The 70,548-nt window shown below is 35.3% G+C and overlaps 7 protein-coding genes and 1 pseudogene across 10 annotated transcripts; 2 read left to right on the plus strand and 6 right to left on the minus strand.

Moving 5' to 3' along the window:
- Positions 1-16: 16 nt before the first annotated feature.
- LOC114743561 (protein DEFECTIVE IN EXINE FORMATION 1-like) lies at positions 17-3,355 on the minus strand (annotated as a pseudogene).
- A 1,181-nt stretch (positions 3,356-4,536) lies between these two features.
- LOC114743566 (mRNA-capping enzyme-like) lies at positions 4,537-16,956 on the minus strand. The gene is made up of 18 exons (XM_028931775.1): positions 16,570-16,956; positions 15,969-16,169; positions 15,159-15,297; positions 13,045-13,196; positions 11,780-11,863; positions 11,626-11,688; positions 10,081-10,212; positions 9,780-9,986; positions 9,186-9,305; positions 8,453-8,502; positions 7,429-7,591; positions 7,181-7,318; positions 6,722-6,844; positions 6,543-6,641; positions 6,140-6,229; positions 5,624-5,705; positions 5,165-5,295; positions 4,537-5,075 (listed from the first exon to the last, which is right to left on the minus strand). The coding sequence occupies exons 2-18, from the start codon at positions 16,095-16,097 to the stop codon at positions 4,932-4,934; spliced, it is 2,046 nt and encodes a 681-aa protein (XP_028787608.1). The 5' UTR covers positions 16,098-16,169; positions 16,570-16,956; the 3' UTR covers positions 4,537-4,931.
- Positions 16,957-19,808: 2,852 nt separating this feature from the next.
- LOC114743568 (acetyl-coenzyme A carboxylase carboxyl transferase subunit alpha, chloroplastic) lies at positions 19,809-25,684 on the minus strand. Of its 3 annotated transcripts, none has more exons than XM_028931779.1 (12): positions 25,363-25,684; positions 24,780-25,193; positions 24,611-24,685; positions 24,204-24,311; positions 23,940-24,100; positions 23,655-23,769; positions 23,415-23,569; positions 22,818-22,869; positions 22,671-22,739; positions 22,048-22,125; positions 20,781-21,947; positions 19,809-20,231 (listed from the first exon to the last, which is right to left on the minus strand). In XM_028931779.1, exons 2-12 carry the CDS (start codon positions 25,104-25,106, stop codon positions 20,229-20,231), a joined length of 2,310 nt encoding a protein of 769 aa, XP_028787612.1. In that variant the 5' UTR covers positions 25,107-25,193; positions 25,363-25,684; the 3' UTR covers positions 19,809-20,228. The 3 variants fall into 3 exon arrangements, with proteins under 3 accessions (XP_028787612.1, XP_028787610.1, XP_028787611.1); XM_028931777.1 differs by having other exon boundaries at positions 20,753-21,947; XM_028931778.1 differs by having other exon boundaries at positions 20,753-21,947; positions 24,780-25,247.
- Positions 25,685-30,451: 4,767 nt separating this feature from the next.
- Positions 30,452-35,092, plus strand: LOC114743562 (OTU domain-containing protein At3g57810). The gene is made up of 8 exons (XM_028931772.1): positions 30,452-30,537; positions 30,730-30,880; positions 31,109-31,196; positions 32,270-32,333; positions 32,554-32,659; positions 32,810-32,864; positions 33,246-33,299; positions 34,820-35,092. The coding sequence occupies exons 1-8, from the start codon at positions 30,516-30,518 to the stop codon at positions 34,961-34,963; spliced, it is 684 nt and encodes a 227-aa protein (XP_028787605.1). The 5' UTR covers positions 30,452-30,515; the 3' UTR covers positions 34,964-35,092.
- Positions 35,093-38,662: 3,570 nt separating this feature from the next.
- On the plus strand, positions 38,663-42,277 carry LOC114743560 (ataxin-3 homolog). The gene is made up of 2 exons (XM_028931771.1): positions 38,663-39,041; positions 41,286-42,277. Exons 1-2 carry the CDS (start codon positions 38,799-38,801, stop codon positions 42,051-42,053), a joined length of 1,011 nt encoding a protein of 336 aa, XP_028787604.1. The 5' UTR covers positions 38,663-38,798; the 3' UTR covers positions 42,054-42,277.
- An 892-nt stretch (positions 42,278-43,169) lies between these two features.
- LOC114743569 (E3 ubiquitin-protein ligase HAKAI homolog) lies at positions 43,170-46,571 on the minus strand. Of its 2 annotated transcripts, none has more exons than XM_028931780.1 (4): positions 46,498-46,571; positions 45,555-45,876; positions 44,655-44,713; positions 43,170-44,234 (listed from the first exon to the last, which is right to left on the minus strand). In XM_028931780.1, the coding sequence occupies exons 2-4, from the start codon at positions 45,804-45,806 to the stop codon at positions 43,379-43,381; spliced, it is 1,167 nt and encodes a 388-aa protein (XP_028787613.1). In that variant the 5' UTR covers positions 45,807-45,876; positions 46,498-46,571; the 3' UTR covers positions 43,170-43,378. The 2 variants fall into 2 exon arrangements, with proteins under 2 accessions (XP_028787613.1, XP_028787614.1); XM_028931781.1 differs by having other exon boundaries at positions 45,555-45,888; positions 46,498-46,557.
- A 3,082-nt stretch (positions 46,572-49,653) lies between these two features.
- LOC114743567 (mitochondrial uncoupling protein 1-like) lies at positions 49,654-53,239 on the minus strand. Its single transcript, XM_028931776.1, has 9 exons — positions 53,045-53,239; positions 52,034-52,252; positions 51,851-51,929; positions 51,546-51,679; positions 51,354-51,452; positions 51,147-51,251; positions 50,454-50,528; positions 49,967-50,053; positions 49,654-49,749 (listed from the first exon to the last, which is right to left on the minus strand). The coding sequence occupies exons 1-9, from the start codon at positions 53,126-53,128 to the stop codon at positions 49,714-49,716; spliced, it is 918 nt and encodes a 305-aa protein (XP_028787609.1). The 5' UTR covers positions 53,129-53,239; the 3' UTR covers positions 49,654-49,713.
- A 5,570-nt stretch (positions 53,240-58,809) lies between these two features.
- LOC114743564 (uncharacterized) lies at positions 58,810-65,175 on the minus strand. The gene is made up of 4 exons (XM_028931773.1): positions 64,674-65,175; positions 64,407-64,567; positions 63,593-64,324; positions 58,810-59,093 (listed from the first exon to the last, which is right to left on the minus strand). The coding sequence occupies exons 1-4, from the start codon at positions 65,173-65,175 to the stop codon at positions 59,013-59,015; spliced, it is 1,476 nt and encodes a 491-aa protein (XP_028787606.1). The 3' UTR covers positions 58,810-59,012.
- Positions 65,176-70,548: the final 5,373 nt, after the last annotated feature.

The raw sequence follows: 70,548 nt of genomic DNA on the forward strand, positions 1-70,548 counted from the left end.
GAAGAGTTGGACTCACAGGAGTGGATAATATGTGAGAGTCAATATTCACATAATCCTCCAATCTCTCATGTTTCTCTTCAGTAAATTCTTCACCACCCCACATTGATTCATCAATATAATCATCATAATCATAACTATACTCGTCAGCCAGCTCATCATTATTGCGGAATAACTCAAAGGATGAATCAGCATCTGCTTCCAAACCTTCACCATTTTCCACAGTAGCAGCATGAAGATCCTCATTGGATTCAGAACCACCTTCCTTTGCTCCGTTTGAGTTGTTATCTTCCAGAAGACGTCTAGCAGTACCGGTTTTATTACCCACATGACCAGTTTTCACAGAACCAGCATTCGAAGATGAATTGTCGGCATTGGTAGACATCTTAATATTTTGTTCTATTTGACTTTCATTTTTTTCCTTGTCAGGATCTGGGTTGGACACGTTCCCATCACCAAGGTGACTTTCTGTTGTGATATTTGAAGAGTTGTATTCATGTCTACTTTGAATTGTTTTATTGTCAAACTCTGGATTAGGTACATTACCCACACCAAGGTGACCTTCTGTTGATGTGGTCGCTGAGGTGTTGAGTTCATGTCTACTTTCATTAGCATCTACAAAATAACACATTACTCACAGATAGAATTAAGTTTCCACAACAAGTGCAGATTTGACAAAATATGAACCTTGATATCCCATACATTAATCAAATCCACAGCCCAATTATGTAGGTGACGGAATAATGCCAAGCTCCAATCACACACACTAATGATCAAAAAGTAGCAAAACTTACGAGACATGGATTTCTTTATAGTTGATTCTTGGACAAGCTGATCATCATGGACATCGGGATGAGAACGGTCTACAGGATCTGAATCTAGGCCTGCATACCAATCTTTACGCACTTTCCTACGAGGTACTACAAGTTTATCTGACATCATATAGCCGGAGACCCTAAAAGTGATGTTATGATAACCTAAAAACAGTACTCAAGTAATGGATAATTTGTTGATAGGAACAAATTTGGCAAAATAGTCACCTGAAAAACAACACTTCACCATTGAAGGTTGCCAAAGCTATTTCTCTCACCCCATCCTTGTCTATGTCATATAAAAGTGGACTAGAATGCACTGTGACTGTGTTGGTGGAAAGCAGGCCAACCTTACAAAGCAGTCAAAAAGCTGTCAGTTATTCAAAACATCTTAAATATTAGTGAATACTAAATACCAATTTGCACTGATTCTCTTCAGTATTTTATTCTGCTTCATATACACCACACACCAACATTTTCATACTGCAACATTTCTTATCATTCAGTGCTTAAGAAACCCAAGAGATTGATAGGCCATACTGAGAAATAAAGAGTGTTGCGGATACCCTTGATCAAAACAATTTGGTTATTTCATATCCAATTACCCAGTACCACGGTTGCTTTGGAAATCTTGTTAGACACTGGCAAAATGCTGCAATTAGACTGAAATTTTCATGTTAAGGTCTTGCCAAGGAATAAATTGCAGGCTTCTTTTTTTTTTTTTTAATAATGTGATTGACATTGCATTCTTTGATTCCAGTACCACGGGTCTTTCACAAACTCTCTGAAACTAAACAAAGACAGCAACTAGGTTTAGCTTCATGCTATTCTGGGTCTCATTATGCAGTCAACTGCTGGCCTTTATGAAGTCTTTCGTTTTCTTAACATCATATCAGGTAACAACAGTACTTTAGTAATCATGTTAAACACTGAGCAAAGACTAAAATTAGGCTTAAGTTTCTTCCTTTTTTATTTTGGGCATACTCTTTACCATGTATTTGGTATAATTATCATGTGAAAAGGACTAATAAAAATCCAGTTAGCATAGGTGATAAAAATCATATTCATACCAGCACCACACTTAATAATAATGTGGACAAAATATTCTCAATCAATTTTGCAATCCACAATTTGTAAAGCATTTACCAAGACACTTCTGGAAAGCATCAGAATTTCCAAACATACCTTCAGCATAATCTACATCTTTTTTGTGATAAAACATTTGTTAGTATGATGTTTTACTACCTTGATCTTAAGTCCTTGTTTTATGCTTGGTGAAATTAAACTCTGCAGACTCAATTATAGTCTTAGGCTAAAGTCCTTTAATCTTGAGACTGATCACAAACATATCATATAGAACTACTATTTTGCTTACATCTACTCCTATAATATAAGGGAATACATTAATCAACGCATTATCCTTGATATATCTAGTAAGATTAACAAGATTAAATACACAGAAGATGATGCAATGCATGCCATTATCATGATAAGAATTTAACCCGTCATTTCTATACCTGGCATTTTATCCCCATCAGAACCTTCAAGAACTTCAAGGTAGTGAACAAAAGAGGGAACAACGATCTCAAGCTTACCATCACTGTTAAACAAAAATAACATATTTTATTCAAGTGCAGTGCCACACTAAGTTGCTTATGTAGGTCCAACACGCAGTCCAGACTTACATGAAATGAAATTCTACCCATATCGGAATTTGATTAACACAGAATATCAATACAACTATAATTCCAAATTGAATAAAAAATGAAAGCAGTGGTATGTTATTCGGATAACACAGTTGATAAGTTGGGATCCTAACAATTTTACCTGTTAATATCAGCAACCAAGGGGGTAGCATATATACTGGAGCTAACTTCTGTTTGCCATCTTAGCTCCAGATTCTTCGGGCATTGTGTATTTAACAAAGCCTCCTCATCTCTGACAACAGATATAAGATATCAATTACCAAGGCAAGGATACAATCGTAACAAAAACCAAGTATATGCTTCGCGGAATTGAATAAAAAGGAACATGTCATGTAGACACGTTATACTGCACATAATACGTAATTAATAAACAAGGATAATCAGAAGAAAGGCTTGGCTTACATTTCCGGATATCCGAGGGAATCATCAGTAGCTTCTCGCTCCCGAAATGCATTCTTCTTGGACTCCTCGCCGAGAACGAAACTCAAGCAAGCACCAAGAATCAAAGCAAGCAAAAGAACCTTAGTCGCCGACGATTTCATATGATCTACCTAGGTTCGTTTAAAAATTTCCTAATACCCGTCGCAATTAGAGAACAATCAAGATCAAATGTAATTGCTTGGGCAATGAAATCAGAATTCCCTTCCCATAAGGAAAATATAGTCCATAAACCCTAGAATTGTATCTGTGGGATCTTTATCAGATATGGGAAACGATAGATACTGATTCCAGAGCTGAAAATAAAGAAGAGTTCTGAAAAACGGCGTGGCTTCTATTGCTTAAGACTTTAGTTCATTGCAGCTCTGACTTCGGAGCTCATTTCTACACACAGTGGCCGCAAGAACTGTGTAGCTCCAGGCACTGAAAAAGCGAAAATTATTAGGCTAGTCTTATTTGAAATTTTTATTTTTCTGAAAACGATTTCTTATTAATAATAACAAAACACCATAATTGATAAAAGATGAACAAATATCATAATTATTTTTGTTTTGTAGACAAAAGTTTCATGCTCATTGAATGTATTTTTAAATATTAGTCGATCATATAAATGTCAAAATGAATGATGCATGTAATATGTAAAAAAGTTGTGGCAAAAAAATATTAAAAAGAAGAAAGATGAAATAATATTATAGATATGCAACACAATTTTATAAACAAATTAATGCACTTTGAATTCAACGTTTTAACAAATAAAATAATTTGAGAAATTTTATTTTGACTCTAAATATAAATTTATTTTATTTCTAATATTTCATATTTTTTAAATTAATTTATCTACCTTATAAAATGATATATAAACTAATGCTACATAAAAATATTTTAGGAAAATTATATCAACTTTTAAAATCAAGTAACTTAATTAGTTTCTTTAATTTACCTAAATCAAATAGCTCTTATAATAAGAACCAAGAACTAAAATACTCCTTTGGTCCATTAGCATAAGAAACAATTAGCAAGTTCGCGCGATTTAAAATGTTAGTTAACTTTATTTAAAAACAATGAATATGTAAAATACATATATTTTTTTAATTATATTCCTGTTTATAAGAGGGTATACGAGAGACGATGAATGAAAATTTATTATAAAGAAATAATAAATAACATCCATTCAATTAAGTTAAAGGTTAAAAAACTAGTTTAAATTTTCATTAAATTTTTTTTTATATTTTTAGAAACACCACCTTAAGAAAAAAAAATTTCTTCTAAAATGCAGGGGAAGAGTAGTATATAACATTAGAGGGACTTCAAAATAACAAGATGGTTGATAAGCGGTACTATATCCACTCCTATTCTGCACTCTCAGCTTTAATGCCTCGTGAAGGTAAATTATCCCTCAGTTATTATTGGCCACCAGTAAGGCAAATTATCCAACTTCGTTGAGGAAAGCGATAAGCAAATAAAAGCACTTTTTTCATTAGGGGCTGAACTCTGGACCGGAGCCTTTCCATTTTTTTGGAAGCTATAAACATCAAACAATAGCGGCGACGGCAAAATGAGGTAGTGCTCAGCGCCCTGGTGTGGCTACAATGGTAATAGAAGCAGGTGATTACTTCTCCAATTAATATTCACATCCAGGATAACCCCTGATCAATGTAATGGAATTTGACTCTAATACACAGCTACCCTTTGAACAACTTATAATCACTAAAAATGAGAAAATTGATCAAATAATATACACTGGATGGATCCTAAGCCTAACTCTATTGATCTAGAGTCCTAGCTAATTACATAACGAGGAAACCTCTCAGAAGATGGTTATATTATAGCTATATCCAGGTAAAGAAATCCCAGTGAAAGGGCATCAGTGGATGGACTTGGTTCTTTGCTTAAGCACAGATGTGGCAATATCCCGAAACCTGATTCTCCGACCAGAAAGATGAAGCTGCTGCAAGAGTTCCAGATTTGACAATGGTAATTACCTTCTCCGCGCTGCGTTAGTATGATGGTGTGCTTTACTGTCAATTCTTATCCTGTCAGCATACATGGGAAGGCGAATAATCTCGGATATCTCATTCAACAAAACATCTTCCGTAATATTGTCTCTTATGCTTCGCATTACCTGAAAGAAGGACAAGTAAAGATCAGGCCCAAAAAACGTACAGATAAAGAGAAAGAATGAAGAGGAAACAAAAGAAGAGGCCATTAGACCTTCTTGAAAGTATTCAACTCATTTGGAGTTGATTTATCAGTTCTCATTCGCATGAATTCCCATTCCTGTTTATCCTTGTCCCAAGAACACTCTATGATCTTTCCAGAATAAAATGAGGGATCTGAACCACCTGCAGATGGGGAAGTTTCCAATAAGTAGTTGCGGTAAAAGTAATTGGAAAGTACAATTCATATGCAGCACAATCATTCGATGGATTGAGTTATTATTGTTCCAGGAAATTTATAGCCCCTCTCCAACCCACTTCACGGTGCCGGTAAGGACTGAAATCATAATAGAAAACTTGGACATAGTATGCCATGGTTTGAGCATGCACCACGCCGAAAAATAAATCAAGCCATGACTAGACCATCTCTTGTTTCATCTCTAAAAGGTTTTTTACTTGCAATAGACAGATCTATACAACAGCATATTTATTTAGAAATTTAGATCTTCCTGACCTTTGAATGCTACCCTCTCTCCTTCCATGAGCCTCTTCTTTCCTCGTTCGTAAAGAAAAAGTTTCTCACCGTCATCATCAATCTGTCCACAGAAGTAGTTAGAAATTGGAAAGCTGCAAACTGGATGTGACCAGTGATAAGCAAAGCATAAAGCACAAATTCTTTACTTTCTTTGAAAAAAGACCAAATCACACAGGCCTCCTCTGAATTACGTTAGAATTATCAAACCATCTCCTCGATTTTCAAAATACATACAGATCTTTCTTTAAACCCCCAAAAAGAAAAATATCCAGAATTTTAGATCAAATTTTAGATTTTTTCCCCCTACTATAATGCCGTCCCTTAACCAAAACACATCTTTGTTTAGCCACAAATTTTTCAAAGGGTAATATAATTTTTTCTTTGGAGGGACGGAGATTTGTTATTTGACAATAGAAAGAAGGTCTACGAGAACAAAGTGTGCAGTTTATCCAAGGAAATATCCGAACATTGCATGTTAAAAACTGACGATACAACCTCAAAGAGGAAATCAACTGAATTCATCTCCGGATACTTCCACTTCAAGAGGCCTTCATGAGTGCGTGGTACATAAGGATCATCCCAGCCCTGGAAATTAATTTTGCAAGTAACAACTTCCATTCAATCCAATAACAAGGGTAAGAAGAAAAACGATCCAAGTTTGAGCAATGAGCAATGAACAACGAAGACATTCAACTCTCATTTGGAATACATCTCTGTAGCATGTAGACTCCAGTGTGAGAGACAGTCAAGGGATAAAAGTAAAGATTGCAAGACATTATAAGGCCAAGTACCTCATAATGATTAAAATGAGTTTAATCTGTCTAATGACATTATTCCATAAGTTGGAGAGTAGCAAGGGAATAATAAATATAATCATCTGAGATTGATTCAAATCTACCTGAAAGATTAGGCCGTCAGCAGCATGAGAGAGTTTGGGAATGAATTCCCTTAAGAGCTTTGTGACTGTAGAGAGCAACCAAAAATCTTTTCTCCTCACCTGAGAACCAATCCATCAGGAAGAAAAAGAACAAGAAATAAAGCTTAAACCATGCTCAATCTACAGTTAGAAACAAATACCCTGAATGGTTCCATGTCATATCTATAGTATGGGTTTCTGCTCTGGTATATATTATGTCGCTCCCAATTCCTAGGTTCAATCACTTCTTTCTCAAGCATCTTCCACCTTTCATAAAAAGGTCGCTGTGCCAAATTGAAGATGTCAGTTAAAGATATAAATAAAGAATTCACACAGTAGTCAAGCATATCATAGAAGAAAAGCTATTCACATATAATTGCTGGATTTTACAAGAAATCAGGTGATGCCATTGTGGAAATTAATCTCATAATCAATGTCAAATCAATTTTGATTGCAAACTACCAGCATATGTTACAAGGTGACCCAAATATCAATCACACCAATTTTTGATTTGACAATGAAACAAACAATATCAACAACTGAAATATCAGCTCTTACTTCTAACGCAACAAATAACTACATCATGGAATTCAAGACCACTTATAGGTGACAAACCAAACCTCTATTACTGGTACGTGATTGATGGCTATCAGATCATATATAAGGTATCTCCTCTCCTGCTTCTTTGAATCAGGCAAAGTATCAATAATCATCTCCCCATCAAGTAGTGTGTAGTGGTGGGTCTTCTCGGCCAGCACCTGAAGAGCCAAACATTAAGCGATAAAAACTATCAGCTGATGCATCATGAAGTTGAAAAGGTCCTAAAAAATAATCACAAGTCACTTTGAATATAAAGTCGCACACATACCTCATTTGTGCCTCTGCAAGGAAACCTCATTTGGACCCTTCGAAAATTGAAGCTTCTATCAATTAAGTAACATCCATCCATTGTTATCAGCATCATATATCGTGTTCCATCAGCTTTCCATGTTGCATAATAATAACGCTGCCGTAACAACTGCAAATTTTCCCTGTATTATAAGAAGACCTGAATCATTAGGCAACAATGTGTTGCATGTTCCTCAAACAACTGATACAAATACTAAATATATACAAGTTCATCAATAAGTCACCAAAAGATATTGGAAAGATTCATAACAGAAACTTCAGAATTTAAAACAGCAAGCAGAAGAAATCAACTTTAATTAATTGGAGTCAACATAATATGGAGAGAAGTTCATATACTCATTTAGACTTCGATTTTCAGTCTCAGAGCAAATATGTTTGACTCGACCCCACATATATGCCGCCAAAAAAAAAAAAAAGGTGTACCATAAATATTTTAATGCTTAAAAGGTTCTGAAATTAGAATGTGATATAGATTGATGCAATTTGACTTGGAGAAAATGATTGCAATTGCAAGCTATTAGTCAATGACTGCATCAAGAAAAGACAATAGAAACCAATCAAGACGAAGAATGAGGACAACAATCTTCTGGTAAAATACTAAGGCATTTAAAAATTATCCTGTTAGCTCCATCTTACACACAGTTGTTAACAAGTAGCACCATTGAAATTTTGAATAGAAGATAAATGTTAGGCCATAGATAAGGGGCTCCATAAAACCCCTTTGGATGAAATCATTAGGAGAGAACAAAAAGTACGCTTTATGCTAAGCATTGATCATTTGCATGGATGTTTAAGAGAACAGAGGGACCAAAAAAGTAAATGACTGTATGGCATAATAAGCATCCAATGCTAACAACCATGATCAACCATGTGATAAGCCATAGCATAACAAACCAACACGTAAAATTCTGTTCTTGTATTAGTTAGGAACAAGTAGTAGTAACCCCATCCTGAGCACACAAACTCAGAGCAAAAAGTTGAACCTGTTCAGAGATACTGGGTGTGACCCCGGAAATTGTGTGTGTCCTCTAGCCTGCATGTGAGGAAATTAGTAAAATAGCTACAAAAAACACAAAAGGTACACAAAGGCAAGAAAATTACATAAACAAAACAAAGAAAAACAAATATAAAGAATAAAATAAAGAACGCTGGCAGCAACCTTCAAAAACTGTCACTTAGACTTACAAAATGTTGTCAAATAGAGCATGTAGGAATCGATACAAACACAAGGCACCTGAGCAATTTCATGAGCATAAAAAATTCATAACGGCACATCTCAAAAATTGTCACCCCAGCATGAATAATGAAAATTTACACAACAAAGTAGGCATCTTAAAAATTATAATGACCTTTACTGATGCTAAAATTTAACCAGCCATTCATGTGATAAATGGCCTACTGACTCTTCAATCAGCATACACAAGTCCTCAATAAAATATGGCAGAATAAGTAATTATAATTGAAATGAATGTTTAAAACAAATATGATTATATATTAAAGGTCCAACAAATATGATTATATATTAAAGGTCCCCTAAAGTGGTAAAAAATAAAAGCATCTCAAATAACATTTTCTAACATAAATAAAACCAAAGCCTCCAAAAAATAAGATGCCTATAGAGCAGAATAAACAATTTGGAAACACATGATAAACCACCAACACAAAAAGGGGGGGGGGGACCTGCAATATGACAGAGAAATCATTTACAAGGCTTACCCCAGCACCCAATTTAAGTGATTGATAACAGAATTGCCGGAATGAATCTTGCTGATCATTAGGTATCTCATCTCCCAGGACATCATCATTTGTCATCAATACATCTGTCTCGTGGTTCTCCTGAGTGTGGTGGAAAGATTTTAAAAAATAATAATAACAATATCGGAAATGCTCTAGGGTTAGGGTATAGTAAGATAGACAGAACCAAATGTAGAACAAAGGACCACACAGTCAAGCTCTCATTGACAGTTATAAGAAGAGCACACATAATTTGTCTTTGGGCCCAAGGCTTCACCACATTTTCAGTTCAACTCTAAACAAATAACAAAGGGTGTGCGTGGTAGAAGTTAAGAGAAGGAAAGTTGGAAGAAAAAAATTTACACCTATACGGTGTCCATATAATTTTCATTATCCCTTAGCCTATTTTCAACCATCCCATTTATAATCCAATAAAGCACAGGAAAGGAACAACTTCTCAAGAAATACCATGATTACCATCTAGACCTACAGATACTCCCACGTCTTAATTACAACAAATCATTCGTATAATAGAAATTTAGAAATATCAGAAGTCACTATGTATGTCATCCATACATCCAAAGTGGGGTCGGGCATTCCATCATCATCATCATCTGGCACTGCTTCACCATTAAGATCAAATTCAGAGGATCTCTTCCATTCTGGAGTAGGAGGACAAACCACCATGTCAGGCCTTTTTTCATGATAAAATGTATACAACGCATCAATGTAATCAGGTTTGTAGATTCCAGGAGGGCGTGCATCAGAAAATATTTTTATTGCCTGCAGAATGAATGAATCAGCAAATCAGCTACCTAACATATTCAAGCAACGTCCTAGACAAAGAACAAGGTGATGAAGTATCTTGTCAACTGACCTGTGTGACAGACATTGACATGGCACGCATAAGATAATGGATGATCATGTATCCTGTACGATTATGACCATGTGTACAGTGGACAAGTATATATTTCTTTGAGTGTTTTTGACGTGACAGAAATTGCGTAACCTGAAATGTAAACAGTCACTTGGTTAAAGACTTTACCTCCATAGCTCTAAGAATTGTGAAGAAAGTCAGCATTTCTTTCTTCTGAAGGACTTTTTGACTCAGCACTAATGACTTATGGCTTTATAATTTTCTTCCATAACTTCACTCATAAACAGACAAAGTGGTAGGGAGCACGTGATTACATGTATAACCAAAATATAAATGAAGTTAACAGAGAGTTAACTATTTGGTGCAAAGAAATTGATCAAAACAGAGCCTTTTCACTCTATTTTTCATTGGATAATCATGCGAATGCATATAAGATTAGGGAGCTACACAAGACCAATCCTAATCCCTAAGAAATATAGGGTAGACCAATCCTATCTAAACTAAACAATAAATAATTAACAAATAAAAGAAACAAATATAAAATAAGATAAGAATAAGAAGTATAAGTGAAACTCAAGAGTATGGGGCCTGGACTCTTGTGTTTTCCAACAATAAGCCAAATATTAGAACAGTGGTTTAAAACATAAAGCAATCCAGATAGCATACTGAAGATTTGCATTCTGAAACTTCTAACCTTATTTCATAATAGAAGCTGCAATATATATATATATATATATATAGATAGATGGATAGAGAGAGAGAGAGAGAGAGTGAGAGTAGGCTACAAAAGATCAGTCGACATAAAAAGGAAATGAACACAGAACATAAAGCCTTATGAACCAGGCATATTTATTACCAAAAAAAAAAAAAAGGAAACAGGACATTTGACTTCAATTAACAATATACAGCCATGAATCTGCCTTCGAATCACAACCCAATAGCATATATCCAAATATGATTCTTCCCGAGAATCATTCGATTCCAACATTCCCCCTCAAACTGGAACAGCTTGGACCTAGCATTGCAAATCTTCTCAATTCATTTCTTAACCCTTTATCATCTTCCCCTCACTAACTTGAGTTCGGGCATCCTCTTGGGCCCATGAAAATCATGATCATGAAATTTCCCACTTTATTTCCAAACAAAAGCTGCAAAATACAAGTCGGCCATGGAATAGTGGCAAATCAATTCTCAACATGAAAGAAAATAAACATCCAACAGAATTAGTTTCCTCAAATCCATTATAGACTAGAAAATCAACTTTAGTTTCCAATTAGCTTATTGTTTGAATTAACCGAGGAGGAAAAATTACATATAGAACCTTTGCATTAGAAAACACAAACTAAAACACCAAACAGGAAAATTTTTAAGGATAAGAAATGCCCACTCCTAGAGTATATAAGGAAAGGACATAGCAATGGTTGATTAATGGAAAGAAACAAACACTCGAGCCTCATACACAGAGAGAGAGAGAAAGAGCAAACACCACATGCTTCAGAATAACTCAAAAAGATTAGAAGAATATTGGTCGAGACAGGAACAAACCTCATGGACGAATTGATTCACGGATAAATTATCAGGTACAGAACCACGCCCCTTGCATTGTATCTAAACCACATATAAGGAAAAGAAATTGGACCCATTGAATGACAAATTTAGAAAACCTTGAGATGGTGACAAGAATTTGCTGGCTACAAACCTTTACATGCTTGATGCCCTCTTTCTTTAGATCTGCCACTGGATAATACCGAGAAGTATTTGTCAAATCAATCACCAAACCAAGCTGTAAACCAAAAGAATAAAATATGAAAAGGATGATAAAACAAGAAAACCATTTACTAACAGGTAGAGTTTTTCGCAGATTGTGTAAACAACCCCATCAAGGAGTGGTTATCTTTATTCCTCTCTGGGCTTATGAAGTAATTGGCTTCATTTGAACAAAATTACTCCTAAGAGCCCATTTGGTTCCAGAATGGGTAATGACAAGGGAGGAATGAAATGGAATAGAATAGAATGTTGATCATTGTGAATTTATTGATATGATGTTAAGACTATTGGAATCAAACTTATGTTCTTTATACTTTTTCCCCTTACCCTTCTCCTTTGTTCTTCCCTTCTTCCCATCACTGCCCCTCCTTCCTCACCACCCCATTCAACCCTTCCACACCACCACCATCTCCTCCTGCCTCATTCTGTCTCCTCTCAACGGCAAACACATCAAGTATGATAAAATGGTCCTTGGTCATTCAGCCAAGATATCAGAATCAGGACATCAACCAACAAGAAATAAGACCCCCCACCGGCATTCTTTAGCAAATACAAGGTGGCAGTGTTCAGAAATCAACAATGATTGTTTGTAGGCATCATCAAATAGATTTCTGGTGGTTTCGATTCTCAAATAGATCGGCCAGCTCAACAGTGATGCTGGCAGAAGCTGGTGATGTCAGTGGAAGATGGGGAAGAGGAAGAATATAGGTCAATGGTGTGATCATAAATATTTTGGTAAATCTGGCATTGGTTCCAGCATGGGAATGGGCATCTCATTTTCCAGAAGAATGATGATTCCGAAATTCCAGGCAACGTGCTTCTCGACAGAAACCTCTCTGCAGCATTGAATGCCAGCCAACCAAACACTATATCCTAGGGAATGGCATCAGGATGCCTATAATTTGGGCATTATAGAATTGAACGAAATGGGCCCTAAGTTTTGGAAAACGAAAAATTCAATGATATCCTACAAAGGAAGATACTTGGCAGATCAAAAGGAAGAAAAACGTAAAAATGATGCCACTCAAATAAGGCAACTGCCAAAAAGAAACTTCCTGGTGAACGATTGGATGGTTGACTGTACCTCAAAAACAAGGCCAGCACAAGCAGTAGTGTAGTTTGTGCAGATGCATGCTACGCAAGTAACATTACTTAAACTAGATGGGAACAAACATTTTTTAAATAAATCCTACTTACTTTTCTCCCTAAAACTCTTTGTTGATGTATCACTTGTTTGAATGAGTATCTTCTACCAGGAGCAACACAATCATTGAACGATTCACCAAGTGGAACCTTAGAAGGAATCATGCAAAAGATTTCCTGACCATATGATGGGCAATCCAACCACCCTGCGTGTAAAAAAATGATATACAACATCTCACATGAAAGTTTAAAATTTATAATGTCACATAAACCACATTCTAACAATTCCCTATACTGATGAAGCACAGCAGGGAAAGCAATTATCCATCTGCATAACATAAAGCAGGAAATCATTCCATATGATGCATCTTCTTTTTCATCTTTCAATGAGATACTAATACTTTATCTTTCTTCAAACTCATAAAACAAATTGTATTTGTTGTGGGATACTAATACTTCACAGAAAGCATATAAATTGCCAAAAAAAAAAATTATTTGAGTTTTGAATTGCTCGAAACTATAGCATCACATGATATAATAGGTCACAATTGCATCAAACTAGGGCTTTTGAACCCTCATCTCCCCAAAACAAAAAAGGGGAAAAAAAACTAAAATACATATAACTCCCCTGAACTTTAGGTCAATTGCATGACCACCTTGAACTTTAAAAATTTCAAATTAGCACCCTCATCTTCAAGATTTTGACCATAAACTCCCCACTATTAAAAACACCATTCAATTTAACAGAAAATGCCATGTCAGACTAAATAAAAACACATGGCAATGACAACTGGTAAATGACCTGGAATTGAGTAGTGTAGGAAATTATAATAAATAAAAATCAAAATTAACATCATCACCGAAATGCCATTTTATCATCCTCTTTAACCCTGCCATTTCTTCATTCAATCCTATATTTCGCCTCTACTTTTTGTCTGGAAAGCTTTATGAGATCATATTCTTCCTTCGAAATCCAAATAGTTATGCATCCCATCTCCATTAACCTCCTCAATTCATTCAAATATGGTAGTGGTATTACATTCCTGTGTTTTGATTAATTAAACCGCTATTGACACCTTATATAGCCACTCCTGCAGCACCATTTCTCAGCATTTTTCAGAGCAATTTTCTCCATTTTTCTGTTCTGGGAATCCATCGATAATGAAGGTGCTAAAAGTGAGAAGGAAGTGCCACCTTTTCTCCCAAAAGATTATTTATTTATGTTATTCTTTTAATCTTCTCTAGAAGGAATGGATATTGGTGATAAAGAAGCCAAATAAAATGTTGAAGGAAATACTCCATCTGCACTACCAAAAACTAACTTTTGTAGAAAAGGGGTCCTGACACTCCCATGTGAAGCAAATGAGGCATCCATTAAGAGATTAACTAAGATTGCAGGGGGGAAAAAACCAAAGAATGTGGCCCATTTCATCTTTCCTATTTGCAAAACTCATAATCAAAGAAATTGAACAAGAAAGAAAAGGTAACAAGCAACAAGGACGGCCATTTTAAGATTTGCAAGCTTCAAAACCAAAAGTTTTCACACACGGCTAATTATGGTGGCAAATAATCCTAATGCGTACTTGCTACTAATCCATAAAGCATAGTATACAAAGGGGAACTTTCTTTTTAGATCTTAGAAGCTTGTTATATAGGTGAAGTTAAATAACAAAGCCCCACTCAAAGATCATTCTCCTTCAAACAACCCTGAATTGTTCTTCTGTTGGATATGCTTACTCCGCTGAGAAAGCTTAATCTTGACCAAATAAGATGAAGAAAGCTTTGCAGAAATCCATGGACAAATATGGAAAAGCCAAGCTTCTGATATGTGCAAAAGGCTTTGAACTGCCATGAATTGTTCTCTCTGTGAAGGAAGAAATCGGGAGAAGAGGATGAATTGTCATATGCCAAGTGTTATTGCCGTGTGTTTTTACTCAAAATATTTTATGGCAAAGCGTGACATTTAGCAGTAATTTCACAGAGGAGTTAATAATCAAAATATGGAAGATTAAGTTGTTAATTTTAAATTTTTAAAGTTTCAGGGAATTATATGCAATATACCTAAAGTTTAGGGGAGTTACATATATTTCAGCCCCCAAAAAAAAAATGAATTGCATTAAATTAGTAGTTACTGTAGCTTGGTATTTGACTGGGGCATAAAATCTTACCTGGAGGAAGCCTATTTCTATCATATGATTTAAGGGACTTCGCTTGAAATAGCTGATCATAACCAGGTGAAGGTGATACATAAACAGATCTTTCATCTGGACGTTCTCTTTTCAATCGTCTTTTTCTTTCTTCACGCTCCTAACAAAATTAAAAAATTAGCCAATTATGCACCAATTAGAACACATGTAAAGGGTAAAACAAGAAGAAAAATCTACAGATAAACAAAACATTTCGCATACTAATGTAGACCAAGAATAAGTAGATAGTGTGATCTTCAAAACAATTGGATAGCCGAGAGAAATCTCATCAGGAACTATAGTTTGCTTAACAGACAATACAGCTAAGATCCAAATAATTCAAATTACGGTGATAAATTAAGATTCTACTGTTTATTAAAGGAGCTTTCGAATTTGCCAATAAACTGAGGGTGCCAATGGAGAGAGAGTGGCACAAGGATAAAGGCTGATAACTATTTCGATATTTTTCCAGGTGAGGGGGTGATAGCCACCAGATTCATAATGTTATGAACTGCTTTAAAAGAAGGGGGCAGAAAAGAAAGAATAGCAACTTTACCGGGACAGTTGTTTCGTTCCAACATTTATCATTAAAGAATTGAAATAATCTATCAAAATGCAGTTCTAAAACTAAACCAATGAAAATCCCTTACAAAAATATATTTAATCCACTGTATAAGAGAAACACACACACACACACACACACACAAAGAGAGAGAGAGATACACTGCCACCACACGAAGCACCTTCTTGAACTTAGATAGCCATGACAAATCAAGGGTAAAAGAAGGGTACCCGGCGCGCTATATCAACTGCAGTTTCTACGCGTTCTTCTTGCACAGCGAAGTCTTCTACATGCCCTTCAAATGCGTCCTCATCTTCCTCTGGAACGGGTGAGGCATTCAAGTCCATAGCAGCTGTCATTAAGCATTAAGCGAAATTCACAGAATCTTGCCCGCAATTAGCTTAGCTTGTCCCTAAATACAATCTTCCAGACTGCATCATTTAAATACCAATCCAATTAAGCCCACATGGATAGCAAGAGAAAAAGGGTAGCCATGGATTCTACAATTTTATAGTGCACACATCATGGTATCTTCTTCGACTACAATAAGCCAAAGCAAATGAACAAAACCAAGTAAGGAAATAAATTATATGTGAGAACAAGCCAAGAAGAAGAAATTGCTTTTCCCACCCCAGTCAAGCAAGCACCAAATTCAAAAAAGTTCCATATCGCGTCCCAACTGTAGAAGTAAACACTAGCACAATCAATGCAAAATAGTAAGCATTCTAGATGGGATAGATATCTAAGAATCCGGTGAAAGATTGAAATTAGAAAATTGAACAGTGGACAAAAAACCAGGAGGAAGGGAAAAAGCTCTAAAGAGGAACTAACCTCAGCAGGCAAACGAAATCGATGGCGAATTCTGGTGTGATGCTACAACTCTGCTTGCAACAGAGACTCATTAAATCCTTCGCATAAGACCAGAAAATGGAAATTTCTCGATCACAATTAGTGACAAGAACGCGCCCTAATACAACAAAGAAAAGAAAAGGCGAAAAAGAACCCTACAATTGAGGAATGAAGAGCTTGTTCTAGCTCACGTCAGTGTGGAAACCCTAGAGTGGGGGGTTGTTTGTTGGATTAGTGAAAGAGAAGTAAAGGTTGTATGTACGTATGTTTTGTCATATTTAAAGAGAATCCATCGAAGTCCAAAGATATGGTACGAGGATGAGAGAGGGAGAGAGCGCAAAGCAGGAAGAATTGCGATTCCGAGTCCTCGTCAGTGAATCGCAAAATCTAAGTCCAGTCACTAATTAATTAGATTTTTCAAAAGAAAAAAAATTCTTTTTTTATTTAAAATCCCAGTGAAGTTGGATCACCACTTACCAGCTCAAAGTACTGTTTATACTCTGGTACTTAATATAATACTCATTCGATCTTTAGTATAAGATCTATTTAACTACTTTGATTAAATTAAAAAAATTAGTTAATTATAAAAAATATGATACATTTTTTCTAAAATAACATAATCATCTTTCTTAATATCTCATCTCCCTCTTTTACTTGATTATGGTTAATGGATCATTTATAGGGGTAATTTAGAGAACATTGATAAATATGAAAAATGAGTCTTATATTTAGGATCAAAACCAACTCAACAATATAGGACCCAATTGTTGAGTTGGTTTTAGTCATAAATATAAGAATTATTTCTCATATTTATCAGTTTTTTCTAAATCATCCCTATAAATATTCCTTCAACCATAATCAAGTAGAAGAAAGAATGATGATATTAAAGAAGATGATTATGGTGTTTTAGAAAAAAAAATTCATATTTCTTATAATTAACTAACTTACCTAACTTTTTTAATGTAATCAAATAAGTTAAATAGGTTTTATATTAAAGACCGGGAAAATATTACTTACAGATTTTTCTGACAACAATAATATTTATCCTACTTGTAAAAATCCATAGAATCAAATTATTGCCATTATGTTTTATTTTTCAAATATAATGCATAAGACTTGAATCTAATTTGATTAAAAGCTTGTTTTACACAAATTTAATGGCTGTAAACTAGCAAATTTCTATTCGAATGTATTCGGGTTTTTATGTATCCTAATTCCTAAATATTGTCTATATGATTAAAAAACAAAATTTGAAGCAACATCTAGCAAAATTACATTTGGACAGATATCAATTAATTGACAATAAAACATTTTTGTCACTAAAAATGTTATGTTTTTAGCATTTGTAAAATTAAATTAGCTGCATACACAAATTTGTAATTCATATCATAATAGTATTTGTAGCACAATCTGACACACTTTATAGCAATGATTAATGATTAATTAATTTTTACAAATATTTTAAATAGAATTGAACCAAAGCGGCTTTTTTCTCAGAGTTTCATTGAGAGTTGTTCAATAAGATCCAATTTTTGGTACAAATTACATTACAAAATATGTTTTATATTAAAAATGACAAGAGTATTTTGGATTATAACGTGAATTTGCAAGATTGGTTTAAAACAACTTTGGAGCTATAATTTTTAATGAAAGAGGGAAAAAAATTTCATTAACTAATGGGTTTTTTCATCATTAAGGAATCAGCATTTATGAATTTTATGTGACATATAAAAATAAAAAACCTGATAATACAAGGCCTGTTTATTTTTGTTCTTTATTTTTTTCTCAAAACAATGTTATAAAGTTTTGAAAACAAAAAACAAAAGAAATTGTTTGGATAATAATCTTTAAAAAATCACGTTTGAAAAAAAAACTATAAAAAATCACACTTGGTAAGTAATAATTGTTGCTGATAGTGATAGATAATGAATAATAAGTGAGAAGAAAAGAATATTTCTAAAAAAATTTCAAAACAAAAAATACAAAAATAAAAGAACAGAAAAAAAAACATGTAAAAGTTATTTTTGTTTTTTAGTTTTTAAAAATATGTTACTGTTTTTTTTAAAAAAAATCAACTAAAAACAAATTATCAAACAAGCTTTTTTCTGTTTTTAAAGATAAAAAGCTATTTTCAAAATAAGAAACCAAACAAATCTATAGTTTCTCTTAAGATTTGGCAAGAGCTACTTTCAAAAATAATTCCAAAACCAATTAGGAAGTGCGACTATGCCAGTATGCCGCTTGAGCCAATTAGTTGGAATATGAATCTAAAGGGGTGTTTGGGTGATAAACCAAACCATGGTTTAAGAAAAAATCACTCAAACACCCTTAAAAAAACCAAAACCATGGTTTTGAGAAAAGCCAAAAAATTTTGCTTTTGAAAAAAAGAGAGAGTGTGAAAGCCTATAGGATATGTATCTTGTTGTTTTTTTATAAACATATTTTTTTATAAATATATTTAATCTTATATCTTATAAATATATATACATATTAATTATATTATCTTATGTATTATTAATTATGTTAATAAAAAATATATTATTAACAATTTTATTCCTTCAAATTAAAATATATCTAAAAAATATTTTTTCTGTGATTATCATATTAACTTATGTCTTTTTTAATAATTTGTACATGTAAAAAGTGTTTCTGGTAACAACTATCCAAACACTCTTACTTTTCAGAATCACTTTTTCACAAAATCTATTCTTCAAAAAATCTATTCTCCTCAGAATCTATTCTCCAGAAGCTATTCTCTAAACTATGGTTTGGTTATCTAAATACCCCTTAAGTCTAGAATCCAAGTCCTCTCTGACCCGGGGGGGAATACAGTGGACGGGTGGCCCGTCCTATCAAACTCTCACGGACTTACGACTTCCACTCTTCTAGCGTGTTCGGGTTTCATACTAAATTTGAAAAGAGAGAATTACAATAAGATCTCAAAGAAAGAAAAAGATTACAAAAACAAGTAGAATTTGAATTCAAAAGATTCACCAATCACGAACAATCTCCCTCTGATCCCAGTAGTATGGTGCTTATGCCAGTGCCAATTTTTATTTTTTGAAAGACATAACCACGCACACACAACACAACTCATTATAAGCCTCTCCCATAAGGAAGGAAAAAGAAAGATTGCACTTGGATCAAAGCGAGTCACTAATAAGAAAACGACAACTAGTTATTCCAGATGGGAGCAGATATCGAGTAGAATAATAGCATTATAGCACTAGCGAAACGAGCATTTATAGAATACCATAAAGTCATCTTATTAAGTTCCTTGAAACTCAAATCAATCTATACAGTGTTCATATCCAAGTCTATTGTGGGGGGGGGGGTCACCACTTTAACGTGAATTACGAAAGTACAGGCCAAAACTAAAAAGAGGAAAGAAGAAGAAGAATTAAATCATCCAAGAGTGAACTAGAACATATAAGCCGAAGGTACAAAATGATTCTCGCTTCATTTCTCCATCTGGTCTTCTACTGGAACTTGGAAGATGGACAGGGATATCAGCACAATTTAAATGGCATCTCCCTGGTGTCCCTTTGAATCCCAGAAGTTGTACTGAATAAAGATAGCTATGATGCCGGATGGCATATCCAATATGAGCAGCTCAGAAAATGAACCCAGCGCGCAGTTTTTCACTGTCCCATTCATATAACTCAAGTCAGCGCCGTTTCCACCAGTATTGTATTAGAAGCAGGCGGACAGAAAGATATATGTGCATATAACGCATTATGTTATGAAGAGCCAAAAGTTCTATAGTGAATAATATGGTAAAAAAAGAGAAAATATCATATTTTCCATTCAATTCAATCATTCTGAATCCTAAATCACAGAAATTCATCTTGAATATGCGTTTTGGGGTGTTAAATGATTTGAACTTAATGAGGCGGCCAACCAAACCGATCATGCAATTTGATATGTAAAGAAAAAGTAACGTCTCCCTCAGAATGGGTACCAGAAACAAACCAGACTTTCAACGGAATGTTTAAGGAGAAAAGATTATAGGATTGAGATGAAACAAAAACAATCTTGCAAGTAGTAAAATGATCTGAATTTTTTCAGAACCAATTGATATTGAGGTCATATTTGGAGGACCAAAATAGTATTTCACTGTTGACAAATAATATATGCAGTAATAAAATTGGCAGTAGATTCTCACATCAAGAAAAGGTGCGATTTGCCCCAACCTGCATTCTTAACTTATCATTCGTCAGAATGCCTCCAGCTGGATCTTCATTTTTTAAACTTCCATCAGATTCTCCAGAAAATTCACCCTCCCTGGAAATCTTAGACGTCAGATTCTCGTACTTCTCCTTTAAGCCCGAAGAATCAATGGCCTCTGCAAGGCTCTTCTTAATTTGCTGCTCCAATGCAGCAATTTTATTTTTTGATGTCAAATCTGGTGAGTTTCCCGCCTTGGCAACCTCTATTTTCAATAACTCTATCTTGCTCTTAAGGTCTGATGAGCTAAGGGCAATTTCAATTCCCTTGTTGATATCATTGTTCAGCTCTTCTATCTCTGACTCAAACTCTGAGACTGAGGAGTTCTCAATGCCGCCTCGTGTCTTTGCTTTTACAACATCAACTTCTAATCCCTTCGACTTCAGGGCATCAGCTAGCTTCAGCACTACCTCTTTCTTAAACTCTATGATTTCCTTCTTTAACTGGACATCCAAATCACTAGGTGAGGATACACCAGAACCTTCAACTTCAGCCTTCATTGACTTGTACTTTTCCTTCAGTGACTCATATTTTTCCTTTATACTAGGGTTATTAATTACATCTTCAAATTTTGCCTTGAATTCTTCCTTCAACATGGCAGCCTTCTTATTCCTATCTGACAAAACCTTTGCTTTAGAAAATGCTTTCAACGTGTCAAGCATTTCCTTTAGCTTTCCATAACTGGGAGCTTCTGACAGACGCTGGTCGAACTCTTCCTTTAGCTTTTCAATCTGATCCTTCACTGCTGGATGAATAAGTTGGTCCTCTGAATTCGCTTTTGAAACTTCCTCTCGTAGCTTTGCCAGCTTGTCTGTCAAACCCATGGCTTTCACCGCCTCAGAGTACTCTCGATCAACCTGCTTTCTCAGTTTCTGGATTGTCTCATCCAGATCTAATTCTGGAAGCTTGGCGGAGGATTCCTGGGCCTTCAAAATTTGCTGCTTCAGTTTCTCCACATCACCCTCTAATTCAGCATCTGGAATCTCCTTAGCAACAGGTATCTCCTTCCTCTTCATGTTGATTTTCCTCTGAGGATCAACAGGAATTCCTTCCTGGAACCCACCGACACCAATTTTCCGGAACTTAAGCATGCGATGCTTTAGTAGATCCTCAGTTTTCATCTGAGTAAGCTCCTATACAATGACACACAATGAGACAAGCAAGAGATTTATAATTAGCGTATGGCTGTGCATATTTGATTTAAGTAGAGAATTTGCTGGCCTAAAAACTTACATCCATGGCTTCATTGATTGCAACTTTTATCTGCTGTGACACCCAAGATGGATCTGCATGTGCACCGCCAAGTGGTTCCTATTACCCAGAAGAAAAAAATGGAATCCCAATTAAAGGGCAAAGAATGGTCTTTCGCCCACATACAAATACATAAAATGAGAAATTATTGCAGGAGGTACTGGTTTGACAAAGCTAACAACTGATTATGAGAATAAATTATACTGTGAAGTTCAAATCCATGCGAATGGAAAATAGCATCATGTTTCAAAAGCTGCCTCTCAAATGAAACAGAATTAACACCCATGTCATACCAGTCGTGCCATGCTTGGCGGAAAGGAATATACTATAATGGAAAGGAAAAGAATGTAAGGTGAAATATGACATGACGCTTGTGTTCCTATTTTAAAATAAGTCACAGGAAAAGAATGCTATTAAGTAATGATTATAAGCATACAACAGACATTGAATAACATTTTTTCTTCCCAGTAACCCATCCTCTCTCTGTTTGGTAACAAATGCTGTAATGAAGTTATATTGATAGAATGATGCACATTAATAACAGGGGTCTTAAGACAAAACAAGAGAAATTTAAGATTGAGAGATATAATCGTTAGGATTGTTACCGGAATAATCCCATCTGCAACTTGCAATTTGCACAACTCAGATGCTGTAATCCTGAGCCTTTCGGCAGCCTAAAAATGGGGTAAAAAAAATTAACGGCATATATTTTGGTATACAAAGATAGGGTTATATTTAGGGATTGTATAAACCTTTGGAGAAGCTTTAGCACTCTTCCACAAAATCGCTGCACATGCCTCTGGACTGAAACATAAAATAACAGAAACCAAACCAGCAGAACAGCTTACAAGTCAGCACACAAAATTACTACAATTGTTAAAGGATAAACGTGAACTGAAGACTCAACCATATAACCACAAGGATGTCAAAGAAATCAAAAGCCATACACGCATACATAAAACACACCCAGAGGGTTACATCTGAATATAGTGGAAAATTTGCTAATTTAACACCCATCAACAGCCTTCTATCATATTCAACTTTTTTTTAAAAACATTATTAGATTAAAAAGGTTCATGGTAATCGTACAAATTGATAGAAGTTGACCAAGAAGCACATAATAAGAAGATTAATATTATACTATTAGAAGTAATCGTACAATTGAAAACACAATACGAGGTACAACACGGTTCTGAAGTAAAGATCACAGATAATATCAATAGAACTGCGACTTGCAAAGCTGACCTATGATATCCATCTAATATGCAGTAGAAAAGAAGAGGCATGCATAACAAAAATAAACCAACATTATAAAATTTTGCAAATATTTGGTCAAAGATTTAAATCACCTGGCCACATAGAAAACTGCATTTTCAAGCATAAGTAATTTATTAGCACAGCCAATGGCAAGAGCACCACCAGAACCTCCCTCTCCAATAACTATAGACACAATCGGTACCTTCAGACCAAACATGGTCCTCAAATTGTGGGCAATGGCTTCACCCTGCATGCATGAAAATCAATCAAACAAATTAACATACTAAAAACAGGAGGTCAAAGGGGAATCTCAAGCATACTTAACTACATACTTGACCGAGTTCCTCTGATTTAAGGTCAGCATATGCTCCAGGTGTATCGATGAAACTGACTATGGGGAACCCATGGTGATCTGCGTAACGCATCATGCGAAGAGCTTTCCTGTAACTGTTCAAATTGAAAATTCATAATCAGTATCAAATGCAGAGAAAATGATAGCTCCTAGATTAAGTCAAGCAAGTTAAGAGGAGTCATCATCCCATCTTCCATTTAGTCGGCTTCTCAAATGAAACCTAAAAATTAAAAAAAAAAAAAAAGGATTTTAAGTGGCAACATACCCATGGGGAGTTGGCATTCCAAAGTTACGCTGTATGTTCTCTTTAGTGTTTCGACCCTTCTGGTGACCCATGAACATATATCTTCTACCATCTATGGTCCCTATGCCAGTAACAATAGCCGGGTCATCATAACCTGCCCGATCACCATGGAGTTCCACAAACTGTAACGCGAGGAACCATGAGACTTCTGCTAGCATTAGTGGTTCAGTAACGATTAAGTAGGGATTGTAGAGTGTAATTACAAAATAATAATGCGTGGTCGACCTTTTCAGTTATGTTAAAGACATGATCAAGGAAAGTAGGCCTGTTAGGATGCCGGGCAATGCTGACACGCTGTATAGGAGTCAGATGTGTATATAAATCCTTTAAAGCCTGAAATAACAAGGGAAGCTGTGAGGAAAATACAGAAGCATTGCATATTCATCAATTGCTGCTCCAAAAAGAAAGCGTTAACAAGTTTGATTCGCTTTAACAGTTAAAATTAAAAAAAAAAAAAAACGCAAAACTTGCAGTAAGAGAATAACCAAAGGAACAAAAATCATGCACTCGTGCTTAAGAGGGATTTCGAGGACGGTGTTGGGGCATGTACAGATATATAATCAGCTCTTATGAGGACTCTCAGCACAATAAGGCAACCAATTTTTTGGCAAGAATAACAATCATGATTAAACCTGCCGATATTTGGTCTCTAGTGAGATAATCTGATCACTGAAGTCCAGGCCAGTTTCAGAGGCCATCTTCCGCACCTAAAAAAAAACAAAAAGTACAATCCTGATGAAGCAAACTCTGAGAATTAATTCTCAGTTAAATAGACAAACTAAACAGCACAAAGGAAATTACATCAATAATCTTCTTTTCCAGGTCAACTAGCGGTTTTTCAAAATCCAAAGTGACTGGCTTTTGTTTCTCTTTCAGCGGCTTGAAATACGAGAGATGACTTAGCACACCACCTTTCACATTGGGCTCAGGATTATCAGGCCAGGGATATTCATGCTTCTTGACCTTCCTAAGCCTGGCGGCAACTGTAAACTCCCTTCTTTTAAAACCTAGTCGAGTCCTTCCTAGAGCTCTCAAAGGAACACCACTAACGCCATTAGCGGAACTTCGGAGAAGATCAGAAGCTGAAGTTCCAGCAAATGCTACTGCACAGTGAGATGCAGAAGCCATCCTCCGTATACAATAGCAACTTGCTGTGATTCCGCACCAGGATTCTCAAATTAGATCACCCAAGCCTCAGCTTATGAAGTTCGTAAACTGTGAAATCAGAACCGGAGAAGAAACCCAGAAATATGACCATATAGGTTAATACTTTTGCAAAAAGAAAATAAAGCCAACAAAACACAAAGCTGTTGGAACACTTGTAATAAACCCATCAACTGAAACAAGCATAGCTTGTTCTTTTCTTTTGGAAAAAGAGAATTACCTGAAAATGAGGGAGAAATTGGTGATGCGAGCGTGGTTATGGATTGGGAGATAAATCTGAAAATCCAAAAAAATGGGAGGGAATGAAGGAAAGAAAACAGAGGATTACTAAGGAATGAGAGAGAAAAGAAGGGTCATCGAGGAGATCGTCAATGAATGTTGTTAGCTACGGTTGGGGTGTTGTTCGAAGAAAAGGAGTTGGGGGGCGATACTAACAAGGAGCGCGAACTTGGAAGGGGGCCTGGGTGTAATTAAGTTAGTGATCTATCGGTTTATAAATGAGGCAACTTTTTTCGGTTTGGCCGTTAAGCAGCGAAATTTGCTGCCACTGTATGACCGAAGCACGTCTGCATTGTAAGCCGTGATCTCTCCGTGCCGGCACAGCACGCCCGCTTGCTCGCCTCCTACGTCACTCCCGACAATCTTTTCCCTTCCTTGTAAGATACTACTCCTCGGCTAATTCATTTGTTGAGTTAGTTTTGGTCTTAAATATAAGACTCATTTATCATATTTATTAATTTTTTATAAATTATCCTTATTAATACTCCCTCAACCATAATCAAATAAAAGAAGAAGATGGGGTATTAAGAAGGATGATTACGGTGTTTTAGAAAAAATGTATCACTTTTCTTATAACTAACTAACTTACCTAATTTCCTTAATTTAATCAAATTAGTTAAATGGGTCTTACATTAAGGACCGGATGAGTATTTATTTGTAAAACACAGAATAATTTACAAGAAATTTTTTAATGATAATTTATTAAGATAAATACTCCTCCGGTCCTAATTATAAGACCCAATTGACTTATTTGAGGAGATTAAGGAAGTAAGTTAAGTTGGTTATTTATAATAAATAAATGTTGTCATTCCTAAAATATCCTTGTTAATTAAGTATATTGGCTAAAACTATCATTATTAGAAGGATTATCTTGGAAAAAAATGCATAAATATAAGAGACAAAATGGATTGGGGTCTTATAATTAGGACCAAATAAAAAGTCAAATGGGGTCTTATAATAAAGACCGGAGGAGTATATATATAAAAATTTTAATTTACGTAAACTATGTTTATAAATTATTTTTAAAGCTACGCCAAACAGGCTAACTAACGATAAATTAACATCACCAATGTACATTAAAATTGTAGTTTTTTTAATGTGATTTTGCACAAACTAAGAAATGATCATACCATTTATATAGTAAAAAGATTTTTCTTAAGCGAAAAGTAAAAAGATTTGAATCTTGTTAAAAATTACTGTCATCATCAGTCAATCAATATCAATCATCCAACAATCAATTAATATATATATATATATATATATATAAAAGAATAAGTCGTGCATGGGAAAAATATCATGCACCTGTTTGGCCCAACAGAAAAAAGAGAAGGGGAGGGATTTTAATGAAAAAAAAGGAAGGGTAGCTACAGAGGGGAGGGAAGAGAGGGAAGAGTTTTGATGATCCTCTGTTTGGATTGATCAGAGGGGAGGGGAGGGAGCAATTTTAATGATACCTTATTTTGTTCTAATAAAAAATTGACTATTTTAACTTTATAAAATTTAAATGAATTTTCTCACCTTTTTATTTTATCAAGATATAACTATATATATAATACAATTCATTAATTTGGACTTACAAGTCACAATCACATACTTATAGGATATCGAGATAAAAAGTCGTGAGTGATAAATTTCAATTAGAGAAAAGACCTTGAAGCTGAAAAAAAATACGTACAGCCTCTTGGAATTAGAAGAAGAGAAAAAAAAAAGTTCAATAATACTCATTAATTTTGGAGACAACTATATCGACAACCTCTCGCTAGATGTTCAAAAGAACTCTCTTATGTAGAAATGTTTACAACTGATTAGATGTTGATAAATCGAAAGAGTATATGAGGAATTAAAGTATTTTAGTTAGGCCAATTTTGAAACTTAAAATTTTATCTCTCATCTCCTTCCAAAAAACCCCACTTTTGGAAGGGAGGCTAGAAGGGAAGAGTAGAGGAGAAGAGCCCCTCTCCTCTTTAAAAAATATCTTAACCAAATAAAAGGAGGGGAGCAACTCCCCTCCCTTCCTAAAAAATTACACCAGCCAACACAAGAAGAGGGGAGCAACTTCTCTCCTCTCCCCTTTGAAAATCTCGTGCCAAATAAACATAGTGTTAATGGATGTTATCGTGACTTATGAGCAATTTTAATTTTCAATTTAAATCGATATTACATGAGTTTATTCAAATCTCATTCAAAATTTAAATTGAATCACATTAATTTATAGGGTTAAAGTGCGCCAAGTACCCCGAATTATTTTTTCAGGTGTGCCCAATGTTCTAAAATAATTTTCGGTGCATCTAGTGTTCCAGACCAATTAAAATCGTGCGTCCATATCCCAAGTTAACAGAAAAGTTAAGTTTGACCGTTACCTTGCTGACTCAGCTGAAGGTTGACAAAAAAGTCCTACATGGGGGACAAATAGGCGTCTAATGTGTATTATTTTAACTGAAACTCTCGAGACAAGCCCGGTGGCCACAAGTGTTTTCTCAGGAGGCGATGACGAGGTCGAGGAGAGTGACCAAGGGGAAGTTTATTGTGTTCTATGAGGAAGAAAGCAAATGTGAGTCGGATGAGGAGTTGACAGAGACGGAGACAGAAGTGTGCTGTGATGGCAATTGTGGTTTCAAATCGGAGTGGTGAAAGAAATGGGATAAAATGTTGAAGACAATGATAGGATTAAATAGGTGGTACATGTACCAAGATTTAAGAGAGTTGATCGGTGGTCTTTCTTTCTTTGTTTTTTTTAAAAGTGTAAAAACTGGCAGAAGATAAACATTAGAAGAGAAGGAAATAAATTGAATTTTCATTCAAAATAATACACATCAGACGCCTGCGTATCCGTCATGTAAGATTTTTCGGTCAACCTTCAATTGAGTTAGTAAGATAAAATTCAAACTTAACTTTTTCTGTTAACTTGGGATATGGATGTACCATTTTAATTAGTTTGAGACATTTGATGCACCAAAAATTACCTTAAGACATTGGATGCACTTAAGAAAATAGTTCGGAGTGCTGGGCGTATTTTAACTCTAATTTATATTTGGTATACTATTTAGAGGTCATGAAAACGTGGAACGAGAAATAGTTTGCTAGATGCGACTGATGATCGAAATTTCTCATAAGAATATTTCATGTAAATAGTCTCAACATTTACTTGATGTCCCCAGTATGCCAGTAAATCTGCAACACAGTAAATTAGCTCATTGAGGAGACATAGATCCTCTATAAAAGGTGAGGAAATGGAGTTCATGCTTAAGAAAAAAAAATATTGTTATTTCGATGAACAATGAGACAATCATTGAAGTTTTCCCATTATTTGTATATTTCAGATAGCTTAGACACAATTTAATCCCAAACCCAACGTCTCCTTTCACTGTGATAACCTTTTGTCCTATATTTTTCTTCTCTTTTGCCGCACTTTCAAGAGATTAAGAGAATTCCCATGAAAACTGGACCCACGTTATTATAGATTGAGAAACATTGAAGGAAAATTAGTTGTTGCTAATTATTTGTTTAGAATGGAGTTAAAGCTATCACCATTGGAGGAGAAAGAACCATGAAGTGATTTTAGAGGCTGTGTGAGAGAAGAGAATCTTTATGGTGGGGAATTCATCCAAAAGAAGACCATAATCTGATATGCAAATTTGGTTCTTAAGAAACTAATACTACGTTTAGTACTTAATATAAGAATTAAAACTAATACTATTTTAGTACTTAATATAAGAATTAATTTGACTTTTAATTTAGTTTTAAATATAAGATCCCTATCACTTTATTTCTCATATTTATCTATTTTTCTAAAATAATCATTGTAGTAGTTGCACATATTGAAAATTTTACCAAATGGTAATTCTAATTAATACACTTGATTAGCAAGAATATTTTAAGAAAGACAATAACTATTTATTATAAATAACTAATTTAATTAATTTTTTTTAATTTACTCAAATTAGTTAATAAGCTTTAACAGAAGTAGTATTAGATTGCTTCACAAAAAGTTAATAACAGATGCCTAAAAGTTCTCATGAAAATTCATATTCTCAAGCTACGTTGAGAAGAATTAGAGGTTTTAAAGAAATTATGCAGAATTGTAATAAGGTTTCAAAGAAGAAAGATATTCACTAAAAAAATCTCATAATAACCGAATAGGTTATAATGACAAATTTCAAAATAAAAAATTACATGTTTCATCTATTTATTTATCAGTGAAAACTGTTAGTAATTATTTTTTTCTTAAAGTATCATAATAATTCTCCCAAGAAACTACTGCACCCAAGACATGGCAAGAGAATAACAGGCGGCTATTTTATTTATTTAGTTAGAACTGTATTTTAATAATAAGAGTTAGTTGACTAATTTGATTAAATTAAAAAAGTTTATTAAGTTAGTTATTTGTAATAAATAGGTGTTATTTTTCTTAAAATATTCTTGCTAATTAAGTATATAAACAAGAACTATCATTACTGAAATGATTATCTTAAAAAAATACATAAATATGAAAGACAAAGTGAATTAGGTCTTATATTTACGATCAAAATAAAAATTATATGTGGCCATGAAATAGGGATTAAGTGAAACAGAATTGACTGGGTGGTAGAGTCGTGGAAGCATTATTTTTAGTTGGAAAAATCATATTGGAGGTACTTATACTTTTTTTCAATTTTTAATTTGGTACCTATGTGTTTTTTGTTCTTAACTAAATCTTTATTTTTTCTCTATTAACATTATTAATCCTTATGTAAAGACTAAAAATATTAATAGGACAAAGTTATAAGAACTAATATTGCTAAAAAGATAAAATTAAATGTTTAATTAAAAGAAAAAAAACACATAGGTACTAAATTAAAAATTAAAAGAAAGTATAAATACTTTTAATATGGTTTTTCTTTTTAGTTTCAGTAATAGATAAGGATCCCCCCAATCGACCTTTCAAAAATTTGAAGTCTCTTTTTTTTTGGTGAATAAAAATTTGAAGTCTTCATATGAAAGAAATTGGGGTTAAAGGGTCAATAAACGTCATCCTCCCCCTTCTCGTCGTCACCACTCCGCCTCGGCTATTCTTTCTTGCGTAGTTGCTGTCTCGTCCTTCTGCAAAGTCTCTCGATGGCTAGCAAGCTTTCGAATGGTAATCTCAAGAATCCCTTCAATATTTGGCATTTTTCGCTAGCTCTTTTATATTTCGGTCTCTTTCTATCACTCTGCAAACAAACAGAGAACCTACACTGGCCCTCGCTGGAGGAGTATCTTCAACTCATAATTGCTGCTATTACATACCAATACATTTCAATTGTCTATTTTTTATGTTTGACATACACAGAGGCTATTCTTGAGCAGCTGAGAAACGGGACTGCTAAATTTGAACTTGTTTCCTCTCCACTTCCATCAATTTCAGTCGCTGCTCGTAACTTGAAGACAAGTTCCTTTGGAGACAACAGTAGCAGGTTCTTTGCAAGGATTGGGTCCTCGCTGTAAGTTATCCTTTTGTTTGTTTAAAATTTATCTCTTGCCTTCCTTTTCTTTTCCTGTATTTTATTTTATTTTTTGGGTGCTTCAAAAATGGATTGCAGTTTCGTTAAAGACCCAGATATTTCTTCTCTTATATGCCGCTAAACTCTAGGCTTGCATATTTCTTTTCTTTTCCTTTTTTGGTTTGGCATCTTTAATTTGCCTGCATTCTCCTCGTTATTTGTTCACAGCGGCGGGCACTCACCTGCTATGAAGAAGGTTGAGCGTTTCTCAGTCGTGAAGGTTACTGGGGATGGCCGGTGTCTATTTCGTGCGCTGGTATCATCTTTATTTCATATTATTTTAATCTCCTCTGTGCTTTGTTGTAAATGGAATGTTCATAGTTGTACTGATTGCATTTAATATTTTCTTTTTATCATTTAGCCTTTATTGACGTCTTTTACCTTCGAATAATTTAATGGCCTATGCGATTTGATTTTACATTATTACTTGCCCATAACATGCCAAATTTCTTGTGTGATGAGATGCTGTGTGGGCTTGGTCCTTGTTCCCTAGGGCAAAAACTGAAGTAAAGATAACAACACAAATGACTAGCTAGGTAACGCAGTGTCAAGCTACATTTAGATTTTTCTATTAATGCTTGTAAGCTGTAAATCCTAATAAGAAAACGATAATACTTTTTGGAAGACATCTATAGCTGTTAACCTGTCGACTTTGGAGCTGGACAAATGACCTCAATAAGTTAGGGCCAAGTCTGAGAAATGTACAAACTTTAATATTCTGTATTCTTGGCAATCATGATTAAAAAATTAAAGAGAAGACATGGAGTAACTGGAATGCAACTTAACTTAGATAACAGTACCTCATCTATTCATATTGTGGCTGCTGATGGTTGTTTCTTTGGAACAAGACGGGAAACTGGATACTTTTCCTCTTGTTCCAGACTTTTTAGAACTCTATCGCTCAAATTTCTTAATACTGACTTTGTATTCTGACATGCTGTTGGATGACTCACACACAATTGCGTCTTGTTTAAAGTAATGACCTCTGTTTAAGTTATCATTGTTAGCTAGCATGGAATGATATTGATTAGGCTTAAGATCATGAAGGTATTGGATGGCACCACTCTTTGACAAATAGTCCTTCAAAGTTGGATGTTGAATATTACACTGTAAATCATAATTTCTTCCCTTCTTTCGCCTTGTTAGGGGGCATGGCCTTTATTTTCTCTAGTAAGTAAACTGCCAGAGTCCATTCCCTGGCATCCTTGTTGATATGTTGAATTGCCAAGTCCTTCTATACTTGGGACCACCGCATACAATCACAGAAAGTAAGTTGAGTTGCAAAGCAATGCTTATACAATGTATTTGGCCTAAATTTCTCTTCCTTAGGTCAAAGGAATGGCTTACAATAAGGGAATCGCTGTTAACCCACATGAGGAGAGAGAAAATGCAGGTATTCTGATACACAGACTGAATGACACGCAGATGGAAAAATTAATTGATATTTTCGTGCTTTTCAAATTGCAGAATTTTCACCATATGGCTCTAAGATATATATATTATCATAAATTTAGCTTTAAGACTATCATGATATTAACCTGGCCTGCTCATCTTCTATTCTTTTTCTTCTTTTTGTCAATGGTCAACCTCTGGCTTGGCTGCTGATAGCACAGATGAATTAAGACTGGCCGTGAGAGAAGTTATCTGTGAAAATAAAGGAGAACGCAAGTTATATGAAGATGCTCTGATTGCCATCACAGTTGATGAGTCTCTAAAACGGTATGCCCTTTTTTAAACTTTTTTTGGGAAAATTCAGGAAGCATTGACAGAAAAGACCATAGGAAAAACAGAAATAAAGATCATGAAATGTTGCCTTTTGTGTAATTGATGGCAGAAGTACTCAGCACAATTGGGTTTGTTATTCTGTAGTTACTGCCAGCGCATTTTGAGGCCTGATTTCTGGGGAGGAGAGTCAGAGCTACTGGTTAGTTTTTGTGGTTTTTCCTGGATATCTTGGAAGTTTTTGTCTTTTTGTTTTTCCCCACACTTTCATGATTTCAATATTAGATCCATTTTTTTTTTCGCCAACGATATTATATGCATTTTATGCTTTCGTATAAAATTAAACGTATATTTTACTATTTTAACAACCAAAGTTATAATATTCTTTAATGCATATTTTATTACTTTAATATCAGACATCAGAAGAAAGTTATATTATTTTACTTTTAGTGGGAACTTGTGATTAAAACTTTATCTGGACCTAAAAGTTTGCCATCACATTTGTTTTTATATATTGACTGCCTAATCGCACTGCCCCCTTAATTGAAAATTCAGATACTGACTAATGTCCACATTCTGTCAGGTGCTCTCAAAATTGTGCAAGCAGCCAATTATTGTTTACATACCAGAGCATGAGGTATGCCTGAAGTAACTTTATGTTCTAAGTAAATCAATGGTTATCTATTTATAGTTGAGAAAGAAAAACTTGTAATTAGCGTGTGCCTCTCCACTTCCTTTTTCCCCACAGCCATGCTGGACTTTTTCTAAGCCGTCTTACTCTTCTCGTTATGTTACTGTGTATGAACAATAATGCATTTCAGACAGATTGCTAATCTCTTATGTAATGCGGAGATCCATTCATAGGAAATGAGAAATTAATTGGTCACCATGTCTTAATTATTTTGGGCACACTGAATCAGTATATAAGCTAATTGGAATCTGAGACATTTCTAATCTAGTGATGCTTCCCTATGGGCAGCTTATCTAATAATATCCGTATGATATGCACTGATGTATGACTTATGACTTAATGATATCATCATGCCAGGTAATTTAGCTATTGAAAGTTAATGTGATATTATATTGAGTTTATTTACGTGAATCTGATGCATAGTAAATGACTGTTCTGTCATTTAAAGATGATGGCATATTGGCTGTTTGAGATGCTGCTTGTATCTATATTGGAAAAATTACTTGCATCCTTGCAAGGGAAACAAGAGAGATGTAGATGTACGACTGTGATTTTAATTTTCAAGAAGCAAACATAGCGCAGGGGGAACTAAGGATCATTAGGTATTTAACTTGAACACTTAGGCTATGAAAAAACGTTTTTAGCCATTGGTGATTGTGGGGAACCTCCCCTTGCTACTGCTTTTTCAATTTCTTCTCTCTTTTTTTGAAAAAAAAAAAAAAACGAAAAATGAGAATAAGAATGGCTTTAGGGCCAGTGATTGGCAAGTTCCAGATTTTACAAGATAATTGGATGGCTTACTTTTAGAGACACCTTGCTGTGTCTTAGAGGTGGCATTGTAACTCGAGATTGTTTTAATATAGCACTCTATATATTTTAAGCAAATAAATGAGATGGAAAGTTGACTCATGAGTCTCCAGGCTTTCGAATTCTCCTTCACTCCATGGCTGGTTTTCAACTAAAGTAAACACCAAATTTAACTGGGGAAATATAGGCAAAAGCAACATATAACCTAGTCTATAATTAGAACAGGACCCCTATAACCAAAATTTCAAACATAGCATTCAAGCAAGGACCAAATACACTGTTAACAAAAGTAGAGTGATGACTGAAGTCTAATTACGGTACATTAAAACGTTGTTTATAAAAACCAAAAATAATGTCCTGCTGTTATCTTCTTGGACGATGATCCCTTGTCATTTCACTAGATTATGTGTATTGTTTTCTTGTAGTTTATGTTCTCTCTGTGTTTATCAAATTATCAGTATCTTCTGTAATAGCATAAACATATTAGTAGAGACTAGAGACAAGGGACTGCCATCGGTCTTTCAAGCCGTCCATCAACGCTCAATTCGACAGCGAATTTCAAGAAAACCAACTATTTATGCATTTTGGAACAAGTGGTTGTGTTTGGTAGGTGTAAGATTGGGTCTATTAACATATATCTTCTTATTAATCAAATGCAGCATAGGGGGAGTGGATGGGGATCTGGTTTCATTGCCATTGCGGAATATGGAAGTGATTTTAAGAAGAAAACAAGGAACTCGAAACCCAAGAAAGTTGTGAGGCTATTATACAGCGGTAAGAACCATTATGATCTTCTCTGTTGAGGAATAATTGCATAGATGAATGGGGCGAAAGGAAAATTGGTGCATGATTCAGATTTTATTTTGTACTCTTTCCTTTTAGATATTGTAGAGTAGGATTTCATGTGGCTTTGACCTTAACAGTAATAGAAACACTGAATTGTCATATTCTCATTCTCTTTTACCTTTGACTCTTGAACGGTACATGCAAATGAGGAGTAGCTAGTGTTCTTCATTCGTGATGTCTTCCGATTAAACACACGTATGGACCTCAAATGATTGATTATAAACAATTGTACTTATCGTATCATTAAAAAAGACTAAATATTTATCATGTTTAGATTGAAGAATTCTATCATAAAGATGTCAGTCGTGGTTATGCATGAAACATGGTAAATAATTTTTTTACCTAGTCCTTTTTTTTTTTTGGGCCTGTTAGCCCGATCCGAAGTCGCAGTGGTTCAAGAGTAGATTTACACAACCCAGTTGGAGGCACAAATTGAGGGGGTTGTAGTGCCATAAATTCGGATCCTTTAAAATTGAAGATAAGTAGAAAGGGATACAATGATGAGAGCTCTCGTGAAAATGATTTTCTCTTCAAAATAAATTTCTCTTCACAGTAAACGGTACATTGTAATGATGATTACCCGATTAATCTTTACCATATTAAAGGCTGTGGAATTTATCCGTAGAAGAGAGAGGGGCTAAGAGCCTAAGAGCATGTTGCTTATATACATATCGTAAAGCAAAAGACTACTGCATTCGAGAGGGGCCATCTGTTCATAAAATCAATGTCTGTGCAATGGGTCAAGCGTGCAATTTAATGAGCTTAGGAATTTGCTTTTATAGGCATGTAATCAAATGAGATGGTCCAATAGGCGAGTCTCTAATTTCTTTGATGAAACTAGGAGAAATGTTCCGGCTAAGGCATAAACGCTTCTTTGAAATTGGGATGATTCTTGAACTTCTTTGCACCATTGAATCCACCAAAGCTTTTAACGCAATGCATATGAGCTTAGCTAATATGATCGGACAAGTGGCCAAGTTTATTGGAAAACTCTTGGATATCGTTTGATACGAAATATTAAAAATGAGGAATAGAGATTTGAATTGAAATTAAGAAAATAGTGTTTAGTATGAAAAATTATTTGTTGCATGAGATTAGATAAATCCATGTATGTGGGATTAAAGAATACTACGGGAAAAGTAGTATTCACTAATCCTACTTTTATGAGTTTGCCTAATCCCATGTAACAAGTAATTAATCATGCTAAAAAATTTTTTAATGATTTTTTTCACTTATAATCCTAGTTTCTATCCCTTATTTTTAATATTTCATATCAAATGGGATCTTAAATATCCTCTGGTGGCCTTGCTTCTTGGATCAACTGAAGTATCAATATTAAGTTTGGTTGTCAAATTAATCATCTAATTTTTATATTAAGGACTACAAGTATTATATTGATTACCTTCACAACCTAGTCCCATCAGGCTTAATACTCCAAAATTTAACTCACTTCTACGTGACTCATTCATACCCTTTCTTTTCAACCAATTCCCATCTTTTCTTTTTGTTTCTTTCACGGAGTAGCTTTGTCGCTTTTTAAATTCAAAGCATCTATCAACAAGCCCTTTTTTTTTTTGGTGAACAAAGAAATAAACCAAAATTACATTCTGATCACACGTGGAGTCCCACGTCCTTCCCTGTCCTCTCGAAGCAAGTCTCTGATTTCCGTGGGGGGTTGTTCCCAGAGCTCATAAGAGCTCTTGAGTAGAAGGCTTATATGTGCTAGGCAATCGGCGCATCGATTAACTTCTCTGTATATCTGATGAAACTCCACCCTCCAGTCTCTATTCGTCCACTCTAGTATCTTCTGCTGAATATGTGAGTATCCTACGATAGTGGTTTGAGCTCTCAAGGAATCTACTATCTGTTTCGCGTCGCTTTCTACTCTGATGAGTTTGAAACCTATGCTCCAGCATAGCTTCATGCCCTCTAGAATTCCTACCAGTTCTGCTTCCACTATGTCCATGTTTCCCAGCTTCTTTGAGAATCCTCTTAACCATTCACCACAATCACCCCTTATCACTCCTCTGCAACTAGTAACACCTTCTCTTGAGACCGTTCCATCTGTGTTTAATTTGCACCAATTTCTTGGTGGTGGGGTCCATGATACCCATATGGTCTCCTGCCTTTTAGCTTGCAACGCATCACTCTTTGTGCGACACAGATAGTGCTTCAGGGCTTTCCAAATTTCGTTTGCTCTACTGTTTGGTGGTTCATAGTCTTGGTTATGGATTAATGCATTCCTCCATCTCCAAATGAACCAGCAGGTCACTGTGAAGATATCAGACCATCTCCAAAGTTCGTAGCTCTTTTTCCTGTTTGTCATGTTCATATACAACCAAGAGTTCCAATCAGCATTGAGGAAGTCAACTCGATACTTGACAGGTAAAATATTTCTCCAGATTGCCGTGGCATGAGGACAATTTCTTAGTGCATGGAGAATTGATTCCTGTTCTTTTTTACAGATTGGGCATGTTCCAGTGGATCCATCCCATCGCTTGGCTATTTCCTTTGTGATTAGCCTCTTATGCATGACCAGCCACATGAAGATTCTGGTTCGTTCTGGTACTCTCAATTGCCAGACTAGAGTCCATTCTCTCTGTTGCTCGTTTGCAGTTCCCCTCAACCAGTTGTAAGCTGAGGCTATTGTGAATTTCCCGTCTTTTGTCAATTTCCATTTTATCTTGGGTCCATCTTTCGATGACTGCTGTTGCACATATTCTATGTTAGAGTAACATCTGTCCCACATCCTGACCATCCCCTTCCAAAGCCTTGAATCACTTCTCTTTTCAATTACATTCCCCTGCTATGTCTCTCTGTCCCCATACTTTCCTTTCAAGACTTGAGCCCATAATTCATTTGGCCTCTTTAAGCTGCGCTAAATTAGTTTGCAAAGGAACGCCTCATTCATAGTCTGGAGAGTTTTTATTCCCACACCTCCCGAATTCTTTGGACTACACATTTTATCCCATGATATAGCATGCCATTGCCTTTTGCATTCATTGTCTCCCCATATAAATCCACACTCTTTTTTCTCCAGTTCATCAAGGATCCCTTTAGGAATACTGTCATGTTGCATCGGGTACAGTGTCATGGCGTTAACTACCGACTTGGTAAGCGTGATGCGCCCAGCAAGAGAAAGACTGGAAGCTTTCCACCTTTGTAATCTCCTGTTTACTGTTTCCACTATGTTCTTGTACTTATCTCTTCTTCTCCGGGGAAACGAGATTTCTGCTCCTAAGTGTCTTCCTAGCTCCTCTACTTGGTGGAATTTGCTCCTGGAACAAATTTCTCTCCTCATTGATCTTAATAGAAAGGACTCTGACTTTTTAAACACGAGGTTTCGATTTTGAAATCCTACTTCTAATGTGAGGGACTTCAGTGAAAAAGGGGTACCTTTCATGGGAGTCAATTGTAATTCCATATAAAAAAAGGGGGGGGGGGAATCTGCCCTTGTGGCATCGATTTAATGAAATGGGCCTCCAATCCAAATCTAAATCTCCCCATCCGGGACAGCTCCAGTATGCATACGTGGCAGTGGCACGCGCTCCCATATCATAACGTCCACGCGCGAAGACTGAAAATCTCCACAAAACGAAACCGAAACCGCAACCAAAGCCCCGATATTTTCACTTTTCAGTTCATTCCATTTTACTCTTTCGTTTCTTCCTTCTCGTCTCCTTACCAAATTCCTCGAACACATAATCCTTTATATAAATTCTAGGGTTTTATAATTTATTCTTTTAGCGTCATCTGCATTCGCCGCGAAATCGTTGATAGGGGTTGTAAATTATGGAAGGGGCCAGCAATGGTGGAATGTTGTACCATGAGGTACAAGAGTCAAAGCTCTGCGCTATGCATTGCGTCAACACAGTGCTTCAGGGGCCATTCTTCTCCGAATTCGATTTAGCGGCTTTGGCATCCGATCTCGATCGCAAGGAGCGTCAGATGATGCTTCAGGGTGGCGTCTGCTCCGGCGATTTTCTCACCGAGGAGTCCCACAATGTGTCTTTGGATGGCGATTTTAGTATACAGGTTTCTTCAATTTCCTCTCTTTTATAAGTTTTAGTTTCAAAGTGTATTCTTTTATCTTCCCCTCTCACCTCTTTCTCATAATATCAATGAAAGCAGGCAGAAAAACTTTGGTCAACTTATGTGGTATTGTATTGCGTGCTAAAATGCTGATTCCTGCGAGCATTATATAATTGTCGAGGTCCAACTCATTTTAAATCTTAAACTGTTAGGAAAAGGCTCGGAAAGGGCTTTTTATTAATATCTACTGAACACACACTTCTGGTGGAAGTAGCAAGTCTCTCTTGTTTTGGCTGAATACTACATGATTACTCGCTAATTGTTGATTGAGCTTATTTGAATTTACATGCGTATTTCATGCTTTAGTTGATGAATGAACGTGGACGTGGAACAATGAGTTCTAATGGTCTACTTGAATGATCTATGGGCATCCCTTGTTGCATAATAACTGCTTACATTTTTTCGCCCGGAGGGAGTTTCCTTCGCTTGGACCAGATTGAGTAAGGAAGGGCGCACCTAAGTTTAAAATAGAATCTTATTCAGAGGTTTTTTCTTGTATATGTCAGTTTCAGCCCCTTCTCGATTTTTCTTCGTTGCCTGGAATCTCTACAAGCCAACTTTTGGGCGTTGCTCGATGCCTTTGGCTCTAGTGCGCAACTAAGTTTGTTTATCTATACTTTTACTGATTGGTGTGGATCATATGTGTATTCTAATGGTCATGCACCTTGGTTGAGCAAGAGATTTAACAGTTTGGCATCTTTTTCAGCTTACAAGTAAACTGGCAGCATGTTATATTTTGCATTCTTTGATCCTTTTAATGCTTAGATTGCATGGGCATGGTACGGGCATGAGATATGGTGTTTTTGGGGGGTAAGGCTACAGGCTTAGCAATGTATGCTATAGAATTAACGAACATTATATTGTATAACAGATCTTAGAATGATATTGTATAACAAATCTTATAATGATAAAAATAGTATATGATGAACCAGAATAGTACTACATTATGGTCCCCGTTTATTTCATAAAACTTTTGTTTGCTTGAGCCTTTTGAACGATAATTTTATTTTCATATATGATAGTCATATGCCAGATAGTCTTGTGGGGATATTTGATATTTGAAATTCTAATAGCTACTTAGCATTTCGTTAGGCTAAAAGTTTTCATAATCATATAAACATTAGCTTGAGGACCAAGTTAACTTGTGTGGCACAAGTTTTGAGCTTTATTTTTGGCACTTTAATGGGAAAGCTGAGCAAGAAGTTTAAAATTTATACATGTGGGAATTAATGGGTGGCAATACCAATTGTCAGGGCAGGTCATTTTTATGACAGGTTGGGCCTCTTACCACTGTAAAAAACCCATAGCGAGTACCTAAATAACAAAAGGTTGTTACTTATTTCCATACGTAAGCTAAGATGTTTGACAAATTTTGAATGATACTTTGCAGTTGTTTCCCTTATTTATGTTCTCTTTTTCTCCCTCAAATAATGTCTAACAAGCCTTTGGAAGATGATGAGTTAATGTCTGTTTATGAATGTGCATTTATACTTATTTACTCTGATGATTCCATAAATTTTATAGGTAGAATGCCAAAAATAGTGAGCAAATTGATATGCATGTATCTGCAGATGTTCGCAATGTCGAGACAGGATGAGGAAGTTCACCAATTGGAAAGACATGCTATTTTTGTTTTGGTTGAGAATTTTAAGACACATACACAATGCTCACTTCGTTCAATAAGTTGATTGGGTCTTAGATAGTTGTAATGCTATTTAATATTTCAAATTTTCTAAGCTGCTCGCATAATACGCCATTTATCTTAGCATGATTGTGCGAAACCTGAAATCTAACGTAAAGTCATGTTAGGCCAATTGAACTGAGTTGCAGATATATGTTAATGAGAATGGTTACTGATCTGGTTTCCAATTCGACTGCAGTCCTCTTATGATTTTTTAATTAATACATGTGCATTAATTAATCTGGATTTTGATTAAATGTCTTTTTTCCAGTGTGTACTACTATTTTGCAGGCTTTTGTCTATAATAGCCAAATCAAGTTTATATGATGTCATCAACTAATCCTTAATTTCCTTTTTGCAAGATGTTGAAAGTAGTTGGATTTTGTTGGTGAAATATTTCCCTTCAATTCTCTAATAGGTGACTAAATCAGGATTTGCATCCTTTAATGTCACTTTTTGCCATGCATTTTGATGGTTTACTTAATGATGAAAAGTTTTTCCTGTAGGTTTTGCAGAAAGCTTTGGAAGTTTGGGATCTGCAAGTCATCCCCTTGGACTCTCCAGTTGCTGAGCCTGCCCAGATTGATCCTGGACTGGAAAATGCTTTTATTTGTCATCTGCAAAACCATTGGTTTTGTATACGCAAAGTGAATGGGGAATGGTATAATTTTGACAGTCTCTATGCAGCGCCACAGCACCTGTCAAAGTTCTACCTCTCAGCCTATCTTGACTCCTTGAAAGGCTTTGGATGGAGCATATTCCTGGTCAGAGGAAACTTCCCAAAAGAATTTCCAATATCCTCATCTGAAGCTTCAAATGGTTTTGGACAGTGGCTGTCACCTGAAGATGCTGAGAGGATAAATAAATCCTGCAACTCGATACAGGCTCCTGGCCAGAGAGTCGATGAGCCCCAACACCATCCTGATCAATTCCTTTCATACGGAGAAGAAGAAATGTTTTCAGACGGGGAAGATGAGGATTTGAAGGCTGCAATAGCAGCTAGCCTTATGGATTCTTCCCCAGCCGTGGCCAGTGCTGAAGCCAGCACCCCGCAAAATGATAATCAAAGTAATAAAGAGGTGGCAACTACCAAAGCCGATGCCCCTCCAAATGATCAATCCAACAAGCAAGTGGACGCCCCTCCAAGTGATCAATGCAGCAAGCAACTGAAAGCTACTGAAGCTTCTCCTGATGGACATGATCTAAACAACCTAGAGGTGACCTCTGTTGTTAGGGTCCCTCAAGGTGAAAACCAGCATACTAAAGAAAATTAGTGTTTGAGAAAACATTGCGCTTGTTCCTGGAAAACTATTTTCCATAATCGAGGACATTAATATATACATGTTCTGGTTGGTCAAAACATACATCATAGGCTCAAATTCAAGGTTATGTGCAGTCTGTACATTCTCAAGTTTGATGGCAATGGACAACCTTACAGCTTTTTCACATGATTAGGAGTTAAGTTGAATATATTACATACACTTTTGTTTTGCAGTGTCATGTTGCTACATGCTGCCATTCTTAGAAGCCATAATGCCTCAAGAACACCGATTAGATTTACATAGCGAATTGAACGGGTAGATGACAACTCCTTTTGATACTAGAAAAGGTATGATTAAGAAAAGAGCGGCTCAAAAAAAGTTGATGCATGGCTAGACATGGCCGCAAGTCCTTTTTGCTGCGGCAGGATGGGTCGGCCCAGTCTAGGTCTATCTAGCCGAAAAGATTTGCAAGGTTTTTTAATTATTTGTTTATTTCTGTAACCAACCTTCAACCCTAGTATGAATATAAAATGTAAAATTATAGTAAGTTATACAGTAAGTTATGAGTAGTACAATTCATCTTAAACTAAATGTAATACATTAATTTATATGATAATACCAAATAAAAATGTACAAAATTATACATGTGTTCTCAACAAAGTAAAACCGTATTAACTACAGGTAAACATAAAGTAGTTATTCTGCATTTATTTATCTATATATAAATTGAACAAGTTAATGGCTTCTAATTCAATTGCATGTAAAATTGGCCAATCTTGATTTATGTCGCATCGTGTTTTTTGTTAAAAAAATATATTTCGCTTTTTTGACATCTATTATCATCTATGCATCAACCTCTCATCGTTTTTCAGAATCAGAGGTTCTGATTTCAAAGTAGCATTTCTCATGGGAACCATGATTCTATTGCTTTCCTCCCACTGGACCTTCTCAATTATTTCCCCATTCTTTTGGGGAAAAACGAAAATTTTATAGCCATTAGACACCTATTGAAGAACTTCTAAAATTCAATGAGAACGAAACTATCCAAAGACAACTTGAATTAATATTGGATAGCTCAAGATATTACCCTCTTGAGTCTAAAACACAAAACTAGGAGTCACCCTGAAGTTAATCATCCTAACACCACTTTCTTTCATGAGATACCATAACACTGATGATTGGGAATCCTTGTTAGTCATGTTGTCCAAATATATCACAGTAATCATGCTGCTACCCACAACCACACTCAACGAACTCCAAGCTCATCAAACATTTAAAATACTATTTCTATTCCGGAGGTTACAAAATGAGACCTTGGGGGGCACTGAACGTCACACCTACATCCCTTTAGCATCTCTTGGATCAGTAATCATACCACCCTGAGCTTGATCAAAAGGTACACCGGTCATTCCTACATTCCAGGCCTGAGGATAATTTGCTGGAAAATTTGGGCCACTTACAGGAACTCGTGGGTATCCAAATAGTGAACCCTGATCGAAACCTATTTCAGAAGACGAGTTCTGCCTAGGCATGTCATAGGATGTAGCATAAAAAGGCTGACCTACCTCTTGTGGGTAAGGGGGGTAACTAAATGCTATAGGAGGTTTCGGAAATGCATTGGGATTAACTTGCATGGCAACATCGGTTGGCTTGATAGAATGCATGGGTGGATAATCACGAATTGGGGTCTCTGAAGAAACTCCTTGCTGTCTCTCAACGAGATGGCAGGGTTCACGTTGGGAGTGCTTCATGTCAAAACTCTGTGAATGGAAGTCCTGTTGAATAGCTCCAGTGTTGCCTGACTGAGGATCCAAAGAAGGATTAGGTGCTTGACCCAAAAATGGTGGCTTTGGCTGTTGAATTGACCTTGAAGGGGGCTGCTCTCTCGTTGGTTGTTGACGGCTTTTATCATCCCAATCCTGAAGCTGAGACTTTGAACCAGGAGAGAAAACGGGCCTATGGGGACCTCGAGCAGTGGAGTCTGATGCTGTAGATTGCCTAACACTCTGTGCCTCTGACTCATTTCCATCCTCTCTCTCTGCATTAGGCCGAAGCAGATCAGAGTGGTTTTCTTGGATGTGAGATTCAAATTCAGTCTTCTTCAAGAAAGACTTTAGACAATGGGGAGCAGCGCAAACAAAGATTCCCTCCATCATTTTGATGGTTTGAATCTTCTGGATTCGTTCATCACACCTGTTCCAAGGAAACAAAGTCATTCTATTTGTCAAACTGCGAAAGATATATCTCGTGAACCTTAAAGCAAAACGTCTATTAATAAAATGAATGAACAAAATTATCCTTGTCCCCTCTAATACTCCAAGCCACTTTGATATTGCAAAATGACATGCATAAGTTTAGAATGTGTTATGAAATCGTGTTAGCTAAATACTTAAAAACTACATCAAATTCATGTTATGCAACGTATTGAATACAACTCAGTAGTAAAATTCAAGCCCGAAATCAAAGGCATTCGAACTAGGACTCAAAGCTGTTATATGTGTAGGTTGGAAGAAGACAACCTATGTTGAGCTGGAAACTAAAATCTTCCTAAACAAATAACCGGGAATTCATTGCTTTCCTATTCGACGATCAGAAGATAAGAAACATTCTTACAGGCAGCACATTGGGTCACTTCTAGCACAATCAAGGCAGAAGGCATGCTCGCAAGGGCTCTGCAAGACCACAAACTGTCAGTCATAGCGAGCCACCATCAAAGAATGCAAGAACTTAAAGCATACGTTCAGCCCATCTACCCTTCCGGGAAAACAGCCCAGACAAAGAAAGTGAAGCCGAACACAAATCATGACAGCCATGATGTCCCGATGACATCAGAAACTGAAATACATCACTAATGAGGTCCATATCAGAACTATACAAAGAAAATAAAACTTCTTAAGACTAGAAATGCATTTCAGAGATACAGATATCACAATGCCATTCCTAAGAAACAGGTAAGTCATAAGTGTAATAGCCATATAATTATCTAAATTGAAGAGAAAAAAATCTAATAGATTGGCAAAGGAATGCTTTAAAAGTAAACCAACTGTCCTCTATCACAGAAAAGTCATCACAGAATGAAGAGCAGGAAAAAGAAAACAATGTGAAATGTTCATCTCAATGTTTTTGCCATAAAATACAAACATGAAACAGAAATGACCAGCCTAAACAAGCGCAGGACTCGGGTAGTTTATGCAGACCTCCCATTCATGACACTCTTGACCCCACTTTCAATCATGCATTAATCAAATGGCAGCAACTGACATATACTTCGTACAACTATTCAAATGACAAACCAAGTTATAATACACTTTTATGCATCATCGACTGAGGAGAATTGGGTGTGAGTAAGAATGAGATTCTCTTAACAGCTATAAGCATAGCACAACTGACACGACATTAATCTTTCCTTTGACTCGGTTGCACACTACTAAAGAGAATGAAGTCAGTTTCAAATAATTATTCAGCTAGAATGTTCTATTTTGTGAATTTATTTTCCCCTATTAAAGTACTTACCAATCGTCCATAGATAGCTATGGGAAAATCACAACGAACACAGAAATGAACTCTATTGCCGAGCTGGCGGCGGGACCTCCGTCCTAAACTCTTCATAAGTGAAGTGGCAGTGGCTGCACCGATACCCTTTGCAACAGGTAGATCAGCCAGGACTAGATGGTCGGGGCATGCAATTGCAGTCTCGACAGGTGCAGACCTCGCCCCTGCTGAACCTTCCGAGGCCGGTAACTTACTAAGCCGAATCTGAAGCATATTCAATAACTACTTCTCACAACTCTCCACGTTTTAAAAGGAAAAAGGAAGCCAAGTTCCGTCCTTCAAACTGCAAATATAGCTATAGCAAAGTAAAAGATAAGCAAGTAGAAATGCTATAATTCCAAGACATCCAAACTACCATTCCGATTATAAGGAAATCCAGAAAATATAGTATCATCTTCCAGCATATTCCACGATATCCAAACTTAATCAAAGAATCAAGAAATGCAATTTCACATTAGCCTCTTGGAATTTTTTATGATTGAAGGAAAGTACAATACTCATCTCATTAATCTAACCCAACACCATTTCTATTGTTAGGAACCTCGACATCTTGAAAACATATCATTGGCCAGAAAATATTGCACGAGAACTACCCAACCTACGCACAGTCTCCATCGTCAGGTTATCCAAACTTCATAAACAAAAGCATATACATTGGCTAATTCGGTGATTAAAGGCAAGTCCAACAATGTGCTTAGATGTGTTATCATTTTAACAGGTATTTGGTAACCAATGCAACGCACACGAGAAAATAAAAATTCAAAATCTGAAAGAAAAAAACACAAGAAAGCCATATCCAGTACATGTCTATGCATCTCAGCCAGAAAAGCGAGTGCCAGAAAGAAAAACAGGGGAATGAAATGCAGGAAGACTAAAAGAGGAATCGTTAAGAAAAATCTCTCACTTGCACCAAGAAGATCGGAAGACAAGCGAGAATTCTTTGCCTCGACACACCTCAACGAAGTTTGCGAGTTGAGAATGACATAACATCGACAGCGATGGATTTGGGAAATCCGGGAAAACGGAAACGGAGGCTGCGGCTTATGTGATTTATTTCTTGGAGCGTGATATTTAAAACGAAAGTTATTTTATAAATATTATTATACTCTGTTAGTAATTATAAGAACTAATTAACTAATTAAAAAAAAATAAAAAAAATTAAATTAGTTATTTGTAATAAATAAGTGTTGTCTTTTCTAAAATATTTTTACTGATCAAGTATTCCTCCGATTCTAAATATAAGACCCATTTTGCAGTGTACTCATTGTAGTGTAATTTACACTACACTACAAAATAAGTCTTATATTTAGGATCGAAGGAATAAATTGGCTAAAACTATTATTATTGAAGAAATATCTTAAAAACATAAATAAATATGAGAGATAAAATAGATTGAGATTGAAAAAATAGATAAATATAAGAGATAAAGTAGATTGAAATTTTATATTTAAGATCAAAATAAAAGTCAAACAAGATTTTATATTAAGGATCATAAGTAGTATATACTAATATACATGTTTGGCCAAAAAAGCAAATATTTTTTTTTCCGGAAAAAAAAAAGCACATATACGTACATGCATATAAATAAATTAATAAAATGTCATATTATTCATAAAAATAAAAACATAAATATTATAGTTCACCTCACTTATTGACAATACGAATTACGTTTAAGATTTGATCTCATACAAATATTTTAATATTCAAATAAATTAAAAATACAACGAAACATTACAAAAAATTAACAGAAAAAATGTATACAACTATTAGTATGAATATATTCTTTTACTTTTTGACAATATTAGTTTAATTGGAAAAATATTATTTATTTATAAAATTTTAATCTTTCCGTTTATTGCAAATATGTAAATATTATTTTGGAAAATTAACAGATAACTAGCAGCATCTAACTTTTTTTTTTTTATTTAGATTGAGATTTTTTTCTAAAAAAAATCAACAAAAGATTATATTAGAAAATGAAGATGAAAAACTTTTTATTAGGAAGATAGAAAAATTTGAAAATATTTTAATAGGTTCTGCTATATTTTATATATTTGGAAAAAATTTATTTGTAAGATCAGAATAATTATTTGATAAAACCCCTTATATTTATTTTATCACACATCCCGGTTTTCCTTTTGAATCAAAGGGTTAGACACTCAAAAAATATGTCCTTTCACAAAAATATCTTCACGCGCCCGCCAAAGCCAATTACGGATTTAAACTTATGACGCCCTCATCTAAAAAGCCCCGTTAAATACCTTGCTATGAACAAGAAAAGCGAACAAACTTGTAAATACCCTGCTACTACAATTATACAAATAATATTAAATTGATGTACAAATAAGATTAAAAGAAATTTCGTTAAAAATACCTGTTTGAAAGTTTACAGTTCATAAAGACATGAACTATACGAAATAATTAAAAATAGATTGCATATAGTAGGAAAAAAAATTATACTCTTTGCAAATGAGTTGTAACGGATTCTTTTGGACAATAAGATTCCGAAAATTAAATTTATTTGCTTAGTATGAAATAAAAATGTGTTTTGATTAACCAAGGATAACTTAAAAATTAAAATTATATTGAAACTTTTTACCAGAAAACGTCATCATATTATCTAAAAGTGAAGAAAAATGATTCTTATATACGATTAATATAATTTATGGAAAGCCTATTTAATTATGTATTTTTCCCGATTGGCCAAAAAATTTCTATTATATACCTGTAAACAAGTATATTTAATGTAAAATAATTGTGCATAATCTAATCAAAGATTGAAAAGAATATAAAAAAAAATCCATATAAAACCACCCGAAATGGAGAAATCTCAAATTAGGCTGGTGAACTTGATAAATTTCTAATTCATTCATGGACCCAATTTGAGATTTGTAAATATCGGGTATTTTACCACTTTACCCCTAATGTCTTTCCCAACGCCACCTCTGGCAAGGATCGGACATCACCCCGCCATTGGCCCCTTAGAACCATTTATTCAATTGTCCATCACCAAACTGCTCCGGAAAGCTTGTTCGTTTGAGTTTAGTAAATAAAAGTGATTTTAATTAAACTAAATATAAGCCAAAAATGTATTTTCTTCTAATAATCCTTTTTATCTAACTTAAGGTTCTTTCAACAATTTTCTCATGCGGCTTAATTAAAATAATTTTTTATTAAGCTTAAACAAATGGGCTCTAATTTATATGGAAACTAATTTATCATTTTGTGCAAACGACTTATTTACTAACTGGGACATTTTCATTTATAGATGCTTATATACTCCTCCGGTCCTTATTATAAAACCCAATTTGACTTTTTATTTGGTCCTAATTATAAGACCCCAATCCATTTTGTCTCTTATATTTATGCATGTTTTTCCAAGATAATCCTTCTAATAATGATATTTTTAGCCAATATACTTAATTAGCAAGGATATTTTAGGAATGACAACACTTATTTATTATAAATAACCAACTTAACTTATTTCCTTAATCTCCTCAAATAAGTCAATTGGGTCTTATAATTAGGACAGGAGGAGTAATTTTATTTTCTAAGAAACTGAGGGTGATAAACAATATTTTTATGGGCCAAATACTTTATTTAGATTTTAAAAACATATATAAAATTACTATAAGTCTAATATAAGGATGAACGAACGAGCAGGGAAGTAAAATCATGTTAACTAACAGCAGTTTTCTTTTACTGAAGTGGTTTGGTAGTCAAATAAAAGGTTTTCCAAAACAAATCTTCTAATGCACCAATTAGTCTTGCTCGTGAAAAAAATGCAGCTCGTGAAAAAAAATGCACCAATAAGTCCAGAATTTTTAAACTAAACTTTTAGATTTCCCCTCATGGAATGAATGAATGATACAGTTTACATTGTAATCACAACTGAAGCAAGTATAAAATCAGCGACTCGGAATGGAATCCTACAGAATAGATGACAATTTTAAAAAAAAATCCCTAGTACCCATATATCTAATTATCATTATTTCCTCGCAGAAAAGAGAGCAAGAGATCTATCCCTGGCTATATGGAAAGAACAAAGCTATTGTTTCTCAACAATATCAATCCATTTGCAGTCGGTTCCTCAGACAATCCAATTTATGTTTGGTTGTGTTCAAGATGACTCAATTTTTTTGACGACCTTCTTAGCCTGGCATTAGAAGAAGGTATAGATTAGCAAGCAAACACTAAATGAAGCAAAGGGAGAATTTGCCTGAAGGATCCCCAGCCAGGCCCATTTCTATAGTCAATATTTCAGCATTCACATGCCTAATGCTTCAGAAGATTTCTTGGACAAGTTACTGTTTTTCAGCAGTAACATGTATGCTAAGAAAATTCAAGCGCATAACACGTGATTCAAATCATACCTGTTCTAAGGTGAGGAACATGATCACATTCCATGATCCTAGCCGCCCGAAATTGGGGATGAACCCCTTATAAAAGGCAAGAGGTCCCTGAAAAATATCAGACTCCAATCAGAGGAGATAAATTACACCAACTGACAATCCTGTTGTCTGATCAAAATTCAATATAAGATGAAGCAATCAGACCCAGGACACCCCAAACCCAGGGAAAAGGCATATCTTGTGACAGAAACGAAAATGATCAATTATTTTCTGACATGGAAGTAGTGTTAACTATGCATAATGTGTCATGGAAACAAAACAACTGTGGTTTACGCTTCTGGATACTGCCCACCATATACAATGAGCTGGGATAAAATTCTGAACTCTAAAGAGCTGAACTAAATCATCTTGACAACTATGGATCCGCTTAATTATGCATATACTACCTAAAGCAGATGGCAATGTGACCTGAGAGAATGATGTAATGTGAGAAAAAAAGAAAGCATACATCATTCTTTAAAGTTTTGATGAAACAATCAAGGGTACTTTTGTAAGTTGAATCGCCCATCATTCTGGATTTGACCTGGGTATACAAACCAGAAGTAAAGCAGAAGAAATGAATTAGTAAAATGTCAACACTGCAAGAGAAGGAGACCAGTTGGCAATCAAAATGTACATAATGTTAGCCACGTAATAATAACGACCAGAAGAAAAAAAGGCTATTTCCTTATATTGATCTACCAAAACGGACGGCAAAAGGCCCACTTGTCAACAAGAAACCTAATTAATCTCTAGATGCCATTATTAGTCCCACCAGTTTCTAGTCATGACCCGATTATGAGCTTATCATTATTGAACATAACAAGACAAGAAGCACAGAATATACGAATTAGTAAAATGTTAACACTGCAAGAGAAGGAGACCAGTTGGCGATCAAAATATACATGATGTTAGTCACATAATAATAACGATCAGAAGAAAAATAAGGCTATTTCCGTATATTGATCTACCAAAACGGACTGCAAAAGCCCCACTTGTCAACAAGAAACCTAATTAATCTCTAGATGCCATTACTAGTCCCACCAGTTTCTAGTCATGACTCGATTATGAGCTTATCATTATTGAACATAACAAGACAAGAAGCACAGAATATATGGTGTAGGCATCAGCATATATTCTTATGTGGACGACATGGAGTTACCACATCAACTGGGGAGCCAATGCAGACAGCAAAGAACCCAGCCCCTAGACCAGCAAGTAGATGAGTTACAACATTGTCGGTGAAGCCTGGAAGTTTCAAAATGGTCTGCAGTAAAGTAAATTGATTATATATTGAAAATAATAAGATAGGGACAAAAAGAATAGAAATTGACTCCAAAAGGCAAGCATCCAGCATCTTGTAAATTACCTGTTTCACTTGATCATAGCTGGCTAGTTCTGCAGCGTTAATAATAGCATTTCTTGCCACGTTGGGGCCAAGCCCAGTCCAAAGAGCCCCAATTCCTTCCTGCGAGTTAGATACACGTTTAATAATAAATGTTGCTGAACTAAAAAGACTACTGTGTGTGCGTATTCCTTCCTGAAGGCTAAATATGCACACCTGTTTTACAATTGTGGAGTAAGCATTTAATGATCCAGAGTACCGTCTGGGCACACCAGGAGGTAATTTTCCTTCAGCTTGAAGTCTAACTTTTACAAGATCCGTTGGATTTGCCACAGTAATTGCCAAAGCACCTGTCAAGAAGACAAGTAAAAATGCGTGGAGATCACATTCAAGTAATTTCCATTTAGACAGAAATAACATTAATTCCTGCTAAAACGGGCAATAGTCTGCATATATGGTAGCAAAGTCATTTTAATAGCAAATAGACGAAATATTCCCACAACAATGGGTAATGGACTCACCAGTGGTAAGGGCAGCAAGAATTTTCTTTGACAATGGGGCATCTCCTACGAAATCCTTTCCAACATAGAAGTTCTTGACCTATGGAAGAAACCATATCATTTAAGTGATTGGCTCGCATAAGTAAACAATACACATGACCTAAAAGAATTCAACAAGTTAATGTGACAAAACTTTAAACTCACGGGCTCATATAACCCAATTCTTAAACCTCCATACACACATTGGCGTTGTAGTCCTGGCACAATGCCCTTCCACAGAGCGGAAAGGCCTTCTTCCCTGGCAATGGTACCAACTGTACCCAACAAACCCCTATATTTAGGTACGGTCACTGCTTCACCAGCTACTGCTTGTTTTTGGATCTGGAGCCTCACTTTAGCAGTGTCCAAAGGGATTGTGCATATCTATGCAATATAATAGAATTTGATTAGAAATTTGAGCTTTTGAGCTTTAATCAGGACCAGAATAGAGTGATTATCAGAGCGACATAACACGTGAACTAAATAGATCAAAGAAATTCAGTAATTTAAAACAAATTCCAAGTCGATCTCTCTGGAGAACAATTCAGGACAATGTTCCATAAAACTAATATAATGCAAAAGCTATTTCATATACAGGTTTATGCGACACAATTCACCTCTTGGCAAGTAAATTTTCAAATTTGCCAAAGTTCCAAACACATAACCAGGTAAGTCCGCAGAAGCCAGAGATTATTCGTCCAGACCTTTGTCTGTCATATGTATCGTCAGCACTGATCAATATGATTTCCAATCACTAGCAATCAATTTATACCTCTAAGCTAGTTCCAATATGTAAAGAAACTGCCTATATTCAGAGCTGCACGCTAACAATCAAATCAGAGTATTTAATATAATTTCTCGTTCGTCATTTATTGACCAATAGATAAGATTTTTTTTTTTTGGGGGGTACATATTCAGCTAATCTACCGGAAAAATACTTTTAGCGCGAAACGTGGTCAGACAACTGGGAAGCAAGACCAAAAGAAAAAAAGTAGAAGCAACGAGAAACCAAGAAATCTACCAGAGTCTCTTGCACATTAGAACCATATCCTTTCAAGAAGGAAAATTACCACCCAAAAACAATATCAGCAACGAATTGTCTTCCACAGGAATGAGGGCACACGCAATTAAAGAATACAAAAAGATGACGCAGAAACCAATCAAGAATTGAATTACCTCAGCAAAACAGGCAGCGAAAGCACTGCTAGCAAAAGTTCCAGCGAAGGAGATATCAGATTTGGATTTGCTATCGGCAACCATGGCGTCGCGGAGCCCAAAGAAATGATCAAATCACGGCCTAAACAGAGTGCTCAGTGCAGAGCAAAATACAGAGACGATCAAAACCAATAGTACAGATGAAAGAGCTGGGAGATCTTGGGATTGATTATAATAATAATATAATACAAAGGAGGAAGAAGACGGGATGTGGGCTCAAGCCAGGGATTTACTGGGAAAGTAAACAAGAAAGTGAAGAAGATTGCGCAACTATTTTTGTTTTCCAGATCGTATAACGGCTCACCGTCCGGTACTCATTCTTCCCCACAACCAAAGCCACATGGTCTCTGAGCTAAAATGCCCTGTTGAGTTGTTTTTGTTATGACAGCTACTATTACTACTGCCAAATGCTATTAACACTTGACTTTATATTGATAATTTCTAGTCTTCAATTTTCAACAAATTTGTTACTGGTCCGGTTTTTAATATAGGACCTAATTGTTGAGTTAATTTTGGTCCTAAATATAAGACCAATTTCTTATGTTTATCAATTTTCTCTGAATTACCCTTATGGATACTCTCTCAACCATAATCAAATAGAAGAGGGAGATGGGGTAATAAAAAAGATAATTATGGTATTTTAGAAAAAACGTGTCACATTTCTTATAATTAACTAACTTACCTAATTTTCTTAATTTGTTAGTTTTTTTTCCCATTTTAGAGCTGTTTCTTTATGATATATAGTTACAATTTACAAGGTTTGATTTCTTACAGCAATGATATATGTCAAGTTAACCAAATTTTTAAAAATAAAATAACTTGTTAAAATTTGATTCGCATATTTCTTGTGTTTTTTCGAAAATAAAAACCGAATAAAATAAATTCTAGAATCATGTATAATTTTTGTTCTTCGTTTTAATTTTGCTGGAAGAAGATGATGTCATTTTTGTTTATTTGGTTAGAGTGATAATACCACTGATACTAATCAAGATTTTAGATTTTAGCTTTTGTGTAATATGTAACCAAACAGATCTTGCTTATCTTTATAAAACCAGATCTATTTTTTAAGTAGTGTAACACTGTTGATGCTATTTTAAACATATTATCCAAAAAAACAATTTTTATGTAATATTAGATAAAATGATATTCTTTGCACACAAAAAAAATTATATTCTCTCCTTTGTTTTTTTTTTTTTGAGTAAGAACCACCCGGTATCCAACTGCGCTTTTTCTGAGCCCTAACCTCTTTTTGGACTAGGTACCCGAGCGATTGACTAATCCGGATTCGGGCCGTGCGACAAGGAGAGCCCTCCACGGTATCCTTTTTAACAAGTGAAGATTCGAACCCCCACCCTCAAAGAACAGAGACTCGCCCCCCTTGTGACCTAGTTAGTTACCACTAAACCAGAAGTATTCGGGTATATTCTCTCCTTTGTTATGTCGATCGCTTCACATTTTATTATTAAATTAAGTTGTCACGGGCTGGAAATCATGTTTAACTGATCATGATTAGAGAAAGATACGAATACAGTCATCGACAGATCAGAGTCCTGAAAATTATTCCTTGTTACGTTGACCAGAAGAGTTTAATGTCTGAATTGTTTATAATAGTACATTTAAGGTCAATTAATTAACTTCTTAAACTCTCTTAATAATTAGACAAATGAGGCACTTCCAAGTGAGGAATTCGAATAGATATTAGTATTTTTTGAAGGCAGCACTACATATTAGTATTTACATATTTATTCACACGAATATTTGACGAGAAAAATGCAACGCAACTTAGTGAAGTCCATAAAGCATAATAATTGTGGAATTATTATTATTAGCAAGTTACAAAATAATGCAGCCGCACTAAATTCATACAAGTTAATCAACTGAGTTAGGCTTAATTAATCAATTACAATGATGACCAAATCCTGCTTAGTTTGAATATGGAATGGTGCCATTTCACAGCCAGCACGAAGTCGCAGGACATCTATCAGATTCCAATGTTCCTAATCACCGGCTGGCCGTTCCCTTGAAACTCCTAAACCATGTTGCTCCCAAAAAGACATTTATTCCACACGTTTGGAATATGGCATACACCCAGACCCGTTCTCAGAAAATATGCCATAATATATTTATATATATATATATTTATATATTACTCCTCTGGTCCTATTTATAAGGCACTTCCAACATGTTTCACACAGACCAAGGAAAACCTTAAACTGCATTAACTCTCCATTAACATATAGCAACTTTCCAATTTTACCCCTATTTAATATATACTCCTTTCAAAAAAGATAACTACTTACACTATAATAAATGAAGGACAAAATATTACATTCACACTGAAAAATTAATGAAGTGACTTATAAATAGGACAAAAAAAAACCTTTTCTCTCTGCCCTATAAATAGGACTAAAGGAGTACAATTCAATCAGAGGAAAACAAACTACTGTATATACACCACACAATACCACTTAGGGTGTGTTTAGGATAATGGTGGCATAAGTGACCTTTTTTCAATTTGACTTTTACAAAAATCAGATTGAGTAAAAGTCAGATAGTATAATGTTATTTATGTTTGGATTGAGTTTTGAAAAAAAAGTCAATCTGAAAAGCTGAAACTTATTTGGATGATAAGTGTAAAAACAAATTTGGATGTAAAATTTTATAGTCATTTCTAATTTGAAATTTTAAAATTTTAGAGGTATTTTTATGGGGATTTTCCTAATGTTTTATGGCAGCAAGAAATTTACTAATCCCGAAGACTTGTTGCTGTGTTTGGTGATTACGTTACTTCTCCTCTTTGATAGGAGTATTTGTCAAAAATTGACCCAATCCGATTGTCAAAGCTGATGTAGAGATCAGGGAAGCCTTCAAGTCGTTCACAGCCTGCATTCATTCATATAATTAATCATGTTCGAGATCAGAACAAACGTCGTAGAAGGTGATAGGGTGTTTTTACATATTTACTTCGTATACCATAAAATTACTTTTAAAACTATGATTTGGTTTCCATCCAAACAATGCTTGGAGTCATATGAAAAACAAGACAAGCTAAAATGCTTACACTTAGAATAGATTCAATGTGACATGTAAGAGTTTACGTACCTCCTGGACACCAACGCAGATTGTCCTTTCTTCCAAGTCATGCTCAGAAACTTTAGTTCTTCCCTGTCATGAAATCAGAGGAATCGAATGTACGTCAAACTAGGATACAATTTGTCGATGCTTCCCAAACCAGAGTTTCCTTCTAAAACTCTCTCCACTGCTCCTAGTGGGATTGCCAGGAAGCTAAGAATCTGGTCCATGAAATCTTCATCCACTATAGCAAACAACAATATTTTGCACTCAGATTTTGCAATCATTGTGTTCATCTTCATCTTCCTATCCTCTCCGTCATATACCTCACTTACCTCGAACGTCGTGGCTTTGGGATTCTCAGTGATTTGTTTCCTTCGTAATGATGAATCTGCAAGTGCCGTATTTGAAACCAGCGAGGTCCACTACCTTCAATTAAGGGACAAATTAAAATGTCTTGAGATGATAAGAAATCTACGAAACGCATTCACGGCACCCTGATATAACACTAAGATTGATTACCTCCTTTGAACTGATATAAAAAAGTGAGATCCTCGATTTTGTCTTTAGTACGTAGACTCTTAAGCAGACACAACGTTGTAGTCAGATTGACAGGCATTACATTCAAATCGTCATAAACAACAAAAGATACCTCCCGTACGTAGCCTTCCCCTGTATCATCTTGCAAACGAACGAAAAGTCGCGTTCAAATATAATTTTGCAGTTAACTGTAAAATAACGATAATAAAGGTATCTATATAATATATTTATATATATATATATATATTGCAAAAGAGATTATATATACCTCCACTTATCTTTTCGGCAAGCCCGTGTGTCAAATTCCTGCCGCATTTGCATTTTGTATTGTTGAAGGTGCTCAGCAGCAAATTAGAAACTCTACGGCAACGGGGCATGTCATGAGCATAAAATTTGGTGGGCTCAGTGTTGAGTTTGAGTTTTTGATTGTGACGTTCCACTGAGTTCCTTGGCCGAAGTAGCATTTACTTACGCGTCTCTGAATTCAAAAACTTGGCCTCCAGATTAGCCACACTTTGATACAAAGAGCTTATGGATCCAAATCTCAAAGGCTTCATATCAGAATCCTGATTCACCAGTCTAGCAATAGTTCCCAGTGGTAGCGTTAGGAAGCTTAAAACAACACCAACAAGATCCTTCTCTGCTTCGGCATAGAGCACAGTGTTTATCTCTTTGTCTACAAAGACCCTCAATGAAATTTGTTTCGGTGTTGCAGTTGAAGATGTTGAGTTTGAAGCCATGGTAGCAATCCTAACCAACCAAACCCAAAGATTGGAAAAAAGGAAAGTGAACGACGAAATAGTAAAGTTTAAGAAATGTGTGTGTGGATAAGGAGACACTTAAAGTAGGAAACTTTTAAAGTCACTTGTTGCCTTATTGGCTCTTGTTGTTAATTCATATAATGGCTGGTTGATTTGAATCTAATAATACCTAGGCCTTCATGACTCCTCGTTTGTTCGTCAACCCTCAAACGGGCTCATCGTTTGTGTTGCATGTAAATGCCACTGAATGTTGCACCCTCTCGTTACATTGGATCCGATTCTGCAACTCCCAACAGATTTTGAAATGATAAGCCTTTGATTATCACTTCACTGGCATTTATTACGATGGCATATAATTTCACTTCTTGTTACTATTTCAAGTTTGAATTTTCCTTTCTTTTTTCTATAATAAAATTCTTAAAATTTGAAGGAAAACAAAAAAGAAAGCTAAGGTTAATATATATATTTTACCTCGTCTCATCATTTTTTTTTACATTATTAGCATTGGTTTTTTATATTGACACGGATAAAGTAAGTTATTTTAATATTTTTATGTCATCATAAAATTTCCTTACATTTCCTTGTTGCGGACGGGAGATTGCACAGGAGATAGAAAATTTTCATTCATTTTATAATTTTTTGAAAAAAAGCGAGAAATATAATATGTGCAAGGGTTGAGTAAGATTAGCCTTATTTAATGGTTTCAAAATCAATTAAAGGGTGCTACAGCCTCAAGGAAAACCTGAAATAGAGGCGGGTTATTGTAATATTACAATACAATATAATAATGCAGTTACTCGCATATGATTATTGTAATATTATTCTCGTTTATTTTCCTTCTTTTAATTAAAAAAATCAATTATTGTGTTACTGTTATTCGCATAAAATAATTAAATTCTTTTTTTTTTGTTGCCAGCATAAAAAAATTAAATTCGACATGCAATAAAGTGTCAAAGGTTAGAACCTGAAGGTTTGCGGATTATGTTCTGTCATCAGAATTTCGAGTGCTCCTAGTGGCAACGTTAAGAAACTAAGAAGTTGGTGCATGAAAGTTCCAATCTACTTTGTTTCTCATATTTACCTATTTTTTCTAAAATAGTTTTTATAGTAATTGTATATGTTAAAAATTTCATAATAATTCTAATTAATACACATGATTATCAAAAGTATTTCAGAGAAGACAAAATTTATTTATTACAAATAATAACGAAACTAATTTTCTAAATTAACTTAAATGAGTCAATTAACTATTATATTAAAAACTAAAATAGTATTTAGAAAGTCAATTTGCAATTATGATTTTGCAAAAACTGAAAAATATGGTTACTTGATAAGCTCTGCACCAAACCACCATCATATAATTATCTATTCGATTAATCACAAGACATCACACATCTTCAAAACAAAACATCAAGGCCAACGGATGAAAGCAAATCAAGAAATTGATCACCAGTCAGTATAGCCACGTTGCTCTCAGGCTTCCATTTAGGCAACAATTACATTTCTGCTTTGCGTCTCTGTTTCACCTCTCTTCTTTAATGCTCAATAGCTCTTCTTTAGTAGTATTTGTCAAAAAAGTTCAGACCAATTCTCAAAGCTGATGTTGACACCAAGGAAGCTTTCAGGATGCTCAGAACCTGCAATACACATGAGTCTGATATAGCGAAGTAAAAACAGCCAAAATAAAAAAAAAACCATTTAACTTCTAATTTGCATCATCTCCTTTCTTCTCTGTCTAAAAATCAGAATATAACTGCATAGGGGATTTAATTTGATTGGCGATACTACGTCAAAGATTACAAAATACGTACCTCTTGTGCCCCAACGCAGATTGTCCTTTCTTCCAAGTCATGGTGATGCACCTTGAATTTAGCTAAAGATGACAAAACATGGTGAGATGAAAAGGGTTTCACAGACAGGTCATCGGCAACCATGAACTTGGTTCTACTCTTTGCATATCCATTGCCTGACTTTTCCTCCATTATTGGAGATTTAGGGTCACACATTCTTAGTCCTCTCGCAACAGGTTTACTAAACAACGTTTTACCGGAAGTCAAATAATATGAACGAACCAATTTGCTATAACAATAACTCAACTCTGACGGACACTTGAGTTCATCGATAGGTAACAACTGGTCATTCACTTTAAAATATGGTGCCACCTTGAGGTCGGTCAACATGTTTGTCATCTTATCTGACTTGAAGTCTCCGGTTGAATCGAAGTTGTTCAAACTGTTATATAATTTGTCCACACACACCAACCCAGAGTTTCCTTCCAAAACTCTCTCTACAGCTCCTAGTGGGAATGTCAAGAAACTAAGAAGCTGGTCCACGAAATCTTCCTCAACTTGAGCAAACAATATCTTAGACTTTGATTTTGATATCAATACCTTCATCTTCATCGTTCGGGTGCTCTCTCTGCTTCTTCTCTCGTCAGTTGTCTTGAACGAGGTTTCGGAATCCACAAGGTTGTGCTCCTTCCCTAACAATAAATCGGTGAGTGCCGTCTTCGACATCAACAAGCACTTGAGTAGGTCCAAAATCTTCAGAAATATAATAAAGCATCAGATGATGAGAGATAATAAGATCCATCACAGCGAAAAATTAATGTTTCCAGAAGATAACCTCATTTGAACCAAGAACCACAGTGGATTCCTGGGGTGGATCTTTAGAGTGTAGATTCTTTAGCAGACACAATATTGTCTTCAAATCAGCAGGAATTATGTTTAGATCCTCAGCAATAAGAAAAAATGCAGTCTCCTTTACATAGCCTTCCAATGTATGAAAGAAGCAATATCAACTGTCGAATCAAATATGGTTTGTTTAATGAGAATAACAAAACTATAAAATGCTTTGCAAAAGATATTATTACCTCTAGTATCACGAATTTCGTTTTGATCGGATCCACTGCATAACAACGATTTGCAAGCAGTCAGAAGGAATGTAGAATGCCCCCCACATTCGCATTTCAAATTCTCCGAACTGCTCACCAGAGAACCATCTTCATAAAAACAAGAGTCACAAGCATAATACTTGGTTGGATCAGTATCGTCAATGTTGAGTTTGAGTTTCTGATTATAACGCTCCATTGGGTTCCTTGGCTGAAGCAGCATTTGCTTGCATGTCTCTGAATTCAAATACTTGGGATCCAGATTACACACACTTGCATACAGCGAGCTTATGCATCCGAATTGACAGGGCTTCGTGTTTGAATCCTTACTCACAAGTCTGGCAATAGTGCCCAGTGGCAGGGTCAAGAAGCTTAAAAGAATATCTACAAAATCCTTCCCTGCTTCAGCATAGAGGACTCTGTTTTTCCTTTTTTTCACAACAACTCTCAATGAAATTTGCTCCGGTGTCGCAGTTGAATCCATGGGAGCAATATTACTAACCCACCAAAATCCAGCAGATGTTTCAGAAACCGCAACGAGGACATAACCTATTTGAATTTGAAATTGAAATATATATAAAGCAAGCAAGAAGATGTATAGTACCTGTATTAGAGAGTGGCCCTCGTTATGGAGGTTGTGGCTACGAACAAGGGCTCTTGAATTATTGGAAACTAAGGATATGACGAACTAAGGATATGACGAAGACTTTGCTGCTACTCCTTCATTGGCAAGGTAAAAGCCTGCACTCTTTTGGAGGTCAAAAAGTTGTTTCCTTCCTTGCTAAGTTAAGAATTTTTGTTAAATACCTTTTCTGCCCATCTTAGCCTCTTTGGCTCTTCTCCTTAATTTTCAGGGTCGCAATCAAGTACAGCATGTAATTACAATAATTGAAGAAAAATAAAATCACCTGAAACATGAAATAAATTATAATATACTACTTCCGGTCCTAATTATAAGAATCAGTTGGCTAATTTGAAGATATTAAGGAAGTAAGTTGAGTTAGTTATTTCTGGTAAAAAAAAAAGTTAAGCTAGTTATTTGTCTTAAATAGGTGTTGTCTTTCCTAAAATATACTTGTTAATCAAATGTATTGACTAGAACTATCATTGTTAGAAGGACTACTTCAAAAAAAAAGTATAAATATGAGAGACAAAGTATATTGGAGTATTATATTTATGACCAAAATAAAAGTCAAACAGGATCTTATATTAAGAACTGGAGGTAGTATATAAGACAGTACTTAGATCAAATTCTTATATCCGTTATATTAAAATTTTTTAATCACACATAAAAATATATAATTAAAATAAATACATGTCTTTATTTTTTAAGTTGTGCTCGCTGATCTTATAAGACATAAAAGTCACTCATCATTGTTTTTCTGATAAGTTTTTTTAGAAATTCATTAATATAGCCATAATTATATTAATAAGAAAATTATCTTACATTTTGTTTTAAAAATTATACCCTAAATTCAAAAGAAAATCTTACTAGAACATATCCTATACGTATGAACGCAACATATAGTAATATTAAATTCATTATACAACCTTGTTTTATACAGACATGTGCCAGAGAACAAACCCTATTAGTCTTGTATCCACAGTGTTGCATAAAACATGAGAAAAACCGCATTGTTTATATAAATCATAATATCATTGGTTACAATTTTTTTTATATACTTATCTGACACGACTGGATTCCAACATTAAGAGTCAGGAGAATTACTGTAAAGTCCTAAATAAAAAACATAATTACTAAAAACTTCTAAAAATGATAAGCTTTAAGATTATAAATCACAACTTTGTCATTGAGACTTACTAGTTGTTGAGACCTCAGTGTATTTTTTGGTACAAGAAAATTTAGATAAGTTGGAATCCGAGGGCTTACCAGTTACCAGGACCCATGCATACTTCAAGCTCAGAAAGCACTTATAGAGTTCATTACAGAGTGTCTACTAACAAAGTTCTTACATCAATAGCAGGATTTAAATTCATGATCTTGTGAATTATTAGCCAACTTCTTACCAGTTAGATTAACTCTTGTTGGTACCAGTTTTATGATCCTGTTGCTTGGTGTTTGGTGTTGCTGGGGCCTGCTCTTATCCACAGGCCTTGCCTTGTCTCAACAAACGGTACCATACATGGGCTTATATTTAATTATTTATAATCCCCATTGGACCGTATATAATTTTTTTGGGCAAAACATTGGACCGTATATATTGAGGATTGAAAATATATTATCCTACAATATTATAAAGTTATTAGAACGGCAACTAGATGCGAATAATTCTATAAGTATTGTACTGAAATCTTTCTGAACAACTATATGTTGTAAACACATCATGATTCATTTTGTGAAAGGGTGAAGAGCAGTTTACTCTTATTTTGGTATAGTAAAAATAATCATGCATCAATTGAAATTGATTTTCTTTTCAAAAGATCTTAAGAGATTAAACTTCATTTTATTCCAGTTTTAAGAAAATCCTTTGTCTTGTTGATTATTGACGAGAATGTGGCTTTTTCGTTCTTTCTCCCAATAAGCTATAACCATTAAAAGTTAAATTTAAAATGTTGTAAATTTCTTTAATATTTTGCTAATTTTAATTGATTTCCTTAGTCCTAAAAAAGTAGTTAATAAAAAAGAGCGGAGAGGGTAATTAAGTTTGAAATCAAAAAATGAGAAGTGGAACAAATCCAGCTTGCTTCAACTCCCCTTGATTTAACAGAAACATATTTTTCAATTTTGATTTAACAAAAACTGAAAAATATGACCACCATCATAAAATTATCTATTCAATCAAAAGCCATCACACTTCTTCAAAACAGTACAAAACATCAAGGCCACCATGTGAAATTAAATCAAGAAACTGATCACTAGTCAGCAGCCACGTTGCTCTCAGGCTTCCATTTCGGCAACAATCATATTTCTGCTTTCCGTCGTCTTTGTTTCACTTCTCTTCTTTATTGTGTAGTAGTACTAACTTTTTAGTATTTGTCAAAAAAGCTCAGACCAATTGTCAAGGCTGATGTTGAGACCAAAGAAGCTTTCAGGATGCTCAGAACCTGCAATACACATGAGTCTGATATAACAAAGTGAAAATAACCACACAAAAAAAAAAAAAAAAACCGTTTAAATTCTAATTTGCATCATCTCCTTTGTTCTGTGTCTAAAAATCAGAATATAACTGCACAGGGGATTTAATTTGATTGGCGATACGACGTCAAAGATTAGAAGATACGTACCTCTTGTGCCCCAATGCAGATTGTTCTTTCTTCCAAGTCATGGTGATGCACCTTGAATTTAGCTAAAGATGATAAAACATGGTGAGATGAAAAGGGTTCCACAGACAAGTCATCGGCAACCATGAACTTGGTTCTACTCTTTGCATATCCATTCCCTGAATTTTCCTCCATTATTGGAGACTTAGGGTCACACATTCTTAGTCCTCTCGCAGCAGGTTTACTATACAACCTTTCATCGGCAGTCAAATAATATGAACGATCCAATCGGCTGTAACAATAGCTTAACTCTGACGGACACTTCAATTCATCGATAGGTAACATTTGGTCATTCACCTTAAAATATGGTGCCACCTTGAGGTTGGCCAACATGTTTTTCATCTTCTCTAACTTGAAGTCTGCGGTTGAATCGAAGTTGTTCAAGCTGGTATATAATTTGTCGACACACACCAACCCAGAGTTTCCTTCTAAAACTCTCTCTACAGCTCCTAGTGGGAATGTCAAGAAACTAAGAAGCTGGTCCACGAAATCTTCCTCAACTTGAGCAAACAATATCTTAGACTTTGATTTTGAGATCAATACCTTCATCTTCATCGTCCCAGTGCTCTCTCTACCTCTTCTCTCGTCAGTTATCTTGAATGGAGTTTCGGAATTCACAAGGCTGTGTTCCTTCCTTAACAATAAATCTGTGAGTGCTGTGGTCGAGGTCAACATGCGCTTGAGCAGGTCCAAAATCTACCAAAACATAATTAAGCATCAGATAATGAGAGACAATACGATCCATCATAGCAAAAAATTAATGTTTCCAGAAGATAACCTCATTTGAACCAAGAACCGCGGTGAATTCCTGGGGTGGATCTTTAGAGCGTAGATTCTTTAGCAGACGCAATATTGTATTCAAATCAGCAGGAGTTACATTTAGATCCTCAGCAATAACAAAAGATGCAGTCTCCTTTACATAGCCTTCCAATGTATCATCTGCATTTTGGACCAAGTATGAAAGAAGTAATATTAACAGTCGAATCAAATATGGATTGTTTAAGGATAACAAAATCATAAAATGCTTTGCAAAAGATACTATTACCTCCAGTATCACGAGTTTCGTTTTGATCGGATCCACTGCATAACAACGATTTGCAAGGCGTCAGAAGGAATGTAGAATGCCCCCCACATTCGCATTTCATATTCTCGGAACTGCTCACCAGAGAACCATCTTCATAAAAACAAGAGTCACAAGCATAATACTTGATTGGATCAGTATCGTCAATGCTGAGTTTGAGTTTCTGATTATAACGTTCCATGGAGTTCCTTGGCTGAAGCAGCATTTGCTTGCATGTCTCTGAATTCAAATACTTGGGATCCAGATTACACACACTTGCATACAGCGAGCTTATGCATCCGAATTGACAGGGCTTCGTGTTTGAATCCTTACTCACAAGTCTCGCAATAGTGCCTAGTGGCAGTGTCAAGAAGCTTAAAAGAATATCTACAAAATCCTTCTCTGCTTCAGCATAGAGGACTCTGTTTTTCTTTTTGTTTACAACAACTCTCAATAAAATTGGATCCGGTGTTGCAGTTGAATCCATGGGAGCTAAATTACTAACCCACCAGATCCAGCAAATGTTTCAGAAACTGCAATGAGGACGTAACCTATTTGAAATTGAAATATATATATAATATGTATTTATATATATATATATAGCAAGCAAGAAGATATATAGTACCTGTATTAGAGAGTGGCTCTCGTTGTGGAGGTTGTGGTTACGAACAAGGGCTCTTCAATTATTGGAAACTAAGGATATGACGAAGACTTTGCGACTCCCCCTTCATTGCCAAGGTAAAGGCCTCCGCTCTTTGGAAGTCAAAAAGTTCTCGCCTTCCTTGCGAAGTTAAGATTTTTCGTTAAATGCCTTTTCTGCCCATCGTCGCCTCTTTGGCTCTTCTCCGGAATTTTCAAGGTCGCAATCAAGTACAGGATATAATTACAATAATTGAAGAAAAATAAAATCACCAAAAACATGAGATAAATTATGATGTACATACATATATATATATATATAGAGGACAATATTTAGATCAAATTACTTGTATCTATTAAACCAAGTTCTTTAATTACACCTAGTCATGTGTTATACATGGTCATGTGTGGTTAGAGAATATAATACTCCCTCCGTTCTTTATTATAAGAGACATTTGATGCTTATGGCATGTTCCTATATATAAGAGACACTTACAAGTTGTCTTTACTTTTTTGTGTTGATTTACTATTTTACCCATATTTATTATCTCCAACTCACACTCTCTCTCCCTCCCACTTCTCTTTCTTTGAATAATTTAATTGTTCTCTCTCATACTCTCTCTCCTTATTAATGAGGGTATTTTTGGAAAAAAATTATACTTTTTACACATTAATTGTTCTTAACTAATTTTAACTGTTTTTTTTATCAACGTATTTCGGTTATTTGTCTCTTATAATAAGGAACGGAGGGAGTATAATATAATGGAAATAAAGGATTTAATCTAAATATTTTCCTACGTATAATTAGTACTAATTTAACAAACTTCTTTACTATACTCAAATTAGTCATTCAGATCCTAATTATAAAATCTTATTTGTAGATTATGAACAAAATCTTATAATTGGGATTAAAAATAGTATTAAGGACCGGAGGTAGTATATAACACAAATCTTTTAACATATTTATATTTAATTTTTTAAAAATATATAATTAAAATGAACATGTGTCTTTATTTTTTAAGTTGTGCTCGCGGATATTACAAGATATAAAATCACTCATCATCGTATTTATGATAGTAATATTAAATTCATTATACAATAGTGTTTTTTTTTTTTTTTGATACACTTGAAAGGGGAAAAGGCTAAACAAGACTAGGAGACGCAATGATTGTCTGCACCGCAATCGAGCTTAAAACTTGGAGACCCATTGCACCATTAAGAGCAAACTTTGCGAGGGAGTCAGCCATTCGGGTGTCCTCACGGCTGACAACCTGGAGTTCTACTTTCCAATTCCATTCGAGCATACTCTGGAGTTCCTGGATGACTTCTCCTTCAGTGTGTAAGCTGCTGTCACCTCCAGCGATAAGTTGAATGGCCTCTGTAGAGTCGCTAAGTAATATAATCTCACGCTCCCCTAGGTCCCAGGCTCGTTTAAGACCCACCAAACAACCCCATAACTCTGCCGTGAGGTGGTCCCCGTGATCTAGCTTGTGAAGAAATCCCTCCACTAGCTCGTTGTTGTGTCGTCTTAGAACACCAGCACAGGCAACTGTACCTTGGGTCACCGAGAAGGCCCCATCAACTTCCACAATCAGCTTGTCACCCATATCTGTATTCACCTGCTGTGACACATGGCGCTGAGTAGTGTTCATGTTTATTCCCCGCAACTTAGTTGCCGAGAGTTTCATGCAAGTCAGTATCGCTTGCGCTTGGGTTGGGAGAACGGAAAACTCGGTCACCTTGTTTAAATGAGTTAGTTCATTTCTAGCCCTCCAAATCAGCCAACACAAGACAGAAAACATACACTTCCATTCACCCTCTATTTGGCTGACGTTCCTTGAAAGATTCAACCGGAGCCAGTCCTGGGTTTCAACAGAGAAGAACCTGTGATAATATTCTGGTTTAACAAAGGGTTCCCAGAGGCGTTTACTATCTGGACAATCACGTAGTGCATGAAGTTCATCTTCCACCTCGTGTTTGCATTTATCACAAAGACCGTTATGATGGAGTCCCCGTTTTAGTTTGCGCTTGTTGGTAATAAGGCGCTCGTGGTGGAGGAGCCAAGTAAAAGTTTTACAGCGTTGAGGAATTTTCATCTTCCAAATATTCTTCCAGCTTATATGGGTGGGAAGGCTTGGGGGGTTTAGAACAGCGTAAGCTGATTTAGTAGAGAACGTACCACTCTTATGCCATTTCCATCGAGCTACCTTACCGCCCTCCCTATCATCCTTTTCTTCAATGCCCTCCTTCACATGGTTCCAATTGCTCTTGATTCCTCTCCATGTATTTGAGCCAGTTTTTGAGCATTGATATGAGGAATAAGGTCGTTTCCACAGCCATACTTGTGACGGATCACTTTAACCCAAAGGGCATCGCGTTTGGTAACTAGGCCCCAACCGAGCTTCATCATGAACGCTCTATTTTGCTGTTTAATGTGCTTCATACCAAGGCCTCCCATTTGTTTGTCCATGCAGATACCATCCCAAGAGATGAGGTGCATTCTTCGCTTGTCATCTGAGGAGCCCCACAAGAAATCTCGGGCTTGCTTCTCAATTTTCTTGCAAGTGCTATCCGGGATGTAGGCCGTTTGCATAGCGTAGGAAGGCATAGCATTTATTACAGAACTGACAAGAGTACCACGTCCAGCAAATGATAGATTATTAATTTTCCAACCACTGAGACGGCCTTTGATTTTATCAATAATAAATTGGTAGGTGCTATTTGAGACACGTTCATGGTGGAGGGGAGCCCCAAGGTATTTTCCAAGATTAGCAGTCTGCATAAATCCCAGTTCCTCACTAAGCTGGTGAGCTCTAGTGTGGTTGACATTTTTGGAGAAAAAGACTCGAGTTTTTCCTTGGTTCACTTTTTGTCCTGGAGCTTTGCAAAAATTTTGTAGGCACTCCTTAATAACCGATACTTGTTCTAGACTAGCCTCTGCAAAAATCAACAAATCATCAGCAAAAAACAAATGGGATATAGGAGGGCCATACTTACCTAGTTTAATGGCTCGCCATCTCCCAGAGTTCAATTCAGCTTGTATAATGTGAGCGAGTTTCTCCATGCAGAGCACAAACAAATAGGGAGAGAGTGGATCTCCTTGACGAAGTCCTCGAGAGGGATTAAAGATATTTGCTTTGTCGCCTTCCCAAAGAATTTGCATCGAAGGAGAGGATATACAAGAATAAATGACATTTTTAATCGAATTGGGCATTTTAATTTCATCAAGGCAAGCTAAGACGAAATTCCAATTAATCCGATCATAGGCTTTCTCCAAATCAATTTTTATTGCCATAAAGCCTCTTTTTCCAGACATATTATTCATTGAATGAATCACCTCCTGCGCCACTATAATATTATTTGAGCTTGTACGCCCCGGAACAAAACTGCACTGGTTAGGAGAAATAATTTGAGGAAGAAAATTCTTCATCCTATTAACCACCACTTTAGTAATAATTTTATAGATCACATTGCACAGACTAATCGGTCTAAAATCCTGAATAGTCTCTGGATGGTCTTTTTTAGGAATAAGCACAATAAAAGTATGGTTAATATTTTTAATAGATGAAGGATTAGCAAAGGCTTCTCTAACTAGCTCAATAATAGATTTACCTACCAATCCCCATTGACTTTGAAAAAATAAAGCATTTAAACCATCAGGGCCAGGGGATTTCAGAGCGCCCATGCTAAAAAGGGCAGCTTTTACCTCTTCTCCATTGATCTCTTTCGCAAGTTCTGCAAGATGCATAGTCTCGAGCTCAGGGTAGGAAACTCTATTCTCATTCAACTTGTCATTATATCCATCATCTTGAAACAAGTTAATAAAGAAATCAGTAGCAACCTTTTTTATTACCTCAATATTGTCTGTCCATTCTCCACTATCTTGCCTGAGAGCTTCAATTTTATTGCGTCGTCGCCGCCCATTAGCTCTTGCATGGAAGTATTTGGAGTTTTTATCACCAAGATTATACCAATCACATTTGGCTTTCTGAGCCCATAGAAGTTCCTCCTGAATGATCACCTCTTCTAGTTCTAGCCAAAGCTTTTTCTGAAGTTGTTCCAAAGAGGAAGATATACCGGTATTGGATATAGACCGTGAGATGCCCTCAAGTCTACCCATAAGTATACTCTTCTTTTTTCCAATATGGCCAAAGACATTTTTGCTCCAATCAATGAGTTCTTTAGTGAAGCTGTCGACATTTTCATTCCAGTTACTGTTGTCCTTCCAATTTTCCTTCACTAACCTGCTAAAGTCATCATGGAGAACCCAAGGTGCATTAAAACGAAAAGGTCGAGAAATAAAGTTCTTAGGGAACATACCATACCGAAGCTGGAGCAAGATAGGGCGATGGTCTGACTTAAACCATGGGAGATTTTTGACAATAGCATCAATAAAAGTGCTCCTTGCTCTTGAGTTCGATATAACTCGGTCAATTCTGCTTTCACACTTGTCCCTTTTCCAAGTGAAAAAAGGTCCCGAGCAACCCATATCTGATAATTGTAACTGGCTAACCCAATTGCAAAAATCTCTATCCATCGGGGTTACTTTGGCTGCATTGGATTTGCGCTCATGATAGAATAGGGTCGCGTTGAAGTCTCCTCCAATAAACCACGGCCACTGATTACCTGGGTCAAGCTGGGTGAGTTTACCCCACAAAGAGCGACAGATGGTGTAACATCCCAAATTTATTTAGGTTTTAGAGTTAGTTAGTTAATATATATACATATTAATTACATATATATATGTATAATGTTTGGAACGAGTAAATGTTCCCTTATTATTCAAAAGGTATATTAAAAAAAAAAATTAAATAAAAAAAAATTAATTGAAAAAGATAAGTTTGTTAATTGTAGATATGGTAAAATACATGTAATAAAAATATATATATATATATAAATCGATTATATGTATATAAATCAAACATCTTTGAATAGGGAGAATAAATAATGATATAATAATATAAGATAGATTGGAATTCAAATTCGAATATGTTATACGAATTTTAATAATATATATATAAAATCATATATACAAAACAAAACAGATTTGAGTTTAATTTAAATTAAAAGAAAAAAAAATTTGAATGATTCTGGCAGATTTCATATCAGTCGGTTATCTACTTAAGATTAATGAAATTTCCATAATAATAGTAAGATAAAGTAATTAATTAATTAAATGAAGATTTATTAATTTTAAAAATATAATAACTTAACCCTACTT

Source organism: Neltuma alba, unplaced genomic scaffold (assembly GCF_004799145.2).
Source record: "Neltuma alba isolate B1F8T4 unplaced genomic scaffold, ASM479914v2 tig00004054_pilon, whole genome shotgun sequence".
Classification (NCBI taxonomy): Eukaryota; Viridiplantae; Streptophyta; class Magnoliopsida; order Fabales; family Fabaceae; genus Neltuma; species Neltuma alba.

Coding starts and splice junctions, on each gene's coding strand:
- LOC114743566 (XM_028931775.1), bottom strand. CDS start 16,097: ATGACAGCTGCTATGGACTTGAATGCCTCACCCGTTCCAGAGGAAGAT. Junction 11,689..11,779: donor AGGGCATCAAGCATGTAAAG/GTTTGTAGCCAG, acceptor TATGTGGTTTAG/ATACAATGCAAGGGGCGTGG. Junction 6,642..6,721: donor ATGACATGGAACCATTCAGG/GTATTTGTTTCT, acceptor ATTGGTTCTCAG/GTGAGGAGAAAAGATTTTTG.
- LOC114743568 (XM_028931777.1), bottom strand. CDS start 25,106: ATGGCTTCTGCATCTCACTGTGCAGTAGCATTTGCTGGAACTTCAGCT. Junction 23,770..23,939: donor GGAATGCCAACTCCCCATGG/GTATGTTGCCAC, acceptor CAATTTGAACAG/TTACAGGAAAGCTCTTCGCA. Junction 22,126..22,670: donor TTGCAGATGGGATTATTCCG/GTAACAATCCTA, acceptor TCTGGGTAATAG/GAACCACTTGGCGGTGCACA.
- LOC114743562 (XM_028931772.1), top strand. CDS start 30,516: ATGGCTAGCAAGCTTTCGAATG. Junction 31,197..32,269: donor GGTGTCTATTTCGTGCGCTG/GTATCATCTTTA, acceptor TCTCTTCCTTAG/GTCAAAGGAATGGCTTACAA. Junction 32,660..32,809: donor GTTGATGAGTCTCTAAAACG/GTATGCCCTTTT, acceptor GTTATTCTGTAG/TTACTGCCAGCGCATTTTGA.
- LOC114743560 (XM_028931771.1), top strand. CDS start 38,799: ATGGAAGGGGCCAGCAATGGTGGAATGTTGTACCATGAGGTACAAGAG. Junction 39,042..41,285: donor ATGGCGATTTTAGTATACAG/GTTTCTTCAATT, acceptor TTTTTCCTGTAG/GTTTTGCAGAAAGCTTTGGA.
- LOC114743569 (XM_028931780.1), bottom strand. CDS start 45,806: ATGCTTCAGATTCGGCTTAGTAAGTTACCGGCCTCGGAAGGTTCAGCA. Junction 44,714..45,554: donor TAGCTATCTATGGACGATTG/GTAAGTACTTTA, acceptor GTGGTCTTGCAG/AGCCCTTGCGAGCATGCCTT. Junction 44,235..44,654: donor AGTGACCCAATGTGCTGCCT/GTAAGAATGTTT, acceptor TCCTTGGAACAG/GTGTGATGAACGAATCCAGA.
- LOC114743567 (XM_028931776.1), bottom strand. CDS start 53,128: ATGGTTGCCGATAGCAAATCCAAATCTGATATCTCCTTCGCTGGAACT. Junction 51,680..51,850: donor TCTTGCTGCCCTTACCACTG/GTGAGTCCATTA, acceptor TCTTCTTGACAG/GTGCTTTGGCAATTACTGTG. Junction 51,453..51,545: donor ACTCCACAATTGTAAAACAG/GTGTGCATATTT, acceptor TCTAACTCGCAG/GAAGGAATTGGGGCTCTTTG.
- LOC114743564 (XM_028931773.1), bottom strand. CDS start 65,175: ATGGATTCAACTGCAACACCGGATCCAATTTTATTGAGAGTTGTTGTA. Junction 64,568..64,673: donor CGAAACTCGTGATACTGGAG/GTAATAGTATCT, acceptor TCCAAAATGCAG/ATGATACATTGGAAGGCTAT. Junction 59,094..63,592: donor TCTGCATTGGGGCACAAGAG/GTACGTATCTTC, acceptor TGTGTATTGCAG/GTTCTGAGCATCCTGAAAGC.